The 72,089-nt window shown below is 38.9% G+C and overlaps 4 protein-coding genes across 11 annotated transcripts in view; all 4 read left to right on the top strand.

The window, feature by feature from the left end:
• Positions 1 to 10,113, top strand: part of LOC131951722 (vacuolar fusion protein CCZ1 homolog) — a 25,806-nt gene extending 15,693 nt beyond the window's left edge. For all 3 annotated transcript variants that reach the window (XM_059314085.1, XM_059314086.1, XM_059314084.1), the window contains 3 exons: positions 1,015 to 1,167; positions 3,454 to 3,581; positions 9,487 to 10,113. In XM_059314085.1, the coding sequence (XP_059170068.1) occupies positions 1,015 to 1,167; positions 3,454 to 3,581; positions 9,487 to 9,542 (337 nt within the window). In that variant the 3' untranslated portion in view covers positions 9,543 to 10,113. The remainder of the gene's footprint in view (positions 1 to 1,014; positions 1,168 to 3,453; positions 3,582 to 9,486) is intronic.
• Positions 10,114 to 17,212: 7,099 nt separating this feature from the next.
• Positions 17,213 to 35,841, top strand: LOC131951723 (arf-GAP with dual PH domain-containing protein 1). 2 transcript variants are annotated; one of them, XR_009388435.1, is made up of 10 exons: positions 17,213 to 17,379; positions 21,017 to 21,150; positions 21,889 to 21,980; positions 23,025 to 23,229; positions 23,434 to 23,580; positions 24,093 to 24,176; positions 25,147 to 25,278; positions 26,598 to 26,841; positions 34,963 to 35,438; positions 35,808 to 35,841. XR_009388435.1 is itself a non-coding variant. In XM_059314087.1 (9 exons), the coding sequence occupies exons 1-9, from the start codon at positions 17,298 to 17,300 to the stop codon at positions 35,019 to 35,021; spliced, it is 1,179 nt and encodes a 392-aa protein (XP_059170070.1). In that variant the 5' UTR covers positions 17,213 to 17,297; the 3' UTR covers positions 35,022 to 35,458. The 2 variants fall into 2 exon arrangements, 1 of the variants encoding a protein (XP_059170070.1); XM_059314087.1 differs by lacking the exon at positions 35,808 to 35,841 and having other exon boundaries at positions 34,963 to 35,458.
• Positions 35,842 to 45,214: 9,373 nt separating this feature from the next.
• LOC131951733 (tetraspanin-5) lies at positions 45,215 to 62,330 on the top strand. 5 transcript variants are annotated; one of them, XM_059314108.1, is made up of 10 exons: positions 45,215 to 45,463; positions 50,154 to 50,348; positions 51,431 to 51,505; positions 52,179 to 52,277; positions 52,867 to 52,986; positions 57,591 to 57,641; positions 59,677 to 60,344; positions 60,379 to 60,452; positions 60,493 to 60,561; positions 60,602 to 62,330. In XM_059314108.1, the coding sequence occupies exons 1-7, from the start codon at positions 45,362 to 45,364 to the stop codon at positions 59,863 to 59,865; spliced, it is 831 nt and encodes a 276-aa protein (XP_059170091.1). In that variant the 5' UTR covers positions 45,215 to 45,361; the 3' UTR covers positions 59,866 to 60,344; positions 60,379 to 60,452; positions 60,493 to 60,561; positions 60,602 to 62,330. The 5 variants fall into 5 exon arrangements, with proteins under 5 accessions (XP_059170091.1, XP_059170093.1, XP_059170090.1 ...); XM_059314110.1 differs by having other exon boundaries at positions 59,677 to 60,452; positions 60,516 to 60,561; XM_059314107.1 differs by having other exon boundaries at positions 59,677 to 60,452.
• A 3,691-nt stretch (positions 62,331 to 66,021) lies between these two features.
• Positions 66,022 to 72,089, top strand: part of LOC131951729 (glutamate dehydrogenase, mitochondrial) — a 26,942-nt gene continuing 20,874 nt past the window's right edge. The window contains exons 1-2 of the mRNA XM_059314093.1: positions 66,022 to 66,528; positions 69,338 to 69,538. Coding sequence (XP_059170076.1) covers positions 66,159 to 66,528; positions 69,338 to 69,538 — 571 coding nt within the window. The 5' untranslated portion in view covers positions 66,022 to 66,158. The remainder of the gene's footprint in view (positions 66,529 to 69,337; positions 69,539 to 72,089) is intronic.

Here is a 72,089-nt window from a genome sequence, read left to right as displayed (position 1 = left end):
CACTCAAGTAAGCATGACAGTGGTCAAGTAACTGACAGAAAGCGCTCAAGTAAGTGTGACAGACAGTGCTCAAGTGAGTGTGACAGACAGCACTCAAGTAAGTGTGACAGACAGCACTCAAGTAAGTGTGACAGACAGCACTCAAGTAAGTGTGACAGACAGCACTCATAAGCGAGACAGACAACACTCAAGTAAGTGTGACAGACAGTGCTCAAGTAAGTGTGACAGACAGCGCTCAAGTAAGCGTGACAGACAGTGCTCCAGTGTTTCGCAGTACTCAGCAACCAAGACATCAACACTGATAAGATGCTCATTAAAAAGACTTTGATGGATGCTTTGACAACCCTATGCTGCAAGCCCTTAAGTCTTGTTGAACTCAGCTAACCCTGTCTTTATATGTGATATTCTTGTTTATTTAGCTCAGGTGACCCTGTCTTTAAGTATGTGATATTCTTGTTTATTTAGCTCAAGTGACCCTGTCTTTAAGTATGTGATATTCTTGTTTATTTAGCTCAAGTGACCCTGTCTTTAAGTATGTGATATTCTTGTTTATTTAGCTCAAGTGACCCTGTCTTTAAGTATGTGATATTCTTGTTTATTTAGCTCAAGTGACCCTGTCTTTAAGTATGTGATATTCTTGTTTATTTAGCTCAAGTGACCCTGTCTTTAAGTATGTGATATTCTTGTTTATTTAGCTCAAGTGACCCTGTCTTTAAGTATGTGATTTTCTTGTTTATTTAGCTCAGGTGACCCTGTCTTTAAGTATGTGATATTGTTTATTTAGCTCAAGTGACCCTGTCTTTAAGTATGTGATTTTCTTGTTTATTTAGCTCAAGTGACCCGGTCTTTAAGTATGTGATATTCTTGTTTTTTTAGCTCAAGTGACCCTGTCTTTAAGTATGTGATATTCTTGTTTATTTAGCTCAAGTGACCCTGTCTTTAAGTATGTGATATTCTTGTTTATTTAGCTCAAGTGACCCTGTCTTTAAGTATGTGATATTCTTGTTTATTTAGCTCAAGTGACCCTGTCTTTAAGTATGTGTATTTTAACCACATGAACCTGGCCCAGCAGACAACTGTACACATTGACCTCCAGAAAAGGTCAGGGGTCAACATTCCACATGACATTCTGCGCCTGCTAGGTGACATCAATGCAGATCTCACAAAGTATGTCATCTTCAAACTTCAATTACTGCATTTCCTTTCAGAACCTGCACCTTTTCAGAACCTAAACACACCACCACATGACCACACCACCACCTAACCACATGACCACAACACCACCTAACCACACCACAACATTACCACAACACCACCTGACCACATCACCACCTGACCACACCACCATTTTACCACAACACCACCTGACCACACCACCACATGACCACACCACCACATGACCACACCACCACATGACCACACCACCACATGACCACACCACCACATGACCACACCACCACCTGACCACACCACCACCTGACCACACCACCACATGACCACACCATCACCTGACCACACCACCACATGACCACATCACCACACCACCACATGACCACATCACCACCTGACCACACCACCACATGACCACACCACCATCTGACCACACCACCACATTACCACACCACCACATGACCACACCACCAAATGACCACACCACCACATGACCACACCACCACATCACCACACCACCACACCACCACATGACAACCTGACCACACCACCACCTGACCACACCACCATCTGACCACACCACCACCTGACCACACCACCACCTGACCACACCACCACATGACCACACCACCACCTGACCACACCACCACCTGACCACACCACCACATGACCACACCACCACATGACCACACCACCACATGACCACATGACCACACCACCACATGACCACATCACCACCTGACCACACCACCACATGACCACACCACCATCTGACCACATTACCACACCACCACATGACCACACCACCAAATGACCACACCACCACATGACCACACCACCACATGACCACACCACCACACCACCACATGACAACCTGACCACACCACCACCTGACCACACCACCATCTGACCACATCACCACCTGACCACACCACCACCTGACCACACCACCACATGACCACACCACCACCTGACCACACCACCACCTGACCACACCACCACATGACCACACCACCACATGACCACACCACCACCTGACCACACCACCACCTGACCACACCACCACCTGACCACACCACCACATGACCACACCACCAAATGACCACACCACCATACCACCACCTGACCACACCACCACCTGACCACACCACCACCTGACCACACCACCACCTGACCACACCACCATCTGACCACACCACCACCTGACCACACCACCACATGACCACCTGACCACACCACCACCTGACCACACCACCACATGACCACACCACCATCTGACCACACCACCACCTGACCACACCACCACCTGACCACACCACCACCTGACCACACCACCACCTGACCACACCACCACCTGACCACTCCACCACATGACCACACCACCACATGACCACATCACCACCTGACCACACCACCACCTGACCACACCACCACATGACCATCTGACTACACCACCAACTGACCACACCACCATCTGACCACACCACCACATGACCACACCACCACATGACCACCTGACCACATCACCACCTGACCACACCACCACATGACCATCTGACTACACCACCACATGACCACACCACCACATGACCACACCACCACCTGACCACACCACCACCTGACCACACCACCACATGACCACACCACCACATGACCACATGACCACACCACCACCTGACCACACCACCACATGACCACACCACCACATGACCACATGACCACACCACCACCTGACCACACCACCACCTGACCACATGACCACACCACCACCTGACCACATGACCACACCACCACCTGACCACACCACCACCTGACCACACCACCACCTGACCACACCACCACCTGACCACACCACCACCTGACCACACCACCACATGACCACACCACCACATGACCACACCACCACATGACCACATGACCACAACACCACTTGACCACACCACCACCACCTGACCACACCACCACCTGACCACACCACCACCTGACCACACCACCACATGACCACACCACCACCTGACCACACCACCACCTGACCACACCACCACCTGACCACACCACCACATGACCACACCACCACCTGACCACACCACCACCTGACCACACCACCACCTGACCACACCACCACCTGACCACACCACCACCTGACCACACCACCACATGACCACACCACCACCTGACCACACCACCACATGACCACACCACCACATGACCACACCACCACATGACCACCTGACCACACCACCACCTGACCACATCACCACCTGATTTCTCTCTGTTCACCAGAGACTGTGATGATGGTGAGACCATTGTTAAGACAAGTTCAGACTACTGGGTTGTGGGCAAAAAATCTGATCAGCGTGAATTTTATGTGGTCATCAACCAGAGGAATGCCAACCTTCTAGACATAAATGGTAGGTTGGTTAACATGGGAGCTATATGGGATGGTAGGTTGGTTAACATGGGAGCTATATGGGATGGTAGGTTGGTTAACATGGGAGCTATATGGGATGGTAGGTTGGTTAACATGGGAGCTATATGGGATGGTAGGTTGGTTAACATGGGAGCTATATGGGATGGTAGGTTGGTTAACATGGGAGCTATGGGGGATGGTAGGTTGGTTAACATGGGAGCTATGGGGGATGGTAGGTTGGTTAACATGGGAGCTATGGGGGATGGTAGGTTGGTTAACATGGGAGCTATGGGGGATGGTGGGTTGGTTAACATGGGAACTATGGGGGATGGTAGGTTGGTTAACATGGGAGCTATGGGGGATGGTAGGTTGGTTAACATGGGAGCTATATGGGATGGTAGGTTGGTTAACATGGGAGCTATATGGGATGGTAGGTTGGTTAACATGGGAGCTATATGGGATGGTAGGTTGGTTAACATGGGAGCTATATGGGATATAGGTTGGTTAACATGGGAGCTATATGGGATGGTAGGTTGGTTAACATGGGAGCTATGGGGGATGGTAGGTTGGTTAACATGGGAGCTATATGGGATATAGGTTGGTTAACATGGGAGCTATATGGGATGGTAGGTTGGTTAACATGGGAGCTATATGGGATATAGGTTGGTTAACATGGGAGCTATATGGGATGGTAGGTTGGTTAACATGGGAGCTATATGGGATGGTAGGTTGGTTAACATGGGAGCTATATGGGATGGTAGGTTGGTTAACATGGGAGCTATATGGGATGGTAGGTTGGTTAACATGGGAGCTATATGGGATGGTAGGTTGGTTAACATGGGAGCTATATGGGATATAGGTTGGTTAACATGGGAGCTATATGGGATGGTAGGTTGGTTAACATGGGAGCTATGGGGGATGGTAGGTTGGTTAACATGGGAGCTATGGGGGATGGTAGGTTGGTTAACATGGGAGCTATATGGGATGGTAGGTTGGTTAACATGGGAGCTATGGGGGATGGTAGGTTGGTTAACATGGGAGCTATGGGGGATGGTAGGTTGGTTAACATGGGAGCTATGGGGGATGGTAGGTTGGTTAACATGGGAGCTATGGGGGATGGTAGGTTGGCTAACATGGGAGCTATGGGGGATGGTAGGTTGGTTAACATGGGAGCTATGGGGGATGGTAGGTTGGTTAACATGGGAGCTATGGGGGATGGTAGGTTGGTTAACATGGGAGCTATATGGGATGGTAGGTTGGTTAACATGGGAGCTATGGGGGATGGTAGGTTGGTTAACGTGGGAGCTATATGGGATGGTAGGTTGGTTAACATGGGAGCTATGGGGGATGGTAGGTTGGCTAACATGGGAGATATATGGGATGGTAGGTTGGTTAACATGGGAGCTATCTGGGATATAGGTTGGTTAACATGGGAGCTATGGGGGATGGTAGGTTGGTTAACGTGGGAGCTATATGGGATGGGAGGTTGGTTAACATGGGAGCTATGGGGGATGGTAGGTTGGCTAACATGGGAGATATATGGGATGGTAGGTTGGTTAACATGGGAGCTATCTGGGATATAGGTTGGTTAACATGGGAGCTATATGGGATGGTAGGTTGGTTAACATGGGAGCTATGGGGGATGGTGGGTTGGTTAACATGGGAGCTATGGGGGATGGTAGGTTGGTTAACATGGGAGCTATGGGGGATGGTAGGTTGGTTAACATGGGAGCTATGGGGGATAGTAGGTTGGTTAACATGGGAGCTATGGGGGATGGTAGGTTGGTTAACATGGGAGCTATATGGGATGGTAGGTTGGTTAACATGGGAGATATATGGGATGGTAGGTTGGTTAACATGGGAGATATGGGGGATGGTAGGTTGGTTAACATGGGAGCTATGGGGGATGGTAGGTTGGTTAACATGGGAGCTATATGGGATGGTAGGTTGGTTAACATGGGAGCTATATGGGATGGTAGGTTGGTTAACATGGGAGCTATGGGGGATGGTAGGTTGGTTAACATGGGAGCTATATGGGATATAGGTTGGTTAACATGGGAGCTATGGGGGATGGTGGGTTGGTTAACATGGGAACTATGGGGGATGGTAGGTTGGTTAACATGGGAGCTATGGGGGATGGTAGGTTGGTTAACATGGGAGCTATGGGGGATGGTAGGTTGGTTAACATGGGAGCTATGGGGGATGGTGGGTTGGTTAACATGGGAGCTATGGGGGATGGTAGGTTGGTTAACATGGGAGCTATGGGGGATGGTAGGTTGGTTAACATGGGAGCTATGGGGGATGGTAGGTTGGTTAACATGGGAGCTATGGGGGATGGTAGGTTGATTAACCATGGGAGCTATGGGGGATGGTAGGTTGGTTAACATGGGAGCTACATGGGATGGTAGGTTGGTTAACATGGGAGCTATGGGGGATGGTAGGTTGGTTAACATGGGAGCTATGGGGGGTGGTAGGTTGGTTAACATGGGAGCTATGGGGGATGGTAGGTTGGTTAATATGGGAGCTATGGGGGATGGTAGGTTGGTTAACATGGGAGCTATGGGGGATGGTATGTTGGCTAACATGGGAGATATATGGGATGGTAGGTTGGTTAACATGGGAGCTATGGGGGATGGTAGGTTGGCTAACATGGGAGATATATGGGATGGTAGGTTGGTTAACATGGGAGCTATCTGGGATATAGGTTGGTTAACATGGGAGCTATATGGGATGGTAGGTTGGTTAACATGGGAGCTATGGGGGATGGTGGGTTGGTTAACATGGGAACTATGGGGGATGGTAGGTTGGTTAACATGGGAGCTATGGGGGATGGTAGGTTGGTTAACATGGGAGCTATGGGGGATGGTAGGTTGGTTAACATGGGAGCTATGGGGGATGGTAGGTTGGTTAACATGGGAGCTATGGGGGATGGTAGGTTGGTTAACATGGGAGCTATATGGGATGGTAGGTTGGTTAACATGGGAGATATATGGGATGGTAGGTTGGTTAACATGGGAGCTATATGGGATGGTAGGTTGGTTAACATGGGAGATATATGGGATGGTAGGTTGGTTAACATGGGAGCTATATGGGATGGTAGGTTGGTTAACATGGGAGCTATGGGGGATGGTAGGTTGGTTAACATGGGAGCTATATGGGATATAGGTTGGTTAACATGGGAGCTATGGGGGATGGTGGGTTGGTTAACATGGGAACTATGGGGGATGGTAGGTTGGTTAACATGGGAGCTATGGGGGATGGTAGGTTGGTTAACATGGGAGCTATGGGGGATGGTAGGTTGGTTAACATGGGAGCTATGGGGGATGGTGGGTTGGTTAACATGGGAGCTATGGGGGATGGTAGGTTGGTTAACATGGGAGCTATGGGGGATGGTAGGTTGGTTAACATGGGAGCTATGGGGGATGGTAGGTTGGTTAACATGGGAGCTATGGGGGATGGTAGGTTGATTAACCATGGGAGCTATGGGGGATGGTAGGTTGGTTAACATGGGAGCTACATGGGATGGTAGGTTGGTTAACATGGGAGCTATGGGGGATGGTAGGTTGGTTAACATGGGAGCTATGGGGGGTGGTAGGTTGGTTAACATGGGAGCTATGGGGGATGGTAGGTTGGTTAATATGGGAGCTATGGGGGATGGTAGGTTGGTTAACATGGGAGCTATGGGGGATGGTAGGTTGGTTAACATGGGAGCTATTGGGGATGGTAGGTTGGTTAACATGGGAGCTATATGGGATATAGGTTGGTTAATATGGGAGCTATGGGGGGTGGTAGGTTGGTTAACATGGGAGCTATGGGGGATGGTAGGTTGGTTAACATGGGAGCTATTGGGGATGGTAGGTTGGTTAACATGGGAGCTATATGGGATGGTAGGTTGGTTAACATGGGAGCTATGGGGGATGGTAGGTTGGTTAACATGGGAACTATGGGGGATGGTAGGTTGGTTAACATGGGAGCTATGGGGGATGGTAGGTTAGCTAGCATGGGAGCTATGGGGGATGGTAGGTTGGTTAACATGGGAGCTATGGGGGATGGTAGGTTGGTTAACATGGGAACTATGGGGGATGGTAGGTTGGTTAACATGGGAGCTATATGGGATATAGGTTGGTTAACATGGGAGCTATGGGGGATGGTAGGTTGGTTAACATGGGAGCTATATGGGATATAGGTTGGTTAACATGGGAGCTATGGGGGATGGTAGGTTGGTTAACATGGGAGCTATGGGGGATGGTGGGTTGGTTAACATGGGAGCTATATGGGATATAGGTTGGTTAACATGGGAGCTATGGGGGATGGTAGGTTGGTTAACATGGGAGCTATATGGGATGGTAGGTTGGTTAACATGGGAGCTATGGGGGATGGTAGGTTGGTTAACATGGGAACTATGGGGGATGGTAGGTTGGTTAACATGGGAGCTATGGGGGATGGTAGGTTGGCTAGCATGGGAGCTATGGGGGATGGTAGGTTGGTTAACATGGGAGCTATGGGGGATGGTAGGTTGGTTAACATGGGAGCTATGGGGGATGGTAGGTTGGTTAATATGGGAGCTATGGGGGATGGTAGGTTGGTTAACATGGGAGCTATGGGGGATGGTAGGTTGGTTAACATGGGAGCTATGGGGGATGGTAGGTTGGTTAACATGGGAGCTATGGGGGATGGTAGGTTGGTTAACATGGGAGCTATTGGGGATGGTAGGTTGGTTAACATGGGAGCTATATGGGATATAGGTTGGTTAATATGGGAGCTATGGGGGGTGGTAGGTTGGTTAACATGGGAGCTATGGGGGATGGTAGGTTGGTTAACATGGGAGCTATTGGGGATGGTAGGTTGGTTAACATGGGAGCTATATGGGATGGTAGGTTGGTTAACATGGGAGCTATGGGGGATGGTAGGTTGGTTAACATGGGAACTATGGGGGATGGTAGGTTGGTTAACATGGGAGCTATGGGGGATGGTAGGTTAGCTAGCATGGGAGCTATGGGGGATGGTAGGTTGGTTAACATGGGAGCTATGGGGGATGGTAGGTTGGTTAACATGGGAACTATGGGGGATGGTAGGTTGGTTAACATGGGAGCTATATGGGATATAGGTTGGTTAACATGGGAGCTATGGGGGATGGTAGGTTGGTTAACATGGGAGCTATATGGGATATAGGTTGGTTAACATGGGAGCTATGGGGGATGGTAGGTTGGTTAACATGGGAGCTATGGGGGATGGTGGGTTGGTTAACATGGGAGCTATATGGGATATAGGTTGGTTAACATGGGAGCTATGGGGGATGGTAGGTTGGTTAACATGGGAGCTATATGGGATGGTAGGTTGGTTAACATGGGAGCTATGGGGGATGGTAGGTTGGTTAACATGGGAACTATGGGGGATGGTAGGTTGGTTAACATGGGAGCTATGGGGGATGGTAGGTTGGCTAGCATGGGAGCTATGGGGGATGGTAGGTTGGTTAACATGGGAGCTATGGGGGATGGTAGGTTGGTTAACATGGGAGCTATGGGGGATGGTAGGTTGGTTAATATGGGAGCTATGGGGGATGGTAGGTTGGTTAACATGGGAGCTATGGGGGATGGTAGGTTGGTTAACATGGGAGCTATGGGGGATGGTAGGTTGGCTAACATCGGAGCTATGGGGGATGGTAGGTTTGCTAACATGGGAGCTATGGGGGATGGTAGGTTGGTTAACATGGGAGCTATGGGGGATGGTAGGTTGGCTAACATCGGAGCTATGGGGGATGGTAGGTTTGCTAACATGGGAGCTATAGGGGATGGTAGGTTGGCTAGCATGGGAGATATACTTTCAAATAGCATTTGTATATAATAATTGATATTGTTTGTCATTTTAAAATGAGTTCAACTCTAACAAATGTTGTTTTTTTACAGAGGAAGTGAAAAGACTTTGCAGTACATACCTAAATAGCATATTCTTTTTAGATTAACTTAGAATGCATACTGGTGATAACTTTGACATTAGAAATTTGTCTTATAAAGTTATTTCATTTGTTTATATTGAACAATGATTTTAGCATCTATTTAATGATATTTTTGTGTTATCATAATTTTGATTACATAAGATTTAGGTGTAATTGTCAGTTTGATTACATCTAGTAATGATTAAATGCTACTATAAAGGGCCGCCTTGATGTAATAAGGGCCATCTTGGTAGAGGACTTCTTTGTGCCTGAGATAGTCAAATAAAATAATTTGGAACTTTGTATGCTCAGAACATGTTCTATTAAGTCATTAATGTGCTGGAAAAAAAGGGATTTGACTAATCCCACAAGTAAGAATGTTTTGAAGGAAGCCAAATGTTTTCTACATAGCAGATTGAATGGTGCATCTGTTCCAGTCAAGCCATTCTTGAGAAAAGCTGAACTGAAATCTGTCACCCAGCCCTAAGTTGCTCTCGTCATTCATCACAATTCACAGCACAAAACTGACCAGACACACAGCAACCATGAAACAGACTGACCAGACACACAGCAACCATGAAACAGACTGACCAGACACTGTTACCATGAAACAGACTGACCATACCAGACACTGTTACAGCAACCATGAAACAGACTGACCAGACACTGTTACCATGAAACAGACTGACCATACACTGTTACAGCAACCATGAAACAGACTGACCAGACACACAGCAACCATGAAACAGACTGACCATACCAGACACTGTTACCATGAAACAGACTGACCATACCAGACACTGTTACAGCAACCATGAAACAGACTGACCAGACACTGTTACAGCAACCATGAAACAGACTGACCATACCAGACACTGTTACAGCAACCATGAAACAGACTGACCATACCAGACACTGTTACAGCAACCATGAAACAGACTGACCATACCAGACACTGTTACAGCAACCATGAAACAGACTGACCATACCAGACACTGTTACAGCAACCATGAAACAGACTGACCATACACTGTTACAGCAACCATGAAACAGACTGACCATACCAGACACTGTTACAGCAACCATGAAACAGACTGACCAGACACTGTTACAGCAACCATGAAACAGACTGACCATACACTGTTACAGCAACCATGAAACAGACTGACCATACCAGACACTGTTACAGCAACCATGAAACAGACTGACCAGACACACAGCAACCATGAAACAGACTGACCATACCAGACACTGTTACCATGAAACAGGCTGACCATACCAGACACTGTTACCATGAAACAGACTGACCATACCAGACACTGTTACAGCAACCATGAAACAGACTGACCATACCAGACACTGTTACAGCAACCATGAAACAGACTGACCATACACTGTTACAGCAACCATGAAACAGACTGACCATACACTGTTACAGCAACCATGAAACAGACTGACCATACCAGACACTGTTACAGCAACCATGAAACAGACTGACCATACCAGACACTGTTACAGCAACCATGAAACAGACTGACCAGACACTGTTACAGCAACCATGAAACAGACTGACCATACCAGACACTGTTACAGCAACCATGAAACAGACTGACCATACCATACACTGTTACAGCAACCATGAAACAGACTGACCAGACACACAGCAACCATGAAACAGACTGACCAGACACACAGCAACCATGAAACAGACTGACCAGACACACAGCAACCATGAAACAGACTGACCATACCAGACACTGTTACAGCAACCATGAAACAGACTGACCATACACTGTTACAGCAACCATGAAACAGACTGACCAGACACACAGCAACCATGAAACAGACTGACCATACCAGACACTGTTACCATGAAACAGACTGACCATACCAGACACTGTTACAGCAACCATGAAACAGACTGACCAGACACACAGCAACCATGAAACAGACTGACCAGACACTGTTACAGCAACCATGAAACAGACTGACCAGACACTGTTACAGCAACCATGAAACAGACTGACCATACCAGACACTGTTACAGCAACCATGAAACAGACTGACCATACCAGACACTGTTACAGCAACCATGAAACAGACTGACCATACACTGTTACAGCAACCATGAAACAGACTGACCATACACTGTTACAGCAACCATGAAACAGACTGACCATACCAGACACTGTTACAGCAACCATGAAACAGACTGACCATACCAGACACTGTTACCATGAAACAGACTGACCATACCAGACACACAGCAACCATGAAACAGACTGACCATACCATACACTGTTACCATGAAACAGACTGACCATACCAGACACTGTTACAGCAACCATGAAACAGACTGACCATACCAACACTGTTACCATGAAACAGACTGACCATACCAGACACTGTTACCATGAAACAGACTGACCATACCAGACACTGTTACCATGAAACAGACTGACCATACCAGACACTGTTACCATGAAACAGGCTGACCATACCAGACACTGTTACCATGAAACAGGCTGACCATACCAGACACTGTTACCATGAAACAGACTGACCATACCAACACTGTTACCATGAAACAGACTGACCATACCAGACACTGTTACCATGAAACAGACTGACCATACCAGACACTGTTACCATGAAACAGGCTGACCATACCAGACACTGTTACCATGAAACAGGCTGACCATACCAGACACTGTTACCATGAAACAGACTGACCATACCAGACACTGTTACCATGAAACAGACTGACCATACCAGACACTGTTACAGCAACCATGAAACAGACTGACCATACCAACACTGTTACCATGAAACAGACTGACCATACCAGACACTGTTACAGCAACCATGAAACAGACTGACCAGACACACAGCAACCATGAAACAGACTGACCATACCAACACTGTTACCATGAAACAGACTGACCATACCAGACACTGTTACCATGAAACAGACATCAAATGAAGGTTTTAGTTAGAAAACATCCTACCATACTACTGACCAATTTTTAAAAAATTACACAGTTTTTGACGTATTGGATTCTCAGTGTAAGCAGTTGGCCATGAGTCCCCACAAAGTAATGTGTTAGTTAAAACTACTGTGGATAATGTGTTAGTTACGACAACTGTGGATTAGTTTGGAAATTATGACTGCTGTGGATTAATGTGTTATACTGTTGATTAGAGTGGAAAGTATGACTGTTGTGGATTAATGTATAAGTTATGACTAGTGTGGATGTTATGACTACTGTTGAATATATGACTATCCTCTATTGTAAGTTTACCCAAAAATTGTAAATGTACAGTTGTAATAAATGCCTATTCCTTAATGTCCAATATGACTTAGAAAACCTTGCTCCTTTATGTCCAATATGACTTAGAAAACCTTGCCTTACCCTGAGCTTCTCTGTGATTATGAGCCATTAAAAAAATCTTTTTAAAAAAATTGTGTTTCTCACAAGCACTAAAAAAAAATTAAAAATGTTTCTCTTGCACTGAAACTTTGAAAAATGTGTTTCTCTTAAGCACGGAAACTAACTCCTCGTTTAGACTAGCAACATCCAAGAACTATTTGACCTAGTACATAGACTGGACTGATATGGTGCCAGGTGTATGGAACATCATCTGTTACTGGCAGAACTATTTGACCAAATAACGTAGACTGGATTGATATGGTGCCAGGTGTATGGAACATCATCTGTGACTGGCAGAACTATTTGACCAAATAACGTAGACTGGACTGATATGGTGCCAGGATATGGAACATCATCTGTGACTGGCAGAACTATTTGACCAAATAACGTAGACTGGACTGATATGGTGCCAGGTGTATGGAACATCATCTGTGACTGGCAGAACTATTTGACCAAATAACGTAGACTGGACTGATATGGTGCCAGGATATGGAACGTCTGGCCACAAGACAACACTTATACATGGAGTTTGAGATGTGTACACATCCCATGTAACCTCAATCATTTCTCAGTGTTATATTTCCCACAAGACAACATTATATTCAGACTGTTTCAATCATTGTATTTTTTATTGAAACTTGGTCTGATTGGTGGAAATGATTATTGCGGAAACCATAAAGAAAATATGCAAGGAGCTTATTTCCTCTAACATCCTGTCAAGATTTTCTGTTTAGCTTCTATTTATAGGCAAACACATTTTAAAAATTTTTGAACTAAAATTTATTATGTATCTATTTATATCCATGTATTGTTATTGTTTACTACATTGTTTCCAGCGAGGTAGACTTGATAACACAGTGGCTACCAAGAAGGTTTGTGTTTGGAACTTTTTAAAATTATATATTTAAAATATGTTAAAAGTATATATTTTCTATATAAATTCAATTTCGATTTGGGGGGGGGGGGGGGAGGTGAACAACCACATGGGTCCTCCCGCTGTCTCATACAGAACCACAGTCCATCTGAGCTTTATATATTGCCAGGCCCTGCGCTGGCCTCTGTTACAGTGGCGTAGCATGGTCGGGTTTGCACACACCCCCATCAAACTTTCGATTTGCACACCCCCCCCCCCTCAAGTTTTTCTCTATATATTTTGCAATTTTTTTGCCTTGGTGTCACCCGGTGCGATCCGCATCCCTCGCTACGCCCCTGCCCTGTTAAAAGCAGTTTTTTCCAGGTATCTCTTTGGGGGGGGGGGGGGCTCCATCAGTACTTAGTATATATATTATAATATATATATATACTAACTGCATTCCTGTGCTCTGCCACGGTAGATTTTTTTTTAAATGTACCAACTTGGGAACAGAACAAAACTTACACAAACCCAAAGCGCTAATAACAGGATAGCATATCGCGCAAAATTGAACCCGGTGATTCGATTCAATTTAGTAAACGACTACAAAAGCCCAAGAGATGCCTGGAAGAAACTCTGTATGCAGCCAATAGCCGTATCTGGACTTGCCGCTCGCCCCTACCCTAAAAACCTACGTACCCTCTGGGGTAAGGCCGTCATTGGCAGGGGTCGGCAACCTTTTCAGATGGAAGAGCCACAAGCTACATTTTTTTTAAATTTCACAGTTTTTAAAGAGTCACTAACATTTTTATTTCAGTATTTTATTATTTGATTAGGATTAGGTAAATAAATTTGATTTTTTATTTAAAATAAATAGCTTATATGTATTCATTTTAAAAAATACACTTGTTTCGCCAGAATAATGAAAAATGTAATTTAAAAAAAAAAATATAGGATTATCCCAATCCACTTTAGCAGCAGTTAACTTTCCCTTCTTTTTCTTTCTTAACGGACATCACCATCTCAGGTGGGTGTCTCCCATTAGACAGGCAGACTCCGACTAACTGGCTTGGTTCGATTACCGTGTATTGGTCACTGCTGTCCTTTGGTTCTCACCCGGCTTACCTTCCACCCCACTGAACACATGGTAAACTCGTACCCCACCGTTCATTACCCGGCTCAACATTAGGAAGCTAACTTATACTAATAACTAAAAAAAAAAAAAAAACCACGTCACTCACGTCAGATTAATGATTACTGACAGATAGGGAAATGCATTCTGAATTTATTTATTTTAAAATTCTGAATAAAATAACATTCCCCATTTAATTAACGTTATTCGAAAAATTCGACATTTCAGCAGTGGCAAGCATGGAATTGTTGTCACGGGGCTGGTTACAGCACGGTTGTGTACTGGTGCCCAAGCGGCTGTCCGTAGAATTTCTACTGCACCTATTCTCACTGTACAATCATTTGCTATTATAATATGTCAATTATATGACCTTAATCTAACAAACTTATAATCCAACTAGTACTAGGCATATATCATAACAAAGACTGTTCCAAAGATAAAACATAAAAAGACTGGCCTAAACGAATTAGCACCCGCTACAAACTTCCCTTTCAACTCAGATGAGGTTTTTTTTTCTGACATTACTAATAATTTTTTAAAGGATAATGCATCTTAAGGATAATTTAATTGGTGTCGAGTAATTTTTTTTTCCGTACTATCACACACACACATATATATATATATATATATATATATATATATATATATATATATATATATATATATATATATGTTGGGGGGGGGGGGGGGCAAAATGAAAGCGCCGTGAGGAGTCGCTACGGCTCTGACACATGCACACACACACATATATATGTTACGGTCAAAACCCGAAGTCGGCCAATGCGCGCATTGGCCAATATCGCCTCCCATTGACCGGTCAAAGTCCGAAACTTTGCTTGATTTCGGCCTTTGGCCGGCCAATCCGCGGACTGGCCACGGTGGACCGGCCAAAGTCTTAATTAGAATATCATCTGGATAGGGACGACCGGCCAAAGTCCGAATTAGAAGATCATGAACAAATTTTTTTTATGCCGTAAGGATCATGAAATTAAGTCTTTATTGATTATTAATTAAAGTAAATGACAGAAACATTCATATGTTTTATTCTACTAGTCATAGTCTAAATCAGTCAATATTATCATTTGTTCCAACAAGTTGAACTTCTATGGCATTTAGAATTAGGTTGTTATTTTTACACTTGCAGCGATTTGTTGTGTACTTGGTTGTGCAATTGCGGCGAGTGTAGCCTTGGCCCCCAGTCAATGATTGTGAAGATGCGATGGTTCGTAGTGATTTTTCCTCAGTGCCAACTGACGACAATACGAGCAGTTTTTCGTGAAGAATTGAAAGCTCACTTCTAGCATATAGTTGTTTTAGAACACCATGTTCCGTTCCTAATTTGTAGAAACCGCCCTCGAAGCTCGCGACAACTGCAATCACGCTTCGGGGATCACCGCGACCTTTTTCAACATCTGGAATACGGATGTGTACATTGTCTCCCACTTCAGCATTGTTTAAATTTTGTATTTGATGTTTTAAGCATCTTAGCACCTTGAGTTTGCAAGCTAGTATGAGCTGCTGACCTGTGTTCCATGATGTCTTGTTTGTTGTGACACAATCTGCAGTTAATATTTCCTCCGTACCCTTCGTCTGCTTCATTGGGTATTCCACAAATAGCATGGACATCGTTGCCCAGAGGCGTAGCGACCCTTCCCGGGGATAAACTTTCGTTTTGCACCCCCCCCCCCCCCCAAACTTTCGATTTGCACCCCCCACCTCTTAAAAGGCTATTTAACACTCTAATTAATCATTCTATTAAGTGGAATTATAATTTTTCTCTATATATTTTGCTTTTTTTTGCCTTGGTGTCACCCCCCCCCCCCTAAATGGTGTCACCCGGTGCGGTCCGCACCCCCGCACCCCTCGCTACGCCCCTGTATATATATATATATATATATATATATATATATATATATATATATATATATATATATATATATATATACATATACATGAGGTGGGGCGCCTAATTTTAAGTTCAACCCGGCCCCAGGAGGGGTCGCTAGGCCTCTGACCCGACTGATAGTGTATTATTTTATCGGTTCCCCACATACACACATTTTTAAAACAAATTTCAAACCCCACCTTTATGACAAACTGCCTACGCCACTGTGTGTTGTGCAGTATGTAGAAGAATCTTGTAGTATGGGAATTACGCATCCACCGAACATTAATGGGTTGTAACTGATCATACATTAATTTAATGGGTATATAGATTGATCATCTCCCTTACTTTGTTTGGGGGGGGGGGGGGGGGGGAGGAGGTATTCTTGAGGTCACGTTGGAATTTCCCTTTATACGTCCAAAAATAGTAGGCGTTGTTGACAGGGAAGTGATTCACTAAAACAGGGGAGTACAAACTTAAGATGGCGGAGCGGCAAAGAGCACGACTCGGGGAATTACTACTGCAAGATGGAAACGGAGAATGTGCTGACTGTGGAGAGAAAAGTAACTAGCCTGATTTGTTTCTAAAATGACCAGGGCCCATGGTCTACAGTAACGTCTTGAGTGACAGTCTGTATAAATTATAAATTAATAAATAGGCCTAGCTACGTACTACGTAGCTTGGCTAAAAGTCTAAAAGTAGTAAGTAAGAGATCTAAAATTTAAAGGTTAGGCCTATCTGTCTATCGTTTTAGATAGGCCTATGGTGTACTATGTTATGTAAAATGATCGCCCGCGACTAGATCTAGTACTACTAGTAATGTGAAAAACAGGTGACTCCTTAAATTGTAATAATTATTTCACATTTTGAGGCGGATTAATGTTTTGAAAAATACAAAAATGTTTCATTTATGTGGCCTACCTGTTTTTAAACAATTGAATTAGATCTAGAGTAAAGTTCCACGCGCGGTTAAAACACCGGTGCGGTCATCGCCTGTTTATCGCTTCGTACAATATTTGTTTTGATGTTTTATACGAAACTACCGATATCTGCTGTAAACCTGTCCATTTCTAAATATATCCAGGTCAAATTCTTTTGTTTTTCTCCTTCTGGAAGTCGAGTTTTTAAATTTTAAAGTTTCGAGGTATGACGTCGAAGGCGATTCTAGTTCCCCGTATGAAAAACACTAGGTCCCGGATGAGATGAATAAACCAAGCAATCAAAGCTTTTTATAACTAGGTTAACTATAAATAGCTTCTACAATATGTGCGGGACACTGTACATACGATAGATTAGGCTAATAAAGCAACCTGATAGCAGAGTTTCTTCCAGGCATCTCTTCGGGGGGGGCTTTGCCCCCCCGAAAAATTTTTACCGCCCCCCCCCCGAACGAAATGAAATGTATATAATTTATATAGAAAATATATACTTTTAACAGTGTCCGCCCCCCCGAAGAAAGTTTACCGCCCCCCCGAAGATTTCAAGTGCCCCCCCGGAGAAAAAAGTCTGGAAGAAACACTGCCTGATAGGTGAATAGGGGTGGCCGCAGCTTGGGTGTCGATTTGGGTGGTTTCACCGCGCTGCGTAACCAACGACTTGAGCTAGACTAGCCTAGTTCTAGATGCTCTACATTTCAAGCTAAGCCTAGAATCTGTATAATTTCTATTTTTTTCTGCTGTTTTAAATTATTTCGATCATCTACTTCTTCTAAATCTAGTTTGTGTCTCTACATACAAGCATATCTAAGCAAATGTTACGTTATGTCTTGTCAGTGGTTGTTACGTCCCTTTGTTATGATTATTATAGTTGCGTCCCTTGAGTCATCACTGGGTCAACTTTTAATGTCGTTAATTAATTTAATTAACATGTTTTTAATTTGGTTTTGAAATCTATTAATTAATAATACAATCAACAACACGTTTAAAAGTGTAAAATATTTATTTTATTTATTAAACTAGGATTAAAACGTATAAAACACGATCGTTACGCAAGCCGGTTCAGATGGCCGCAGGGAAAAAAAAAGAGGGGAAAAAAATATCGCAAGTAGCACGTCACTAAAACATGAATATCTCAAATTCAATGCGTAGGAATATAAAATGATTGATACATATTAAGAGTAGAAAGGCAGAGGAATAATATAGTACTTTGGGTTTGTTTCTGTGTTAAACGGTTACAAAATAGCGCCCGATGAAAGTCGATGAAAGTCGGGAGATCGCTATGTGTGACCGCGCGTGGAACTTTACTCTAGGCCTAAAACTTTTCAGGAAAAATGAACACTAGCAATGTTTCTAACAGAAGTAACCATGCTCATTCTAATATATAAAAGCCCATGTGCGCACTTATCTCTCTCTGTCCGCAAAATATTTTCGCCAAAACTAGACGGAGACGCTAAGATCTAGATTTAGACTCTTTCTACTCTAGAATCTATTTCAAAAATAAATTTCTATATTAAACTATTTCAGGCCTTAATTATTTTATAGAAATATTTGTTTAGCTATGGAACTGGCTAATTTGGGATAAAAAAAATTAATTTGAAAGAATAGGCATATTCGCGTAAGTTAAGTTTTTTAAATACCTCTTTCATTCTCCATGTGTTATAAGGTGTCTAAATAGCTGAGTTGATAGTGTACTTAATACCACGCAGGTGGTGCGGGATCGAGACACACCAAGTCATTTTATTTTTTTTATAGGTGAATCTTCCGATTTTAGACTATAAAGAAAGGAACTACTTCATTCAAATTTGATTTAGATCTAGATCTATATATCTACTCATCAAGACGTACGCTATGAAATATATACAATTTTATCTGTCAAACTAATACAAATTACTTAAAAACAACATAATGACCATTGAATAGCCAGATTTTTAATGGAATCATTTAAGTCACTCAATCAGTGTGTGCCTGAGTTATGCTAAATGTGTCGGATTTTTAGCTATTTAGTTATTTCTTTGCTTTGTCACTTATGTCGTTCAACGTTTTGTAAAGCACATTGCGTTTTGACCAATAACTATTACATATAAAAGTATTTTTGTCAAAAAGTATAACATTAACATATAGGTCTATAATTCATGTGTAACGGGTGCCGACGGCTAGTATTATTATATAATTATGTAATTATTATTACACGACACTAGTCTAATTTTAACATTGGACAATTAGTGTTTGATGCAAATTTGAACGTGAATTACTTTATTTAATATTGTTCTAAACATACTGAAAATGTATTCTAAAATATAGAAAATTATAACTTGCTTTCTACTAAACTAATTCATCAATGTCATTCAGGGTAAAAACAAAACCTTTATAAAATAACTTGATCGAGACAACAGTGTATTTGAATGGGGAGAAATCTAGCAGACAACATATTTCTGCTGAAAATCAGTCATATCATTATTATCATCATAGCCATATAAAAACAAACGCTTTTTTTCACAAATCATTTTCTAGGCTACCGATTAAATTTTATAAATAAAATTGGTATAAAATTAAAGGTAAATAAAGGAAGTTTTTATTTGTTCAAGTCATCTTTAACAATAATGAAGTTTAAAATCTTAGGCGACACCCTAATTTAATGGCCCTCTCGAATACCTTTGAGACAGTTCAAGACTTTATTATTTTAGAAATCTAGATCTAGAGTCTAGGGCACTCTAGGTCCTAGACTTTCTAGAACCTACATCTACTGAAATTTGAAATTACAAATATTATATAATAGACTAGTCACTGGATCTAGATTTTAGGGACTGAGATCTAGAATATTAGAATAATATTAGAATAATATAGATTCTAGAAGTAGAAGATTCTAGTTAAATCTAGTTATTCTAGTATTAGATAGTAGTAGCTAGATCTAGAATTAGTATCTCTTGGCAGTCATGGGGTAGACTTGTAGCAATTCTCACCCAATTTAAATTTAATTTGGCCCAGGTAATACTAATGAAGACAAAGATCTAATCATAAGGATAATCATAGATTTGTTATGTAGGCCTATTTAGTCTGACGGAATTTAACAGAACTGGAGCTTGAACTTTTGGGGCTAGAGGTCACTTCCTGTTTGTGACTAGACAACAGACTACTTTAATAATACCTTAAATCAAAAGGTTGTAGGTCTAATTTTCAGGATAGTTACTCTACTACTGACTGCACTAATGTATGAGTGCGGTGCTCACGTTAACATTCTCTCCTCTTTGTGTTGATGACTTAGATCCTGACTGGGCATCCTGTACAATTGGTGTGTTCTTGTGTCAAGCCTGTGCTGGTATCCACAGAGGTTTGGGATCAAGTCAGAGTCGCATCAAATCTATCAGGCTAGATAACTGGGACAAAGATCAAGTTCAGGTTAAGGCACTTGAAATTTATAAAATAGCTTAGGTTGTCCCTTGACTCATTTTTTGTAGTTGTTGCCTTGGTAGTGCTGGCTGCCAGAAAAGACCAATCCAAATTTTTTTTTTTTGTTTTTTTTTTTACAAAGTTGATCAGTCATTTCAAAACTTGATATTGTAATTAGTTTTATCAAACAAATTGTACTGCAATACTGATTAGATTTTAACAATGAATGTTTAGTGTTTGCTGTACAAGGTAGTAGAAGATAATGTTAGAACACCTCGTTGCTTAAATGTTTATTGACATTCACACACATTAACTTATAGAAAATTAAATGCCCAGCCGTAATCAACTAATCTTAATCATTAAAAATAGAACTGAATCTGATATAAAAAACATGAAAATAATAACTTGATAGTGACAACAGCAAACACTAAGCCCACCTTTTAGCCTGCTGTCTATTGGAATGAGAAGAATTCTAGCAGACAACATGTGTGCTCTACGCCACTAACCTACCTAATCAAAAATTATTTTCTAGGCTTGCGATTACTATTGATAATTAAAGTTGGTATCAAATCAATGATAAATTAATGTAATTTTTAATTGTTTAAGTCATCTTAAACAATATTGAAATTTAAAATCCTAGGAGCCACCCTAATAGATTTGCCTTAGTTTGTTGAATTTATAATAAATTTAACACTTAAAAGTAGCAAATAGTTCTGCCAATATGTAATCCAGATATTTGCTTTCTAGGTCTTAGAGATGATAGGCAATAGCAAAGCCAAGGAGAAGTATGAAATGTTTGTCCCACCATACTATAAGAGACCCAGCAGCCATACTGTTGAGTAAGTTGTCATAGATTAGAACTCATCAGGTCTACATCTTAGTTCCAGTTTTAGACCAAACATCTTTCTCTTACCTTGCCTTCATCATTACATACACAACTAGCCCTATTTTTAGTTTTACTGCCAGTTAAGAGCAATAGATGGATACATGGTCCTGTCATTAGTAGATGGATACATGGTCCTGTCATCAGTAGATGGATACATGGTCCTGTCATCAGTAGATGGATACATGGTCCTGTCATCAGTAGATGGATACATATTCCATGTGCTTCTACTATATATTGTCTTTTGTTTGTTTGAGTGTTCAATGTGTGAGTACTGATGGAGGCTGGTGTATTGTTTGAGTGTTCAATGTGTGAGTACTGATGGAGGCTGGTGTATTGTTTGAGTGTTCAATGTGTGAGTACTGATGGAGGCTGGTGTATTGTTTGAGTGTTCAATGTGTGAGTACTGATGGAGGCTGGTGTATTGTTTGAGTGTTCAATGTGTGAGTACTGATGGAGGCTGGTGTATTGTTTGAGTGTTCAATGTGTGAGTACTGATGGAGGTTGGTGTATTGTTTCAGTGTTCAATGTGTGAGTACTGATGGAGGCTGGTGTATTGTTTGAGTGTTCAATGTGTGAGTACTGATGCAGGCTGGTGTATTGTTTGAGTGTTCAATGTGTGAGTACTGATGGAGGCTGGTGTATTGTTTGAGTGTTCAATGTGTGAGTACTGATGGAGGCTGGTGTATTGTTTGAGTGTTCAATGTGTGAGTACTGATGGAGGCTGGTGTATTGTTTCAGTGTTCAATGTGTGAGTACTGATGGAGGCTGGTGTATTGTTTCAGTGTTCAATGTGTGAGTACTGATGCAGGCTGGTGTATTGTTTGAGTGTTCAATGTGTGAGTACTGATGGAGGCTGGTGTATTGTTTCAGTGTTCAATGTGTGAGTACTGATGGAGGCTGGTGTATTGTTTCAGTGTTCAATGTGTGAGTACTGATGCAGGCTGGTGTATTGTTTGAGTGTTCAATGTGTGAGTACTGATGGAGGCTGGTGTTTCAGTGTTCTCAGGAAAGAGTGGATCACAGCCAAGTACCAAAGGCTAGAGTTCACAGATCCTGAGCGCCAGAGCTCATACAATGTCACCGAGAAATCTGGCATGCTGTGGAAGCTGGGACGGGACAGAAAACAATTTGCTCAGCGCAAATTTCTCTTGTCTAGAACTGAAAACAAACTTTTTTATTATGTAAATGAGGAGAATGGCAAGGTTAGCAATTTATTATCTTATTTTTAAACGGAGTTCCGTGAGCAAATAAAGTTTTATTCTACCCTGCTTGAGATGTTGGCTAGTTTAATATGTCACTGTCTGATCCAAAGTATTTGCTCATGCATAGTTTGATGACTATTTTTATCAGTGTTTTAACTTGTCCCTTGTTGTTTGAGTTGATTTCACATTGGTCTTATTCATTAGCAAAAACAGCCTAAAGCAGAAGCAGACCTAGATTTCCTCAATGCTGTGTTTGTCCCAGAAAAAATTGGAAACCCGTATGGTCTGCAGATAACATATTTTAAAAATGGCTCCACAAGAAACCTGTTTGTTTACTCAGAAAACTCAAAGGTACAAAATGGTGTCTGTATGTTTGCTAATGTCATTGTCACAATAAAAAATGGTGTCTGTATGTTTGCTAATGTTATTGTCACAATAAAAAATGGTGTCTGTATGTTTGCTAATGTCACATTCTGCTGTCCATTGAATTGGTCTTAACTATCCATCATGAACTACATCTCTATTGATGTCATTAGTCCATTGGTATTCTCTTAAAAGAGATTACATGAAATTTGATTTTGATATGTCCATTAATGATATGCCCATTAATGAGGTTAGGTTTTGATCTGTCCATTAATGAGGTTAGGTTTTGACCTGTCCATTAATGATATGTCCATTAATGAGGTTAGGTTTTGACCTGTCCATTAATGATATGTCCATTAATGAGGTTAGGTTTTGACCTGTCCATTAATGAGGTTAGGTTTTGACCTGTCCATTAATGAGGTTAGGTTTTGACCTGTCCATTAATGAGGTTAGGTTTTGACCTGTCCATTAAAGAGATGGTGTTTTATTTTTTCTGACAGGACATTGTGGACTGGTTTATGTCTATCCGTGCTGCCAAATGGGAAAGGAGAAGGATAGCATTTCCTGACAGAGATCTGACTCAGGTAACATTATCTAACGCAGGAACTTATGACCTGGAACTTGTAACAGGGATGTAACTTTTCCACTTTTTTCACGAAATCAGGTTTTTCCTGCTGAGAATAAGCTTCCGCCAAAAAAAATATTTTTTTCCGCCAACTCACTTTTTTTAAAAAACTTGAGGAATCTTTTTCAGGCAATCAATTTTTCTGTTATGCTACCCATATCTTCCCCTCCTTTATAAGTCTCACTGGATGTGCTAGAGATATGTAGAAAAAAATATATATAACTTTATGGATTTTCTCTTGAAGATATGGAATTTTTCTGTTTTTACGGAACTCTGCTTTTTCCCTAACAAAATATTCATTTTTCGCCGACCTAGACTCTTTCTATTTTGTATTGACAAAAGAAAGGCGAATTGATTTGAAATCTGTGAAGTATGAAACAGAAAAGTGGCGAGAAATGCTCTGTTCTTTTTTTATTACTTTTACCTCACCCACTTTTCATTGTCATGCTAACCGTGAGGCCTACGACCCTAGATTGCGTGATCACATTCTACAAGCACTTTTTACGAGCACTTTTATTTAAATATCTAATTTTAACAAGTTATTTTGAGTTTTTTACAAAATTTTTGAGAAAAAAACGTTCAATCTACGTCTTTTATTTTTGCCCCAAAATACTGATGTAGGCTTACTATGATGTTGTTACACTTTTGATCAGGGCCTTATATACTGATGTAGGCTTACTATGATGTTGTTACACGATTGATCAGGGCCTTATATACTGATGTAGGCTTACTATGATATTGTTACACTTTTGATCAGGGCCTTATATACTGATGTAGGCTTACTATGATATTGTTACACTTTTGATCAGGGCCTTATATAAGAAAAACCTTGTTTTTTGCTGCCATCACAACCCCTTATGACATTGGAACTCATAGGCCCTAAATCAAGACCGGAGCTTTTCTTTTATTATTGTTGATTATATTTTCAGCTGGCTGAAGATTTGACCAAAGATTTTCTAATGGAAGGATGGTTAAGCAAGATGGGACCAAAAAATGAGCCGTTTAGACGCAGATGGTTTACACTGGACAGGAGAAAGTTGATGTATTTTGAAGAACCTCTTGTAAGTTGATTCAAGTTACAAGGGTCAAATACTTTTCACTTAGAACATTTGTATTCTAACCATTCATGACCTGACACTTGGAACATTTGTATTCTAACCATTCATGACCTGACACTTAGAACATTTGTATTCTAACCATTCATGACCTGACACTTAGAACATTTGTATTCTAACCATTCATGACCTGACACTTAGAACATTTGTATTCTAACCATTCATGACCTGACACTTAGAACATTTGTATTCTAACCATTCATGACCTGAAACTTAGAACATTTGTATTCTAACCATTCATGACCTGTACATTCTCCCAAAACCCCAAAAAGTCCCAATGGAAGAAGCATAACTCACAAATTATTCTTCTACTTTTAAATGTAATCAACAATAAAAACTTTTTTTATGCTGGAATCAAAGCTCACTTTCCAAGTACTAAATACATTCAACCAACTTACACCATCAAAATGTAAAATGTCAGAGACAATCCAGTATTGGTCATTTGGTGTCATCAACTTTTATTATTTTTGTTTAAACAGATATCCAATTAATTCATCAGTTGAATATCACTTTTGCTATGTCTAATAAATATAATTTGAAAAATATATGCCTAGATACATTTATAAGCAGATTTTTTTAAAATTAAAAATTTACTAAAACAAGAAAGGATGGGTTCAATGTTTTGGGATAGAATGAAATAGCATTATAAACATTGCACATTGCCACTATATGTTTTGGGATAGAATGAAATAGCATTATAAACATTGCACATTGCCACTATATGTTTTGGGATAGAATGAAATAGCATTATAAACATTGCACATTGCCACTATATGTTTTGGGATAGAATGAAATAGCATTATAAACATTGCACATTGCCACTATATGTTTTGGGATAGAATGAAATAGCATTATAAACATTGCACATTGCCATTAAATGTTTTGGGATAGAATGAAATAGCATTATAAACATTGCACATTACCATTAAATGTTTTGGGATAGAATGAAATAGCATTATAAACATTGCACATTGCCATTAAATGTTTTGGGATAGAATGAAATAGCATTATAAACATTGCACATTGCCATTAAATGTTTTGGGATGGAATGAAATAGCATTATAAACATTGCACATTGCCACTATATGTTTTGGGATAGAATGAAATAGCATTATAAACATTGCACATTACCATTAAATACGACAGACCTGAAAATGACGTTAAAACTATTTTATTTCATGTCTATTTAAAAGATAAGATTTTAGGCCACATTTTTACACTACTACTGGTACCCTAGAACTTACTCTTAACTTTCTACCCATCAGAATGCCTTTGCTAAGGGTGAAGTTTTTATAGGCCACAAAGATGGAGGCTACAGTGTTGGTACAGGCAGCGAGGAAGGTGACAGGGGGTCCAACAGTCAGAACAGTAGCAGCAATAACTGCTTCACTCTGCAGACGCCAGACAGGAAGTTTGTCATGAGGGCTGAGACACTGGATGACATGCAGAAGTGGGTTATGGCCCTGCAGAAGGTTGTCGAGATGCCACTTACAACTCAAGATAGTAAATGTAATTATTGACTTTTCATTGGATTCATTATAGTCCTGACATTCCTGAGTTTAACCCTTTATAGTCCCGACATTCCTGAGTTTAACCCTTTATAGTCCTGACATTCCTGAGTTTAACCCTTTATAGTCCCGACATTCCGGAGTTTAACCCTTTATAGTCCCGACATTCCTGAGTTTAACCCTTTATAGTCCTGACATTCCTGAGTTTAACCCTTTATAGTCCCGACATTCCTGAGTTTAACCCTTTATAGTCCTGACATTCCTGAGTTTAACCCTTTATAGTCCCGACATTCCTGAGTTTAACCCTTTATAGTCCCGATATTCCTGAGTTTAACCCTTTATAGTCCTGACATTCCTGAGTTTAACCCTTTATAGTCCCGACATTCCTGAGTTTAACCCTTTATAGTCCTGACATTCCTGAGTTTAACCCTTTATAGTCCCGACATTCCTGAGTTTAACCCTTTATAGTCCTGACATTCCTGAGTTTAACCCTTTATAGTCCCGACATTCAAATGATTTATTTCCTACACAACCAGCCAAAAATATGACATATCCGTATATGGTTTTTTAAAAAGCGTTTTACAAGAGAAGGTCTATGTCTATGAGGTTAGACAGGTAAATAATTTAATAACAGGTAAATAATTTACTAACGGGTAAATAATTTACTAACGGGTAAATAATTTACTAACGGGAAATAAAAAATTCTGTAAACCCCAGCAAAACAAACAAAACACAATTCTTAATATATCAAATTTAAGAGTTTTTTAAATGCTATAAAAAAAAAATTCCAGTTACTGGAACTACTTGCTTTGATCTCATCATCATATTAGTTACATTATAAAAAGCCCACTCCATCAACAGCGGCGTTTGATTTGTTGACTCAAATTTTTTTTTATTGCCTTAATTTTTTTTAAAATCCAGACTAAAAACTTTTTAGAAAATTAACAGAAAGATCAAGAAAACAATGTAAATAAAAATTAGAAAATTAACAGATAGATCAAGAAAACAAAATGTAAATAAAAATTAGAAAATTAACAAGGGGTCGGCGTGGTCGAGTCGGTAAAGCTCATGGTTGCTAAACCGAAAAGTCTCGAGTTCGAACCCTCGGGCAGATGAGGCTCGTTAGCTGGGGATAGCCACTCTACTAGGAGAGACAACTCCAAAATTAAACAACTGCTGCCTTGTAGTTTGTTCTTGGTTGGACAAAGGCTATGGAAGCAAATCCAAAAAGAAAAGCAGGCTGAAATCGGAGTCAATGGCCTCAATGGCGCATATCCAGTTGACACGTAACGCTTAATTGTGTTGGAGGCGTGGTCGAGTCGGCAAAAAGCTCATGGTTGATAAATTCGAACAAAGTCTCGAGTTCAAACCCACTGGCAGATAAATCTCGATCCCCTTCAACACTAATAATTAAGAATGAAGAAGAAGAAGAAGAAAGAATTAACAGATAGATCAAGAAAACAAAATGTAAATAAAAATTAAAAAATTAACAGATAGATTAAGAAAACAATGTAAATAAAAATTAGAAAATTAACAGATAGATCAAGAAAACAAAATGTAAATAAAAATTAAAAAATTAACAGATAGATCAAGAAAACAAAATGTAAATAAAAATTAGAAAATTAACAGATAGATCAAGAAAACAAAATGTAATTAAAAATTAGAAAATTAACAGATAGATCAAGAAAACAAAATGTAAATAAAAATTAGAAAATTAACAGATAGATCAAGAAAACAAAATGTAAATAAAAATTAGAAAATTAACAGATAGATCAAGAACACAAAATGTAAATAAAAATTAGAAAATTAACAGATAGATCAAGAAAACAAAATGTAAATAAAAATTAGAAAATTAACAGATAGATTAAGAAAACAATGTAAATAAAAATTAGAAAATTAACAGATAGATCAAGAAAACAATGCAAATAAAAATTAGAAAATTAACAGATAGATCAAGAAAACAAAATGTAAATAAAAATTAGAAAATTAACAGATAGATCAAGAAAACAAAATGTAAATAAAAATTAGAAAATTAACAGATAGATCAAGAAAACAAAATGTAAATAAAAATTAGAAAATTAACAGATAGATCAAGAAAACAAAATGTAAATAAAAATTAAAAAATTAACAGATAGATTAAGAAAACAATGTAAATAAAAATTAGAAAATTAACAGATAGATCAAGAAAACAATGTAAATAAAAATTAAAAAATTAACAGATAGATCAAGAAAACAAAATGTAAATAAAAATTAGAAAATTAACAGATAGATCAAGAAAACAAAATGTAAATAAAAATTAGAAAATTAACAGATAGATCAAGAAAACAAAATGTAAATAAAAATTAGAAAATTAACAGATAGATCAAGAACACAAAATGTAAATAAAAATTAGAAAATTAACAGATAGATCAAGAAAACAAAATGTAAATAAAAATTAGAAAATTAACAGATAGATCAAGAAAACAAAATGTAAATAAAAATGAGAAAATTAACAGATAGATCAAGAAAACAAAATGTAAATAAAAATTAGAAAATTAACAGATAGATTAAGAAAACAATGTAAATAAAAATTAGAAAATTAACAGATAGATCAAGAAAACAATGTAAATAAAAATTAGAAAATTAACAGATAGATCAAGAAAACAATGCAAATAAAAATTAGAAAATTAACAGATAGATCAAGAAAACAAAATGTAAATAAAAATTAGAAAATTAACAGATAGATCAAGAAAACAAAATGTAAATAAAAATTAGAAAATTAACAGATAGATCAAGAAAACAATGTAAATAAAAATTAGAAAATTAGCAGATAGATCAAGAAAACAAAATGTAAATAAAAATTAGAAAATTATCAGATAGATCAAGAAAACAAAATGTAAATAAAAATTAGAAAATTAACAGATAGATTAAGAAAACAATGTAAATAAAAATTAGAAAATTAACAGATAGATCAAGAAAACAATGTAAATAAAAATTAGAAAATTAACAGATAGATCAAGAAAACAAAATGTAAATAAAAATTAGAAAATTAACAGATAGATCAAGAAAACAATGTAAATAAAAATTAGAAAATTAACAGATAGATCAAGAAAACAAAATGTAAATAAAAATTAGAAAATTAACAGATAGATCAAGAAAACAAAATGTAAATAAAAATTAGAAAATTAACAGATAGATCAAGAAAACAATGCAAATAAAAATTAGAAAATTAACAGATAGATCAAGAAAACAAAATGTAAATAAAAATTAGAAAATTATCAGATAGATCAAGAAAACAAAATGTAAATAAAAATTAGAAAATTAACAGATAGATTAAGAAAACAATGTAAATAAAAATTAGAAAATTAACAGATAGATCAAGAAAACAATGTAAATAAAAATTAGAAAATTAACAGATAGATCAAGAAAACAAAATGTAAATAAAAATTAGAAAATTAACAGATAGATCAAGAAAACAATGTAAATAAAAATTAGAAAATTAACAGATAGATCAAGAAAACAAAATGTAAATAAAAATTAGAAAATTAACAGATAGATCAAGAAAACAAAATGTAAATAAAAATTAGAAAATTAACAGATAGATCAAGAAAACAATGCAAATAAAAATTAGAAAATTAACAGATAGATCAAGAAAACAAAATGTAAATAAAAATTAGAAAATTAACAGATAGATCAAGAAAACAAAATGTAAATAAAAATTAGAAAATTAACAGATAGATCAAGAAAACAATGCAAATAAAAATGAGAAAATTAACAGATAGATCAAGAAAACAAAATGTAAATAAAAATTAGAAAATTAACAGATAGATCAAGAAAACAAAATGTAAATAAAAAATTAGAAAATTAACAGATAGATCAAGAAAACAAAATGTAAATAAAAATTATTTCCCACTCCCACCTGTATCTCTTAAATTTTGTCCCAGCAAGACTTACAATACTACACATCAAACTATGTATTAAGGGGAGTAAGAATGTGTCTAACTCAGGGGTTCTCAAAAGGGGGGGGGTCACAAAGGGCTTTCTGTGGGTCGCCAACTGGTAAACTAAATCAAACAAAATATCAAACAAAAAATTCTAGCAATGGAATAAAGAAGCCAAAATGCGTAAATTAAATATTGAGAATGATGACAAGAGGTTGGCGTTAACAGAAACTGAACAGTGAATTCTGAGGCTAATTAATAACATTCAATATCACCCATTGTGTTAGTTATAAAAAACAATTAAAAGTGTACTAGAAAATCTTATTTTGGTGTTTATTTATTTCCATACTAATTTTGACTTTTTAATTTGGGGGGGGATGGGGGGGAGGTTACGGGTCACTTTATAAAATGGGGTCTTCACTCTAAAAAGTTTGGTAACCCGTGGTCTAACTGTACCACAGACAAAAATTTCTTCCGGTAATAACAGGCACCGTGCGGCGTCAAACCGGCCCGTGACAAAACGGCCCCGTCAAAACAACCCTGTCAAATCGGCCCCGTCAAAAGGTTCATAGACAAATGGATCCCGTCATTTAGGCTCCAGTCAAAAGGGCTACCGTCAATAAGGCTCGCGACAAAAGGGCTCCCGTCAATAAGAATTCTAACAAATAGGCTCCCGTCATTACGACAACCGACAATTTGGTTCATATCATTTAGGCTCCCGTCATTTAGGCTCCAGTCAATTAGGCTCATGACAAAAATGGCTCCAGACAAAAGGGCTCCCAGCAAAAGGGCTCCCGTCAATATAGTTCCTAATAAAAGGGCTTCCGTCATTTAGGCTCGCGTCAAATTGGCGCCCGTTAAATTGGCTCATGACAAAAAGGCTCCGGTCATTAAGACTCTCGATAAATTGACTCCCGTCTATGTGGCTCCCGTCATATAGGCTCCCGTTATTTAGGCTTGCGACAAATAGGCTCCCGTCAATATGGTTCCTGACAAAAAGGCTTGTTATTTTGGCTCTCGTCAATACGGCTCCCGACATAATGATAATGGCTCATGTCAACACCCACCATTCCTCAATGGACAACAGAAATACGCCTAAGATAATAAAGCGTCCTTAGCTTTAGGTCGCCATTTCTTAATTTTAAAGAAAAAGTATTTCTTGTACTGTATTAATTTTTAGTTTAGTGGTCATCTGTTACATTTCTACTTAGGGGTGTAGGATGCTGCAGCCCATTATACACATGACGGGTTAGGGTCCTTACGATACAATTACAGTCAATATGCTTCCAGGTTATTAAAAAATATGACTTCTTTGACTCGTTGCCCCCTTTTGATAGCCAAATAGAGGACACGTAACTGTTTGACCGATCCTCCAAAGTGTACTGTGGCGGATGGGGCAAGGGATGGGCACCAACAAGGTATCAATTTTTCAAAAGCATTTTTGCTAGCCGTCATCCTTTTATGACATCAACATGGTGGGTGGAGTGTCGATTAACATCGACTGTTGTGGACTGGGAAGGAGGGAGGGGGTCCATGTGGACATCCATACTTTGAAATTAACATGTGAAAAACCTAGACAACAAACGCAAAATGTGTAACATGCATGCTAAATTTAAACAGAAACAGCTGAGCTTGGGTCATATGGCGTAAACAACAGCTCAGCATGCACTTAAATCAGGTTAATATAAAATTACAATACTCAAAACTTTGTAGAAAGCGAACTGTTTAAAGATAAAAATGTGATAACTCCTCAGAAAACGGTTTCTTTGTCGGGAAGTGTTTTAAGTCGGGAGTTATTTAACCGGAGCCATTTTATAGTGAGCCAATAAGTCGGGAGTCATTTAGTCGGGAGCCAATATGTCTAGATTTCTTTTGTCTAGATTCCAATTGTCGGGAGCCCAATTGTCGGTAGCCAATATGTCGTGAGCCCATTTGCCGTGAGCCCTTATGTCGGGAGCCAATATGTCGGGAGCCCATTTGTCGGGAGCCAATATTTCCTGAGCCTATCTGTCGGGAGCCAATATGTCGGAAGTCTATTTGTCGGGAGCCTAAATGTTGGGAGCCCATTTGTCGGGAGCCTATATGTCGCAAGTCAATATGACGGGAGCCCATTTGACGGGAGCCAATAAGTCAGGGCCCTTTTGACGGGGCTATTTTGATGGGGTCGGTTTGTTGAGAGTCGATTTGACGGGGTCATATTAACGGGGCCGTTTTGACGGGGCACCAACAGGCACATATTACTTAAAGGGTTAAAATGTTGAATATGACAGCTGTTATGGTGTGCAGTAATAACACAGGTCTAAAAACCTATAGTGGGAGTAATAAACATGCAACTGCTCTAGAATAAACATGGTCTAAAGATGTAATTATCAAATTAATAATTGTTGATTTCTACTGAAATGTTACCAGTACATTTTAGGGAATGGTTTTAATTTTACCATTTTATTTAAAGACTTTATTTCAGTTTAAAGTTTGTTACTCTATGCTTGTTTTAGTTTCTACTTTTTACTATTTAAATATTGGAAAGATATAATCTAGAGAGGATATGCTCAGTTTTTTTATTTTTTGTAATTTAAGATATAAAGCCTTTAGAATACTCTAACCTTGTTTAGCACATGAAAGTAAACAGCAAAAAGGGGTTTGAAAAAATGTTGGTTGTCATGGAAACCCAAAAAAATCTCCCTTTTGAATTATTTATTTAAACACTTATAGCTACAAATGAACACGGCTTATATTTCAGTATATTTTTTGACACAACTTTTTGTAGAGCTACTGGTCAGAGTTCTACAAGCTCCCAAAAATCACAACCTTTTTAGTATGCAAAAGTTTTAAAATGTGCATAATATTTACTATAAACTTTTTTAAGCGCAATTTCCATTCTGGAGAATTGCGTTTATTAACCCGTCATTTCTGGATGTATGAATGAATGGATGTGTGTCCGCAGCTTTAAGTCGTAGCTCCTCCTCAACGAAGCAATATTGAGGACTAGTTCCAAAAGCAATTTATTATTATGTTAAGCAAGTTACGAGGATGAACATAGGCCAAAAAAATTTCGGGTTTCTTTCATGTATTTCTCGGAAAAGCCAAAAAACCTCCAAAAAATGCAGTTTTTGGCCCATATCTTGGCAACCAGACCACTTAGCGACTTGAAACATGTACCAATCGATTCCTGCCATAATTTAGAACAATATTGCCGAAGAAAGTTTTCAAAAATATCCTTTCGTTCGGTCACAAAATTTTTTTTGAATTAATTAAAATTTGGACCGAATTAGTAGGCATTTTTATCCAACCACACCACAGGCGTCATCACGTTCAATGGCTGCGACATCACGTTCGGTAGCTAGGCGCGAAATGGTTTTTAGTCATGTAACTCTATTGTAAATAAAACATGTAAAATACTGAAAAAAAATTGATAAAAAACGTTTTAATAACTAACCAATGGTTTTACTAACCCTGCTCTTGATTTACGCTACGACAGAGCTATTTTTAGATAACATAAGTAAATTGCGCTAAAATTGTCACTAGACTTTTTAATTACCTTGTTTCTATGAAAGCCATCACAATTCCCTTGTTACAGAAGTTCTATTTTTGCATGAAGAACAGTTACTGAAAATATGGTGGGCATTAAAAAAAAGAGTAGGAAAATGAGAAAAACAGTAAAATGTTATAACAAGTGGGTCACTAAAATACCATTTGTGTGTAATTTGTGTAGCCAACTAAAAGCTTTTGGTGTTTCCGAGTTGGAAAATACGATAATCAAGGTTTCTAATGATGCCAAATACAATATCATTACAGAGATATAATTTTTCATAGATAGCGTGTAAGAATGGAAAAAAATTATAATTTTTTAATTAATGGGGTTTTCAAAATTATATTTACCCATTAAAAAAAGTCCTCATTAAAGTTATTATTTTCTTAATACAAAAACGGACAAAGTATCCAAGAGTGCAAGAAACCCATTAGGAGAAAGAAGTCACGATTTTGGTGATTTTTATGAGCATATCCCGATAAGTTAAACAACAAAGAGCACCATTTTTGTTTTCTTTTCATTTGCTTCATTGGACTGAAGCCAACTCCCTCCATGACTAAAAGTAGATTGACTGAAAAAGCTAGCTGAAACTGTGACAATTATCTGCCCCTTGTTTATGTTCATGGTGTCAATTAGCCCAACTGTGACATTTAATTGTTTGTATTGTCCACAGTGGCTGGGTTGTTGGTGCCAAAGAAGTCGTCCAATTCCTTTAGGCTGATCAAAAGATAATTGAAGACTTAAAAATCAGCTCCATCTGTACACTAACACTAGATGCTGCCATGCAAGATATCTGAATCTGTTATATGAGATATATTGCTGGTATACCATCTGATACAAGATATATTGCTGGTATACCATCTGACTCTGTTATACAAGATATATTGTGTTATACAAGATATATTGCTGGTATACCATCTGATACAAGATATATTGCTGGTATACCATCTGATACAAGATATATTGCTGGTATACCATCTGACTAAGAGCAGAACCTACCCATGATCTCCCGTGAAAGTGCTGATTGTATTTGTTGTCAAACTTACAACTGAGATTATGCTAAGCTTCACCCGCCACCTTGATGGATTTGATATTAGTAGCTAGACATGGAAAGTAGTTTAAGCTCTGTGGACTTAGCTTTCTCTTTAGGTCTGTGGACTTTCTCTTTAGGTCTGTGGACTTAGCTTTCTCTTTAGGTCTGTGGACTTTCTCTTTAGGTCTGTGGACTTTCTCTTTAGGTCTGTGGACTTAGCTTTCTCTTTAGGTCTGTGGACTTTCTCTTTAGGTCTGTGGACTTTCTCTTTAGGTCTGTGGACTTAGCTTTCTCTTTAGGTCTGTGGACTTTCTCTTTAGGTCTGTGGACTTAGCTTTCTCTTTAGGTCTGTGGACTTTCTCTTTAGGTCTGTGGACTTTCTCTTTAGGTCTGTGGACTTTCTCTTTAGGTCTGTGGACTTAGTTTTCTCTTTAGGTCTGTGGACTTAGCTTTCTCTTTAGGTCTGTGGACAGCTTTCTCTTTAGGTCTGTGACTTTCTCTTTAGGTCTGTGGACTTAGCTTTCTCTTTAGGTCTGTGGACTTTCTCTTTAGACCTGTAGACTTAGTTTTCTCTTTAGGTCTGTGGACTTTCTCTTTAGGTCTGTGGACTTAGCTTTCTCTTTAGGTCTGTGGACTTAGCTTTCTCTTTAGGTCTGTGGACTTTCTCTTTAGGTCTGTGGACTTTCTCTTTAGGTCTGTGGACTTAGCTTTCTCTTTAGGTCTGTGGACTTTCTCTTTAGGTCTGTGGACTTAGCTTTCTCTTTAGGTCTGTGGACTTTCTCTTTAGGTCTGTGGACTTTCTCTTTAGGTCTGTGGACTTTCTCTTTAGGTCTGTGGACTTAGTTTTCTCTTTAGGTCTGTGGACTTAGCTTTCTCTTTAGGTCTGTGGACAGCTTTCTCTTTAGGTCTGTGACTTTCTCTTTAGGTCTGTGGACTTTCTCTTTAGGTCTGTGGACTTTCTCTTTAGGTCTGTGGACTTTCTCTTTAGGTCTGTGGACTTTCTCTTTAGGTCTGTGGACTTTCTCTTTAGGTCTGTGGACTTTCTCTTTAGGTCTGTGGACTTTCTCTTTAGGTCTGTGGACTTTCTCTTTAGGTCTGTGGACTTAGCTTTCTCTTTAGGTCTGTGGACTTTCTCTTTAGGTCTGTGGACTTAGCTTTCTCTTTAGGTCTGTGGACTTTCTCTTTAGGTCTGTGGACTTTCTCTTTAGGTCTGTGGACTTTCTCTTTAGGTCTGTGGACTTAGTTTTCTCTTTAGGTCTGTGGACTTAGCTTTCTCTTTAGGTCTGTGGACAGCTTTCTCTTTAGGTCTGTGACTTTCTCTTTAGGTCTGTGGACTTAGCTTTCTCTTTAGGTCTGTGGACTTTCTCTTTAGACCTGTAGACTTAGTTTTCTCTTTAGGTCTGTGGACTTTCTCTTTAGGTCTGTGGACTTAGCTTTCTCTTTAGGTCTGTGGACTTAGCTTTCTCTTTAGGTCTGTGGACTTAGCTTTCTCTTTAGGTCTGTGGACTTTCTCTTTAGGTCTGTGGACTTAGCTTTCTCTTTAGGTCTGTGGACTTTCTCTTTAGGTCTGTGGACTTTCTCTTTAGGTCTGTGGACTTAGCTTTCTCTTTAGGTCTGTGGACTTTCTCTTTAGGTCTGTGGACTTAGCTTTCTCTTTAGGTCTGTGGACTTTCTCTTTAGGTCTGTGGACTTTCTCTTTAGGTCTGTGGACTTAGTTTTCTCTTTAGGTCTGTGGACTTAGCTTTCTCTTTAGGTCTGTGGACAGCTTTCTCTTTAGGTCTGTGACTTTCTCTTTAGGTCTGTGGACTTTCTCTTTAGGTCTGTGGACTTTCTCTTTAGGTCTGTGGACTTTCTCTTTAGGTCTGTGGACTTTCTCTTTAGGTCTGTGGACTTTCTCTTTAGGTCTGTGGACTTTCTCTTTAGGTCTGTGGACTTTCTCTTTAGGTCTGTGGACTTTCTCTTTAGGTCTGTGGACTTAGCTTTCTCTTTAGGTCTGTGGACTTAGCTTTCTCTTTAGGTCTGTGGACTTAGCTTTCTCTTTAGGTCTGTGGACTTAGCTTTCTCTTTAGGTCTGTGGACTTAGCTTTCTCTTTAGGTCTGTGGACAGCTTTCTCTTTAGGTCTGTGACTTTCTCTTTAGGTCTGTGGACTTTCTCTTTAGGTCTGTGGACTTTCTCTTTAGGTCTGTGGACTTTCTCTTTAGGTCTGTGGACTTTCTCTTTAGGTCTGTGGACTTAGCTTTCTCTTTAGGTCTGTGGACTTAGCTTTCTCTTTAGGTCTGTGGACTTAGCTTTCTCTTTAGGTCTGTGGACTTTCTCTTTAGGTCTGTGGACTTAGCTTTCTCTTTAGGTCTGTGGACAGCTTTCTCTTTAGGTCTGTGACTTTCTCTTTAGGTCTGTGGACTTAGCTTTCTCTTTAGGTCAGACAATTTTAAGTTAATCTTACAGTACATTAAAGTTACTAGTCGATCTTGAAAGAATTGAACTTTTCCTTCTTAAATTTGGTCCAAGTGGACTAGATGAACTGCCCGCCATCATGCTTAAACTCTGGTTGATGTGGCCAGGGGTGTAGCGAGGGGGGGCGGGGGTGCGGACCGCACCGGGTGACACCATTTAGGAGGGTGACACCAAGGCAAAAAATAGCAAAATACATAGAGAAAAACTCGAGGGGGGGTGCAAATCGAAAGTTTGGGGGGGGGGGGGGGGGTGCAAATCAAAATTTTGAAAGTTTGTCCCTGGGAAGGAAGGGTCTCTATGCCTCTGGGGGGGGGGGGGGTGACACCATTAAGTGCCGCACCGGGTGACACCCGACCTCGCTACGCCACTGGATGTGGCCAAGTTTGACATGTATACCTTGTCTACACAGGTAGTTTTTTTCATCAGTGACTAGCATAGTTACATACATCAAGTTTTTTCATCAGTGACTAGCATAGTTACATACATCAAGTTTTTTCATCAGTGACTAGCATAGTTACATACATCAAATTTTTTCATCAGTGACTAGCATAGTTACATACATCAAATTTTTTCATCAGTGACTAGCATAGTTACATACATCAAATTTTTTCATCAGTGACTAGCATAGTTACATACATCAAGTTTTTTCATCAGTGACTAGCATAGTTACATACATCAAGTTTTTTAAAAGTTGTGAATTTTTATTTCTTCTTATTTAACATTAAATATGAAGACATTTTTTCTTTTTAAATTGTTAACAAAGAAATGAATACTTGTTTCTCTGTGTTATTTATGAATAGTTCTCTTGCTAATGTTTTAAAGCTCACTTTGTAAACATTCAATGGTTCATTACAAAATGTTTTTGGGTCATTAGCTTGTAAACATTCAATGGTTCATTACAAAATGTTTTTGGGTCATTAGCTTGTAAACATTTGCATTTAAAATTATTTTATGGTGATATGTGGATCTAGACCCAATCATAAGGCGGTGGGCATCAAATGTGTGGGTCTAGAGAATCATGGGGCAGAGGGCATCAAATGTGTGGATCTAGAGAATCTTGGGGCAGAGGGCATCAAATGTGTGGATCTAGAGAATCTTGGGGCAGAGGGCACCAAATGTGTGGGTCTAGAGAATCATGGGGCAGAGGGCATCAAATGTGTGGATCTAGAGAATCTTGGGGCAGAGGACATCAAATGTGTGGGTCTAGAGAATCATGGGGCAGAGGGCACCAAATGTGTGGGTCTAGAGAATCATGGGGCAGAGGGCATCAAATGTGTGGGTCTAGAGAATCATGGGGCAGAGGACATCAAATGTGTGGATCTAGAGAATCTTGGGGCAGAGGACATCAAATGTGTGGGTCTAGAGAATCATGGGGCAGAGGGCACCAAATGTGTGGGTCTAGAGAATCATGGGGCAGAGGGCACCAAATGTGTGGGTCTAGAGAATCATGGGGCACCAAAATGTTGTGTTAGTATTTAAACAGTTTATCTAATTCATGCCTATGCTGACACAGTACGAGGGGGAGGGGGGCATCATGAATTCCTGTTGGCCTTACTCAAGTCAGGGGTCTAGAAAAACAGTGCAATTTTTAAAATGCAAGCAGTTTTGTAATCATTTCAATAAACATGTGTTGTTTTTTTTTGGTCTGATTTATTTTTTGTAAAATCAACTTAATACATACACCCATGAGCTATGTTTTATTAGCCTTTCTTGGAATATGCTGTTGGAGATTTGAACTGTATTCTAGTCAGTTTTATGTCATCAAAATTTAGCTTCATACAAGTAAAAAGCTGTCATCTAGCTTTGGCTTTAAGTAGGTGTCAATGTGGTGTACTTGGTGACAGGACATGAGCTGGCCAGTTGACAGTTTGTTCCAATGGTGGCAGAGCTGGCCAGTTGACAGTTTGTTCCAATCATGCTCTCTTATCTTGTTTAATATTAAGCAGCATTTTAATTCATCTCTACTATCATTAGAATTTAGTGTCATCTATTTTTAGCATCACTGATTTGTCTGTACTATAACTTGTAGTATAACCAGTAGCAATAGTATGAATGAGTTGTACTATAACTTGTATAACCATCCTTGTATCACCATCCTTGTATCACCATCCGTATGAATGAGCTGTATATATCAAACTTTAGTTCTACAACTGTTATAACCAATATGTAGGATATAACTTTGAACTATATTTTGGCTTGTTTGCATTGTGATGCATATGATTTTATTTTTCATGGAATAATTTTTTTTCTTATTGGATTGAACAATTGCACCAATTTCTTAAATTTGCAGTTGAATACAGGCACTTGGCCTAGGAGTACTCACATGAAAAGAATCAATGCCATAGACAACACTACAATATCTGTGCACTGTACCATAGACTACACTACATACTACAATATCTGTGCACTGTACCATAGACTACACTACATACTACAATATCTGTGCACTGTACCATAGACTACACTACATACTACAATATCTGTGCACTGTACCATAGACTACACTACATACTACAATATCTGTGCACTGTACCATAGACAACACTACAGTATCTGTGCACTGTGCCATAGACAACACTACAATATCTGTGCACTGTACCATAGACAACATTACAATATCTGTGCACTGTACCATAGACTACACTACATACTACAATATCTGTGCACTGTACCATAGACTACACTACATACTACAATATCTGTGCACTGTACCATAGACTACACTACATACTACAATATCTGTGCACTGTACCATAGACAACACTACAATATCTGTGCACTGTACCATAGACAACATTACAATATCTGTGCACTGTACCATAGACAACATTACAATATCTGTGCACTGTACCATAGACTACACTACAATATCTGTGCACTGTACCATAGACAACATTACAATATCTGTGCACTGTACCATAGACAACACTACAATATCTGTGCACTGTACCATAGACAACACTACAATATCTGTGCACTGTACCATAGACAACATTACAATATCTGTGCACTGTACCATAGACTACACTACATACTACAATATCTGTGCACTGTACCATAGACTACACTACAATATATGTGCACTGTACCATAGACAACACTACAATATCTGTGCACTGTACCATAGACAACACTACAATATCTGTGCACTGTGCCATAGACTACACTACATACTACAATATCTGTGCACTGTACCATAGACAACACTACAATATCTGTGCACTGTACCTTAGACAACACTACAATATCTGTGCACTGTACCATAGACAACACTACAATATCTGTGCACTGTACCATAGACAACACTACAATATCTGTGCACTGTACCTTAGACAACACTACAATATCTGTGCACTGTACCATAGACAACACTACAATATCTGTGCACTGTGCCATAGACTACACTACATACTACAATATCTGTGCACTGTGCCATAGACTACACTACAATATCTGTGCACTGTACCATAGACAACACTACATACTACAATATCTGTGCACTGTACCATAGACAACATTACAATATCTGTGCACTGTACCATAGACTACACTACAATATCTGTGCACTGTACCATAGACTACACTACAATATCTGTGCACTGTACCATAGACAACACTACGATATCTGTGCACTGTACCATAGACAACACTACAGTATCTGTGCACTGTGCCATAGACAACACTACAATATCTGTGCACTGTACCATAGACAACACTACAATATCTGTGCACTGTGCCATAGACAACACTACAATATCTGTGCACTGTACCATAGACAACACTACAATATCTGTGCACTGTACCATAGACAACATTACAATATCTGTGCACTGTACCATAGACTACACTACAATATCTGTGCACTGTACCATAGACAACACTACAATATCTGTGCACTGTACCATAGACAACACTACAATATCTGTGCACTGTACCATAGACTACACTACATACTACAATATCTGTACACTGTGCCATAGACTACACTACAATATCTGTGCACTGTACCATAGACTACACTACATACTACAATATCTGTACACTGTACCATAGACAACACTACAATATCTGTGCACTGTACCATAGACAACACTACAATATCTGTGCACTGTACCATAGACAACACTACAATATCTGTGCACTGTGCCATAGACTACACTACATACTACAATATCTGTGCACTGTACCATAGACAACACTACAATATCTGTGCACTGTACCATAGACAACACTACAATATCTGTGCACTGTACCATAGACAACACTACAATATCTGTGCACTGTGCCATAGACTACACTACATACTACAATATCTGTGCACTGTACCATAGACAACACTACATACTACAATATCTGTGCACTGTACCATAGACAACACTACAATATCTGTGCACTGTACCATAGACTACACTACAATATCTGTGCACTGTGCCATAGACTACACTACATACTACAATATCTGTGCACTGTACCATAGACAACACTACAATATCTGTGCACTGTACCATAGACAACACTACAATATCTGTGCACTGTACCATAGACAACACTACAATATCTGTGCACTGTACCATAGACAACATTACAATATCTGTGCACTGTACCATAGACAACACTACAATATCTGTGCACTGTACCATAGACAACACTACAATATCTGTGCACTGTACCATAGACAACATTACAATATCTGTGCACTGTACCATAGACTACACTACAATATATGTGCACTGTACCATAGACAACACTACAATATCTGTGCACTGTACCATAGACTACACTACATACTACAATATCTGTGCACTGTACCATAGACAACACTACAATATCTGTGCACTGTACCATAGACAACACTACAATATCTGTGCACTGTACCATAGACAACACTACATACTACAATATCTGTGCACTGTGCCATAGACTACACTACAGTATCTGCACTGTACCATAGACAACACTACAGTATCTGTGCACTGTTGGGGAGTACCATTATTATGACCTTAAATTATTTAGACTGGGTATTATTTAAAGCTGCGGTTGTGGATTTACACAACAATTTATTTATATTTTTTGCAAGTGTATCACTTTATTTAAAAAAATTCAGAAAAACCTTCAATTTTTAAAATTTGAACTTTACTGATGGTTTTATATTTCGACATCAATGTATGATTCTTTGATACCGTATCTTTACAATCCATGTAACAGGCAAGTGGGGCTACAAGAGTGTGTGCTTAGCTTGTCAAATATTGCTTTCTCTTTTGCTCAGATGCTTTATAAAAAAAATGAAATCTTTTTTTTTTTTTTTTTTTTGCTTTTTTTAAGTTGGTTTCATTTCTAACTGATTTGCAAAATGATGTGCCTTTGAAGAATTACCACTGTGTTTTAACATTTGGCCATGAAGCTAACAAGATGCACATTTTTAAAAATTGTTGGAAGCTCTGAGTCTTAATGAAAGTTGCATTTACTGGTCGTCACCAAATTAGTCATTCCAAAGGATTGTGTACAGTTAAAGGTTGATCCCATTTGGTTAGTGTGACAGGTTTATTTTGCTTTCAGCATTCCATAATGAACATTTTTGACCTGAATAGGTTTAACTAAAACATTTGCCTTCTTTGGATAGCTAGCCAAGTTGAACCTCTAACTTCCTGTTACTGTAGTCACATTGATGGCCAGTTCTATCATAAATTAAGTCCTGTTGACATGATGGTCTTGATTTTGACAGACGGTAGTTGCAAATGGTCTACTGACGGGACTTCTACTGATGGGACTTCTGGTTCAGTGCAGTAGATGAAACATCCAATCAAGCTGTCACCATCTCATTCATGAGCAGCTCCCAACTTGAAATCAAAGGCTGGGCCTAGCTACAGTTTCTACAGCAGTTAGTCTGTTATTTCCTCAGCTCCCGCTAAGATACTACTTAACAAATTAAGTTTTCATCCACAAGGGCTGCGACAAACGTACATTCCATTGACAATACACCGTCAGCTTCAGTTTGATGTTGAGTGACATTGACAATACACCGTCAGCTTGAGTTTGATGTTGAGTGACATTGACAATACACTGTCAGCTTGAGTTTGATGTTGAGTGACATTGACAATACACCGTCAGCTTGAGTTTGCTGTTGAGTGAGGTATTAGTCAGCTCAATAGCACAGACTTGAGGTGCTAACATGTGAGGGACATGCAGGCTACAAGTGTATGAAGGGAGGCTAGAGAGAAATACTTTGAAGGTGTTGGACTGCAGCAGTGGCATCCTACAACTGTCTGATCCTATGTTATTGAGTTGTTTTAAACTTTAAGAAATTGTTTGCTATAAAGAGATATTTTAACTTTCTCCCCTCCCAAAAATTTTGTATCTGCATTGTTATATTTCTCCCCTAATAAATTGAAATGAAAACCTAGCATATAATTGGTTGTTTTTATTTAGCACATGTCTTTAGTCTTTACAACTGTTGTGCTTTATTTTAAATTCAATTAAATCTGTATTTCATCTGATCACCATGAAACTTAAGTTGTTGAGAGTACTCATGGAAAGGTTTCTTTGAAATGAATATTTACATTTTGGGGGGGGGGGGGGGGGGGGGTTGCAATTTTGCACCCAGAGTTCTCAAGCAGCTGTCTGAGCACCAGGAATCTGTTGACTGTACAGGATGTCTGGGCTACTTGGTGATTCAAAAATACTTAATTGTGTCTTTTTCTAACCTGACGGTCCATGTGGCAAGTGAAGTAGAGTTTCTGTGACCCTGGCAAATGCATTGTATGAATTGCCCTATGCCCAGCTGTCTTAACTTTCCTTTAAGTACTTAGTGTACCCATCAGAGATGTGTAGACTGGGGACGTTCTACCATAAATGACATCACGCTATTCAAGTTTTTTTACCTCCCTTCGCCACATTAAGCCATATATAGTCCATATGTATTATAAATATACAGGCCTATTTATGGACGGGGGAGGGGTGGGGGGTTAAAAACGCATTTTAGGGCGACCATTTCGTTTAGGAGAAAGGGGGGGGGGGGGCAAAAACTAATAAAGCTCTATGTTATGTTTAAACCGTGCCCAGTTGATAGTATTATATTTAAAAATTATTAATAATTAGTAATGTTTTTTTGTTTACCTACTTTAGTCTGTTATTATACACAGTAAACTTGAGTAAACAGTTGCATGCAGCATTGTGGGGATTTGTGAACTTGCACTAAATATTCACCCCCCCCCCCCCCTTCCCCTGCTACGCCGCTGATCATACGTATGATTTATGTATATTTTTTTCAATATGGTGAAAAACATAACGGCGAGAGTGTCAAACTGTGATGCCTCAGCGGTTGACTTAACAGAGAAAAATTTGAGAATATTTAGATTTGTTTTGTGCGATGAAATTTTAAAGATCCAGGAAAAGATAATTCCAAACAGCTGATTATTAAAGTCTGAAAGAGTTAAAACAGGGGCCTTTGTTTTCATAATATAAAGAAAAATCTACTCTTTGTTATAGTTACTGAATTTTTAAAAATGTATTCTTAACATACACTAAATTACATGTATAGCTAGGTTATTGGTTTTAGGCCTACGGGCTGAATACTCTTCTCGCGCCATGCCAAACAAAAGACGCTATGGGTACCGATCTAGAAGAGATCGAACTGAAGTGAGCTGCTGCATCAAATATTTGATGTTCGGGTTCAATGTTATGTTTTGGGTGAGTACTTCAGGACCCCCACGATGGTGTGGTCAGAATCATCCTAAATTTCTTAATAAATAGATCTAATATAATAAATAGGCCCTAGGCCCTAAATAAAAAATAAATAGGCCTAGGCCTACATAGTACATAGTTAATACAGACTGTTACAGACAGTCACACAGTGAGACAGTGTGTTTGTAGAGTAGAGGTAGATCTAGACCTATTGAAAAAATTTAGGGTATAGAGTGAAGTTCCACAGCCGATCACACATAGCGAACTCCCGACTTTCATCTGGCGTTATTTTGTAACCGTTTAACACAGAAACAAACCCAGAGTACTATATTATTCCTCTGCCATTCTACTCTTAATATGTATCAATCATTTTATATTTCTACGCATAGAATTTGAGATATTAATGTTTTAGTGACGTGCTACTTGCGATATTTTTTCCCCTCTTTTTTTTTCCTGCGGCCACCTGAACCGGCTAGCGTAACGCTCGTATTTAATACGTTTTAATCCTAGTTTAATAGGCCTAACTAAAATAAATATTTTACACTTTTAAACGTGTTGTTGATTGTATTATTAATTAATAGATTGCAAAACCAAATAAAAAACATGTTAATTAAATTAATTAACGACACATTAAAAGTTGACCCAGTGATGACTCAAGGGACGCAACTATAATAATCATAACAAAGGGACGTAACAATCACTAACAAGACATAACGTAACATTTGCTTAGATATGCTTGTATGTAGAGACACAAACTAGATTAAGAAGAAGTAGATGATCGAAATAATTTAAAACAACAGAAAAAAATAGAAATTATACAGATACTAGGCTTAGCTTGATATATAGAGCATATAGAACTAGGCTAGTCTAGCTCAAGTCGTTGGTTATGCAGCGATGTGAAACCACCCTAATCGACACCCAAGCTGCGGCCACCCCTATTCACCTCTCAGGTTGCTTTATTAGCCTTATCTATCGTATGTACAGTGTCCCGCACATATTGTAGAAGCTATTTATAGTTAACCTAGTTATAAAAAGCTTTGATTGGTTGGTTTTATTCATCTCATCCGGGACCTAGTGTTTTTCATAGGGGGAACTAGAATCGCCTACGTCATACCTCGAAACTTAAAAATTTAAAAACTCGACTTCCAGAGGGAGAAAACAAAAGAATTTGACCTGGATATATTTAGAAATGGACAGGTTTACAGCAGATATCGGTAGTTTCGTATAAAACATCAAAACAAATATTGTACGAAGCGATAAACAGGTAGGCCTAGAGGCTAATAGTTAATAATTATTCATAAATATAATATAGAGGCCCCTATTCCTGCCAGCAACAATCATAGTAGTACGTGAGTACTTCATTATGTACGTCATTAACTATATAACTAGGCCTAATGGCCTACTACATGTTAAAAATGTCATAGGACAGATTAATAAAATAATATATATAGCCTAGATACTAGATAGATATGTGGTTATTATATAATATTTAAGCCCAGATCTGTATCAGTGTATAAAACACTCATACTGTAATCCATATTGGCACATACTGCTGTTCAGACCATGACACTCATACTGTAATCCATATTGGCACATACTGCTGTTCAGACCATGACACTCATACTGTAATCCATATTGGCACATACTGCTGTTCAGACCATGACATGACAGTGGGTTTTTTTAAGAAACGCAGAAAGAAAAACTTGAAGAAAATTTGTGACAAATCTAGATCAAGACTTTCAATCTAGAGTTCTAGACTAGTAAAAAAGGATTACTAAATTAGTTAAAAAGATAATGATTATAAAAAATTGATTAGCAGCAATGATTAGCAAAAACACTAAAAATCATTAGCAATGAAAAGAAATGAACAAAAGATTAATCAAAATCAGTCTATCAAAATTTGAAAATGGTCAGGAGTATTAACCCTTTGACGACCAAGGGACATATTTATCCCAAAATTTAAAATTATCACAAAATTATAATTGAAGTAACTTGAATTTGCTTTAAAACATTAATTACATGATAGACTTAATATAAATAAGGCTGCTTTCATTATATATTAGATAGTTTTGATGTCATATTTATGGGAGCTTTACATTTTTAGACCACTCGCAAAGCTACTGTTGACATTTTTATATAATAAATGCTAAGTATAAACTTTTGTTGTACTGATCAGATGATTGGACTCTATGACATAAAGTTTTGTTGTACTGAGCAGATGATTGGACTCTATGACATAAAGTTTTGTTGTACTGAGCAGATGATTGGACTCTATGACATAAAGTTTTGTTGTACTGAGCAGATGATTGGACTCTATGACATAAAGTTTTGTTGTACTGAGCAGATGATTGGACTCTATGACATAAAGTTTTGTTGTACTGAGCAGATGATTGGACTCTATGACATAAAGTTTTGTTGTACTGAGCAGATGATTGGACTCTATGACATAAAGTTTTGTTGTACTGAGCAGATGATTGGACTCTATGACATAAAGTTTTGTTGTACTGATCAGATGATTGGACTCTATGACATAAAGTTTTGTTGTACTGAGCAGATGATTGGACTCTATGACATAAAGTTTTGTTGTACTGAGCAGATGATTGGACTCTATGACATAAAGTTTTGTTGTACTGAGCAGATGATTGGACTCTATGACATAAAGTTTTGTTGTACTGAGCAGATGATTGGACTCTATGACATAAAGTTTTGTTGTACTGAGCAGATGATTGGACTCTATGACATAAAGTTTTGTTGTACTGAGCAGATGATTGGACTCTATGACATAAAGTTTTGTTGTACTGAGCAGATGATTGGACTCTATGACATAAAGTTTTGTTGTACTGAGCAGATGATTGGACTCTATGACATAAAGTTTTGTTGTACTGAGCAGATGATTGGACTCTATGACATAAAGTTTTGTTGTACTGATCAGATGATTGGACTCTATGACATAAAGTTTTGTTGTACTGATCAGATGATTGGACTCTATGACATAAAGTTTTGTTGTACTGAGCAGATGATTGGACTCTATGACATAAAGTTTTGTTGTACTGAGCAGATGATTGGACTCTATGACATAAAGTTTTGTTGTACTGATCAGATGATTGGACTCTATGACATAAAGTTTTGTTGTACTGAGCAGATGATTGGACTCTATGACATAAAGTTTTGTTGTACTGAGCAGATGATTGGACTCTATGACATAAAGTTTTGTTGTACTGAGCAGATGATTGGACTCTATGACATAAAGTTTTGTTGTACTGAGCAGATGATTGGACTCTATGACATAAAGTTTTGTTGTACTGATCAGATGATTGGACTCTATGACATAAAGTTTTGTTGTACTGAGCAGATGATTGGACTCTATGACATAAAGTTTTGTTGTACTGAGCAGATGATTGGACTCTATGACATAAAGTTTTGTTGTACTGAGCAGATGATTGGACTCTATGACATAAAGTTTTGTTGTACTGATCAGATGATTGGACTCTATGACATAAAGTTTTGTTGTACTGAGCAGATGATTGGACTCTATGACATAAAGTTTTGTTGTACTGAGCAGATGATTGGACTCTATGACATAAAGTTTTGTTGTACTAAGCAGATGATTGGACTCTATGACATAAAGTTTTGTTGTACTGAGCAGATGATTGGACTCTATGACATAAAGTTTTGTTGTACTGAGCAGATGATTGGACTCTATGACATAAAGTTTTGTTGTACTGAGCAGATGATTGGACTCTATGACATAAAGTTTTGTTGTACTGAGCAGATGATTGGACTATATGACATAAAGTTTTGTTGTACTGAGCAGATGATTGGACTCTATGACATAAAGTTTTGTTGTACTGATCAGATGATTGGACTCTATGACATAAAGTTTTGTTGTACTGATCAGATGATTGGACTCTATGACATAAAGTTTTGTTGTACTGAGCAGATGATTGGACTCTATGACATAAAGTTTTGTTGTACTGAGCAGATGATTGGACTCTATGACATAAAGTTTTGTTGTACTGATCAGATGATTGGACTCTATGACATAAAGTTTTGTTGTACTGAGCAGATGATTGGACTCTATGACATAAAGTTTTGTTGTACTGAGCAGATGATTGGACTCTATGACATAAAGTTTTGTTGTACTGAGCAGATGATTGGACTCTATGACATAAAGTTTTGTTGTACTGATCAGATGATTGGACTCTATGACATAAAGTTTTGTTGTACTGAGCAGATGATTGGACTCTATGACATAAAGTTTTGTTGTACTGAGCAGATGATTGGACTCTATGACATAAAGTTTTGTTGTACTGATCAGATGATTGGACTCTATGACATAAAGTTTTGTTGTACTGAGCAGATGATTGGACTCTATGACATAAAGTTTTGTTGTACTGAGCAGATGATTGGACTCTATGACATAAAGTTTTGTTGTACTGAGCAGATGATTGGACTCTATGACATAAAGTTTTGTTGTACTGATCAGATGATTGGACTCTATGACATAAAGTTTTGTTGTACTGAGCAGATGATTGGACTCTATGACATAAAGTTTTGTTGTACTGAGCAGATGATTGGACTCTATGACATAAAGTTTTGTTGTACTGAGCAGATGATTGGACTCTATGACATAAAGTTTTGTTGTACTGAGCAGATGATTGGACTCTATGACATAAAGTTTTGTTGTACTGAGCAGATGATTGGACTCTTGCTGCTGGCCATTGGGCTGTGGGCGTGGTCAGAGAAGGACGTCTTTGAAAATGTGACCAGACTGACCAACATACACCTGGACCCAGCCCTGCTCTTCATCGTTGTGGGCATGGCCATGTTCTCTATGAGCTTTACTGGATGTGTGGGGGCCCTCAGGGAGAACACTTGTCTCTTGTTATTTGTAAGTTATTTTATGGGGGGGGGGGGGGCAGAACATCACTGGATGTGTGGGGGGGGGGGGGGGGCAGAACATCACTGGATGTGTGGGGGCAGAACATCACTGGATGTGTGGGGGCCCTCAGGGAGAACACTTGCCTCTTGTTATTTGTAAGTTATTTTAATTGGGGGGGGGGGGGCAGAACATCACTGGATGTGTGGGGGGGGGGGGGGGCAGAACATCACTGGATGTGTGGGGGCAGAACATCACTGGATGTGTGGGGGGTGGGGCAGAACATCACTGGATGTGTGGGGGGGGGGCAGAACATCACTGGATGTGTGGGGGGGGCAGAACATCACTGGATGTGTGGGGGCAGAACATCACTGGATGTGTGGGGGGGGGGCAGAACATCACTGGATGTGTGGGGGCAGAACATCACTGGATGTGTGGGGGGGGGGGCAGAACATCACTGGATGTGTGGGGGCCCTCAGGGAGAACATCACTGGATGTGTGGGGGCCCTCAGGGAGAACATCACTGGGTGTGTGGGGGGGGGGCAGAACATCACTGGATGTGTGGGGGGCCCTCAGGGAGAACATCACTGGATGTGTGGGGGCCCTCAGGGGGAACATCACTGGATGTGTGGGGGGGGGGCAGAACATCACTGGATGTGTGGGGGGCCCTCAGGGAGAACATCACTGGATGTGTGGGGGCCCTCAGGGGGAACATCACTGGATGTGTGTGGGGGGGGGCAGAACATCACTGGATGTGTGGAGGGGGGGCAGAACATCACTGGATGTGTGGGGGGGGGGCAGAACATCACTGGATGTGTGGGGGCCCTAAGGGAGAACACTTGCCTCTTGTTATTTGTAAGTTATTTTAATTGGGGGGGGGGGGGCAGAACATCACTGGATGTGTGGGGGCAGAACATCACTGGATGTGTGGGGGGGGGGGCAGAACATCACTGGATGTGTGGGGGCCCTCAGGGAGAACACTTGCCTCTTGTTATTTGAAAGTTATTTTATGGGGGGGGGGGGTAGAACATATGAACTTAACTTATCCTCAGTCTAGCATTGTCTTTTCTAATATGTACCTAACTTATCCACAGTTCATGATTTCGTTAGCCGCCATCTTTATCCTGGAACTTCTTATAGGTATTCTTGGATTTGTCTACAAAGACTGGGTTAGTAAATAGCTGTTCCACACATACAGACAGACACATACACATACACACACACACAACCACATACATATACACACATACAAGATAAGCACAAACCAATATTCATACAAAGACTAAGTCTTAGTTCTTTTCTGTTTAAAAATAAATAAATATATAAAGCATATTTAAATTTTATTTCTTGCTGACATTCTCAATACTGTCTTTTGATACTCTCATTTCTTGCTGACATTCTCAATACTGTCTTTTGATACTCTCATTTGTTGCTGACATTCTCAATACTGTCTTTTGATACTCTCATTTGTTGCTGACATTCTCAATACTGTCTTTTGATACTCTCATTTGTTGCTGACATTCTCAATACTGTCTTTTGATACTCTCATTTCTTGCTGACATTCTCAATACTGTCTTTTGATACTGTTTCTTGTTGCTGAGAGTTGATGCTATCATTTGTTCTCTCATTTGATGTTGTCATCTGATGTTGTCATCTGATGTTGTCATTTGGTGTTGTCATCAGATGTTGTCATCTGATGCTATCATTTGGTGTTGTCATCTGATGTTGTCATTTGGTGTTGTCATCTGATGCTGTCATTTGATGCTGTCATCTGATTTTGTCATCTGATTTTGTCATTTGATGCTGTCATTTGGTGTTGTCATTTGATGCCTTATGTTTCAGGTTAGGGATTCAATCCAATCCCAGGTGAGGGAAATGATCATCAAGTATAGAGATGACCTTGACCTAAAAAATTTGGTTGACTGGGTACAGCAGGACTGGGTAAGTTGATGACAGGGAGCCATTCAGTTTATAAAACAAAAAGACGGATTGACACCGTTCTTCCGATCGCCATGAAACTTAGGGGAGTTCATTAGAACACTACAGGGGGGGGGGGGGTCTGCAAAAAATAAAAAATAAATTAATTTTGAATGAACAGAGCCCCTGGAGGGTTCGGTAAATAAAAATAAAAGTCTGATGTGGTTGGACACCGTTCATCCATGTGCTATGAAAATTTGGGGAGTAAATGAGATTTCTGTGAAACTTCCCAAAGCTTCATGGCGATCGGATATATATATATACATATATATATATATATATATATATATATATATATATGTATGTATGTATGTATATATATAAGTATATACGTGTGTGTGTATATATATATATATATATATATATATATATATATATATACCTAATCCTAATCAAAGATTATAATATTGAAAGTAAATGTTAGTGGCTCTTTAAAAGCTGGGAAATTTTGTAAATTGTAATTTTTGACTCTTCTGTCTCAAAAGGTTTCCGACCCCTGCTCTATGGCATCAATTGTGGCATGTTCTCTAAGAGCCTTGATTTATTTCCACAGTTAAATTGCTGTGGTGTCCAAGGCTATAAGGACTGGGAATCCAATATTTACTTCAACTGTTCATCTCCTGGAGTAGAGGCTTGTGGCGTGCCTTTCTCATGCTGTAAACCTAAATATGATGTATGTTAATATACCCTAAATATGACATGTTTGTAAACATAAATATGACATGTTTATAAACATAAATATGACATGTTTGTAAACATAAATATGACATGTTTGTAAGCATAAATATGACATGTTTGTAAACATAAATATGATATGTTTGTAAACATAAATATGACATGTTTGTAAACATAAATATGACATGTTTGTAAACATAAATATGACATGTTTGTAAACATAAATATGATATGTTTGTAAACATAAATATGACATGTTTGTAAGCATAAATATGACATGTTTGTAAACATAAATATGACATGTTTGTAAACATAAATATGACATGTTTGTAAACATAAATATGACATGTTTGTAAACATAAATATGACATGTTTGTAAACATAAATATGACATGTTTGTAAACATAAATATGACATGTTTGTAAACATAAATATGACATGTTTTTAAACATAAATATGACATGTTTGTAAGGTTCTTGAGTGTCCACTGTATACTGTTTTACTTTCTCTGTTGACATCTTCATAGTCCAGTCTATGGCCAGCAGAAGCAGGAATGGTGAAAGTAGGCAACCATGCCTTACTCCGGTCCATACAGGGGTCATGCCAGGAGTTTACACTCCCGCTGGTATAGCTCTGGGGGTCATGCCAGGAGTTTACACTCCCGCTGGTATAGCTCTGGGGGTCATGCCAGGAGTTTACACTCCCGCTGGTATAGCTCTGGGGGTCACGCCAGGAGTTTACACCCCCGCTGGTATAGCTCTGGGGGTCATGCCAGGAGTTTACACTCCCGCTGGTATAGCTCTGGGGGTCATGCCAGGAGTTTACACTCCCGCTGGTATAGCTCTGGGGGTCATGCCAGGAGTTTACACTCCTGCTGGTATAGGAGTCATGCCAGGAGTTTACACTCCCGCTGGTATAGGAGTCATGCCAGGAGTTTACACTCCCGCTGGTATAGCTCTGGGGGTCATATCAGGAGTTTACACTCCTGCTGGTATAGGAGTCATGCCAGGAGTTTACACTCCTGCTGGTATAGCTCTGGGGGTCATGCCAGGAGTTTACACTCCTGCTGGTATAGGAGTCATGCCAGGAGTTTACACTCCTGCTGGTATAGGAGTCATGCCAGGAGTTTACACTCCTGCTGGTATAGGGGTCATGCCAGGAGTTTACACTCCTGCTGGTATAGCTCTGGGGGTCATGCCAGGAGTCAACACTCCCGCTGGTATAGCTCTGGGGGTCATCAGGGTGCACAGGCAGTTTACTTTTCAAATCAAACATAAAACTTTTATCTTGCTTGTAAAAATTATAATTATAATGACAGTGCTCGTATTTTTCAAACAAAAAAAAAAACCAGGCACAAGATGACGTCACCACCCCTCTCCAAACTTGATTTTAAAATAAAAAATATTTACTGGGCTTGTGACCATTGAGTGGGCTTGTGGCCATTGAGTGGGCTTGTGACCATGTTATGCCGCGGGCCGGCTCGTATATGTATAATTCTCTTCTGGGAGCCGTTAGAAGACAAGCTGCAAGCGCCTCCTTGCAGTCCCCTCTCTTTCTCTCTTTCTCTCTATCACTATCACTACCACCCCCACCCCACCCCCACATTGTCTGGTGAGCTGTGTTCACTCTGTTTACATTTTACAATCATAGAGAGGGTTTGGTGACGGCTATTAGGGGCAGATAATTTAGTTTGAAACGATTTTAAACTTAGAGGAGGTAACTAAGAGGAGGCTGCTTTCACGTGGGGGGGGGGGGGGGGGGCGGAATGGGGGGTTTAGTGTTTTTAAGCAAATATTTTCAATCACCACTGTCCGTTCACTTTAGTTCAATTATCCAACCCAGTGTATACTTAGGTGTGACATTAATGTCGCTCTACACAATTGTGGTGGTGAGGTGTGAGTGTGTGGAGGGGGGTGAAGATAACCAACTCAGATTGAACATAGCGTCAGTTTTTAGATGACTGTTCTAAACATACATATATATTACACAAATATATATTACTCAAATATATATTACAGAAATAGATTTAAATAAGGAGGGGGGGGTTTGTAACTGTTTTATATACTTTGTAATCGCAATCACTATCGCCCAAACTGAATACTACTACTTCATCGTGATGACGTTGTTGAACTTGTCAAAATTTTCCCACCACTACGCAGTTTGCTCATAAGTAAATTTAAATAGAGGTGCCACATCAGTTGTATTTGTTCCTGTATTGTAATTTTAAAAAAAAATTAATCACACTATTCAAACTGTATATATAAAATAATTATGTGTGAAGTTTTATGTATAACATTTTCTAATTCAATTATTCGTAAGCAAATACATTATACAGTTGCCTTAAACTTATCACCTCTCTTGCCAAGTTGTACTACCCGTAGAGGTTTTTTAAACATTGCAATGCATCGTAATGGTTATTTTTAGAATGGCAAACTGATGCATCTGTTAATATGTGTTGTAAACGTAGACAATACTAGACTAGTACAATAATGCTTAATTGCTGCATGAAAAGAAATCTTGTGATTTACATAGATGTGCCGACCAAAAATATTTTTTAACAAATATCATTGTTTAAAACTTTAAGTTAAAAAAGTTTCCAAAAAGGCGCCACTTTGCTGAAAATGGCCAGAGGGGGAGCGGCCGCTCCCCCTGCTCCCCCCCTGCGTACGCTACTGCATGTGACCTCAAACTACAGCTCTCTTTTATATCATTTTTTATGAGTGAAAACACAGCATGTGACCTCAAACTACAGCTCTCTTTTATATCATATTTTATGAGTGAAAACACAGCATGTGACCTCAAACTACAGCTCTCTTTTATATCATATTTTATGAGTGAAAACAAAGCATGTGACCTCAAACTACAGCTCTCTTTTATATCATATTTTATGAGTGAAAACACAGCATGTGACCTCAAACTACAGCTCTCTTTTATATCATATTTTATGAGTGAAAACACAGCATGTGACCTCAAACTACAGCTCTCTTTTATATCATATTTTATGAGTGAAAACACAGCATGTGACCTCAAACTACAGCTCTCTTTTATATCATATTTTATGAGTGAAAACACAGCATGTGACCTCAAACTACAGCTCTCTTTTATATCATATTTTATGAGTGAAAACAAAGCATGTCACCTCAAACTACAGCTCTCTTTTATATCATATTTTATGAGTGAAAACACAGCATGTGACCTCAAACTACAGCTCTCTTTTATATCATTTTTTATGAGTGAAAACAAAGCATGTGACCTCAAACTACAGCTCTCTTTTATATCATATTTTATGAGTGAAAACAAAGCATGTCACCTCAAACTACAGCTCTCTTTTATATCATTTTTTATGAGTGAAAACAAAGCATGTCACCTCAAACTACCAAGATTTATAATACATCTTCACGTGGTGAAAATAGAACATGTACCTCAAACTAGCAAAGCTCTATAAATTGTATTATAATCGCAACTTAGGTTTGTCTAAAATGCTTTAAGTAATTAAAATTCTGATCATGTTAAAATTAAACTTAATTGCTACTTTTTGTTAAATTGTAAAATTTTTATGTTTTAAAAATTTGTTTATAAGGGAAAGATTAAACTGGAAATATGCAAGACCTAAAAATGACCACGAATCTAAAAATGATCTGCATTGTAAATGTGTTGTGGATTTGTATACCTCTTTGTTTTTGTAAAATAACTATCTTTTGTGAACCTACATATGGTTTGTGTTTGTGAACCTACATATGGTTTGTGTTTGTGAACCTACATATGGTTTGTGTTTGTGAACCTACATATGGTTTGTGTTTGTGTACCTAAATATGGTTTGTGTTTGTGAACCTACATATGGTTTGTGTTTGGGAACCTACATATGGTTTGTGTTTGTGTACCTACATATGATTTGTGTTTGTGAACCTACTTATGATTTGTGTTTGTGAACCTACATATGATTTGTGTTTGGGAACCTACATATGATTTGTGTTTGTGAACCTACATATGATTTGTGTTTGTGAACCTACTTATGATTTGTGTTTGTGAACCTACATATGATTTGTGTTTGTGAACCTACATATGATTTGTGTTTGTGAACCTACATATGATTTGTGTTTGTGAACCTACTTATGATTTGTGTTTGTAAACCTACATATGATTTGTGTTTGGGAACCTACAAATGATGTGTGTTTGTGAACGTACATATGATTTGTGTATTTTTTTTTGAGTTGGGTCATCACCTTGGCCTAGATGTCCAATCCTGATTGGTTTGTAATTTTTTGAGTTGGGTCATCACCTTGGCCTAAATGTCCAATCCTGATTGGTTTGTAAATTTTTTTGAGTTGGGTCATCACCTTGGCCTAGATGTCCAATCCTGATGGGTTTGTTGGCCTAGATGTCCAATCCTGATTGGTTTGTTGGCCTAGATGTCCAATCCTGATTGGTTTGTTGGCCTAGATGTCCAATCCTGATTGGTTTGTTGGCCTAGATGTCCAATCCTGATTGGTTTGTTGGCCTAGATGTCCAATCCTGATTGGTTTGTTGGCCTAGATGTCCAATCCTGATTGGTTTGTTGGCCTAGATGTCCAATCCTGATTGGTTTGTAATTTTTTTTTTTAGGAAGAACTTATCAACAGACACTGTGGCTTTGAGATGATGAAATCAGATCATGTAAGTCAATTATTGATTGAAGTCAATCATATGAGTAAATCATTGATTGAAGACAATCATATGAGTAAATCATTGATTGCAGTCAATCATATGAGTAAATCATTGATTGAAATCAATTATGTGAGTAAATCATTGATTGAAGTCAGTGATGTGAGTATATCATTGATTGCAGTCAATCATGTGAGTAGTTTAGTCCCTAACCATATTTAAGTTTGAGCAAGTGTGAAAAAATGAATCCAGTATTTTATAGTTTGTTGATTCAATTCAGTGCTCTGACTAATATATTTGAGTCAGATAATCGTGCAGACCTAACAATTGCCTTCTTTAGGTGACCTAATGTTGCCCTCTTTAAGTGACCTAATCTTGCCCTCTTTAGGTGACCTAATCTTGCCCTCTTTAGGTGACCTAATCTTGCCCTCTTTGATTGACCTAATGTTGCCCTCTTTAGGTGACCTAATCTTGCCCTCTTTGATTGACCTAATCTTGCCCTCTTTAGGTGACCTAATCTTGCCCTCTTTATGTGACCTAATCTTGCCCTCTTTAGGTGACCTAATGTTGCCCTCTTTGATTGACCTAATGTTGCCCTCTTTGATTGACCTAATGTTGCCCTCTTTAGGTGACCTAATGTTGCCCTCTTTATGTGACCTAATCTTGCCCTCTTTAGGTGACCTAATGTTGCCCTCTTTGATTGACCTAATGTTGCCCTCTTTAGGTGACCTAATGTTGCCCTCTTCAGGTGACCTAATGTTGCCCTCTTTATGTGACCTAATGTTGCCCTCTTTAGGTGACCTAATGTTGCCCTCTTTAGGTGACCTAATGTTGCCCTCTTTCGGTGACCTAATGTTGCCCTCTTTAGGTGACCTAATCTTGCCCTCTTTAGGTGACCTAATATTGCCCTCTTTAGGTGACCTAATGTTGCCCTCTTTAGGTGACCTAATCTTGCCCTCTTTAGGTGACCTAATGTTGCCCTCTTTAAGTGACCTAATGTTGCCCTCTTTAGGTGACCTAATGTTGCCCTCTTTAGGTGACCTAATGTTGCCCTCTTTAGGTGACCTAATGTTGCCCTCTTTAGGTGACCTAATCTTGCCCTCTTTAGGTGACCTAATGTTGCCCTCTTTAGGTGACCTAATCTTGCCCTCTTTAGGTGACCTAATCTTGCCCTCTTTAGGTGACCTAATGTTGCCCTCTTTAGGTGACCTAATGTTGCCCTCTTTAGGTGACCTAATCTTGCCCTCTTTGATTGACCTAATGTTGCCCTCTTTAGGTGACCTAATATTGCCCTCTTTAGGTGACCTAATGTTGCCCTCTTTAAGTGACCTAATGTTGCCCTCTTTAGGTGACCTAATCTTGCCCTCTTTTATTGACCTAATGTTGCCCTCTTTAGGTGACCTAATCTTGCCCTCTTTAGGTGACCTAATCTTGCCCTCTTTAAGTGACCTAATCTTGCCCTCTTTAGGTGACCTAATCTTGCCCTCTTTAGGTGACCTAATGTTGCCCTCTTTAGGTGACCTAATCTTGCCCTCTTTAGGTGACCTAATCTTGCCCTCTTTAGGTGACCTAATCTTGCCCTCTTTGATTGACCTAATGTTGCCCTCTTGAACTGACCTAATCTTGCCCTCTTTGATTGATCTAATGTTGCCCTCTTTAGGTGACCTAATCTTGCCCTCTTTAGGTGACCTAATCTTGTCCTCTTTAGGTGACCTAATATTGCCCTCTTTAGGTGACCTAATGTTGCCCTCTTTAAGTGACCTAATGTTGCCCTCTTTAGGTGACCTAATGTTGCCCTCTTTAGGTGACCTAATCTTGCCCTCTTTAGGTGACCTAATCTTGCCCTCTTTAAGTGACCTAATGTTGCCCTCTTTAGGTGACCTAATCTTGCCCTCTTTGATTGACCTAATGTTGCCCTCTTTAGGTGACCTAATGTTGCCCTCTTTAGGTGACCTAATGTTGCCCTCTTTAGGTGACCTAATGTTGCCCTCTTTGATTGACCTAATGTTGCCCTCTTGAACTGACCTAATCTTGCCCTCTTGACCAGGATTTTGACCGGGCTACAAGAATCAACACCCTAGGCTGTATCCCCGCAGGTGAGAAGTGGCTGGAGGTCAATCTTATACCTGTGGCAGGTGTAGCTGTGGGCGTGGCACTGCTACAGATTCTTGGAATTTGTTTTGCTCAAAATCTGCGCAGCGACATTCATTCTCAAAGAGCCAAATGGACCCTATGACAAGTAGCAGAGGTCTAGCCAGTCTATATAGGAAGCTGGGGGTTGTATGGTCAGGAGCTGAGCTAAAGGAGACAGATCAGGCAGGGTTTTGTTCACATCCCCGTATGTATCAACAGATTGGTATTTTGGGTTTTTTCCATGCCTTGTACTGTGTACAAAAGAATTTAAAAATAAGTGGGTTTTTTTAAGCAAAGCACACAGTTTTCCACAAAGTAAAAAAATGTGGCCATTTAAAAAAAAATATGTATTCAAATTGTAGGCATCTGAAAGCAGCATTTTTTTAAAAAGTCAGCTATCTTGTTGTACAGTTGTTGTGAACAAAGCTGAAAGTATAGCTGGCATGTTTTGGTCAGTTGGTGCTGAAGGTCAGTTGGTGCTGAAGGTCAGTTGGTGCTGAAGGTCAGTTGGTGCTGAAGGTCAGTTGGTGCTGAAGGTTTTGGTCAGTTGGTGCTGAAGGTTTTGGTCAGTTGGTGCTGAAGGTCAGTTGGTGCTGAAGGTCAGTTGGTGCTGAAGGTTTTGGTCAGTTGGTGCTGAAGGTCAGTTGGTGCTGAAGGTCAGTTGGTGCTGAAGGTCAGTTGGTGCTGAAGGTCAGTTGGCGCTGAAGGTTTTGGTCAGTTGGTGCTGAAGGTTTTGGTCAGTTGGTGCTGAAGGTTTTGGTCAGTTGGTGCTGAAGGTTTTGGTCAGTTGGTGCTGAAGGTTTTGGTCAGTTGGTGCTGAAGGTCAGTTGGTGCTGGAGGTCAGTTGGTGCTGAAGGTCAGTTGGTGCTGAAGGTCAGTTGGTGCTGAAGGTCAGTTGGTGCTGAAGGTCAGTTGGTGCTGAAGGTTTTGGTCGAGGGTTCTTGTGGTGGTGGCTAGATCTCTATGATATCAAAATGTCAAGGATCACACAATTCTGATCCTATTTACTTTAACCATTTATGCTTTGACAAATCTGCATTGAAGTTATGTTTCATTACTGGACATGGTCCAGAGCTTATAAGGCGTGCAACAAAATTTTTGCTAATGATTCCATACATATGTAAGGTCTGACTAAAGATTCCATACATATGTAAGCTCTGACTAAAGATTTCATACATATGTAAGGTCTGACTAAAGATTCCATACATATGTAAGGTCTGACTAAAGATTCCATACATATGTAAGGTCTGACTAAAGATTCCATACATATGTAAGGTCTGACTAAAGATTTCATACATATGTAAGGTCTGACTAAAGATTTCATACATATGTAAGCTCTGACTAAAGATTTCATACATATGTAAGCTCTGACTAAAGATTCCATACATATGTAAGCTCTGACTAAAGATTTCATACATATGTAAGCTCTGACTAAAGATTTCATACATATGTAAGGTCTGACTAAAGATTCCATACATATGTAAGCTCTGACTAAAGATTTCATACATATGTAAGCTCTGACTAAAGATTTCATACATATGTAAGGTCTGACTAAAGATTTCATACATATGTAAGCTCTTCTTTCATCAGTTTCAAAGATCTGTACATTTTTTGTAAGGTAAACATTTTTAAAATTTGTTTCCCATTGGTATGTATTATTAGAACTAACATGTTCATGTTTCTATTTTATATTTATGTCAATTATTTTGGAGCATTTTGAATATTTTTGGCAAGTAAATTGTAATGATATTACTTCATCATGAGATAGAATATTTGAATGTGATAGTTTCATTTTTAAATAACAAACAATTACAGACCAAATTACCTCATATGGTTAGATATCATTTTGTTTGTGGAAAGATGGTGTTTTTATCATTGTGTTAGTCCTGTGTTATGGGTGTTTTTATATCATCATGTTAGTGGGGGGGGGTCAAATGTCACTGATGGTGTGTTTGGCTTATTATTGCTCACCATATGTTGACATCCACATGTCACCATATGTTGACATCAACGTGTTGTCATATGGTGATATGGTGATAGACACATTCAGTTACAAATCTGTTTACATGTTTATAGGTATGCAACATATTTATATGATTGTATCTGTGTGTTGTGTACATGTTTATATGTATGCAACATATTTATATATGTGTGTATCTGTGTGTGAGAGTGTATCATTTCTGATCTAGGCAAAGCATGAAATTAATCATTTCATTAAGTCATAATTTTGGTCATTGTTCATTCTGTCATAATTTTGGTCATTGTTCATTCTGTCATAATTTTGGTCATTGTTCATTCTGTCATAATTTTGGCCATTGTTCATTAAGTCATAATTTTGGTCGCTATATTATAAAATAAAGACCTATACTAAAATTTTAAAAGCGACCCACATTTTTTCTACTTAGTTATTGAAATAGTGTTACATTATTTATTTTTGTTTTCTTCTAGTGCATCTATAAAAACTTGTTATTATAAAGCGTTTCATTAATTTTTTAAAATTCTAGTGCATCTATAAAAACTTGTTATTATAAAGCGTTTCATTAATTTTTTTAAATTCATGTCCAAAATTCTTCTGGCTGGATTAAAAAGCGTGTTACTTGAATGATGTATTTGAGTAACCTTTTGATACAAGTGTGTGTGTGAAGGCCATTAAAAAGCCTGTTACTTGAATGATGTATTTGAGTAACCTTTTGATACAAGTGTGTGTGTGAAGGCCATTAAAAAGCCTGTTACTTGAATGATGTATTTGAGTAACCTTTTGATACAAGTGTGTGTGAAGGCCATTAAAAAGCCTGTTACTTGAATGATGTATTTGAGTAACCTTTTGATACAAGTGTGTGTGTGAAGGCCATTAAAAAGCGTGTTACTTGAATGATGTATGGGCCACGATGAAGCTGATAGTGACAGTTATAGATTTAAATTTAATACAAATCTTTGTGTGTCAAAAATGCTTTCCTGTGTTTCATCTTTCTATCGTATTTCATCAATGTTTTCTTGTGTTTATGATCATCTTTCTATAGTATTTCATCAATGATAAATTGATATTACCACATATTAGTCAATGATCTTTGCATAGAATTAATGAAACCTTTCAAGGTATTAAACATAGAGCAGGGTCAAATGTTCATTTCTTTCTATTTCTGAAAACTTTATTTAACTTAAGAAGCAGAAATTAATTTATTTTCTTGAATTGATTGTGATCAAATACTCAAAATTTTGCTGAACATTAATGAGCTTGTTAGTTCCATTAGACATCTTTATATACTGCCTCTATTTTTTATTTGTTAATTTTTCTCCTAATGAATACTTTTCTCATAACAAATGCTTTTTACATTTTCTTGACTGTTGCTTGACTGTTATACTTTTGGTTTGTTTTTTATTGATGTAATTTTGTGCAATTCCAATAATTTAATCCATGTCAGTTTTTCTACTTTTTGTGCAATCCAATTTATAAATGTGTCTTCTACTTTATGTTGCACTCATCTGTGTTTCTATGCATGTCAATGTCAGATGTATCCCGTGGATTATGCTTCATTCTTCAATGTTGATAGAGCCAAGTTAGAGTTATTGTATGCATATAGTTGTTTAATATAATACTGACATTAAGCACAAATACATTTTGGTAGTTTCAGTTTTTTTAAATTCCCTTCTTCTGGAATTGTGATATTATTGTGCCAAGATTTCACCCTGGGTACCTCTTGGGGAGAAAACCAAAAATATACCCAGGTATCTAAAGAATACATTATAACCTCCCTTGTGTTAATTTGTATAGTTCAAGGGTTGTCTTAACCCTAGTATAAGCCATTCAATTTAAGGCAAGAAACAAATTCATAATACAGCAATGCACATTTTTTTAGTAATATAATATATCAACATAAATTTGTTGGTTATGTTATAATATATCAACATAAATGTGTTGGTGATATTGTAATATAGCAACATAAATTTCTTTGTATATTATATCAATATGAATTTGCTGGTGATATTATAATGCATTAATATAAAATGATTGATGGTTAATGAAAAAACTTATCACAGCTACTTCATGTTATTTAACATAACAAAAATTTTAACAAATCATTTTAGATTTTGTTTACTAGCAAATGCTGGGACAAATATTTATCCCATGAAGTCTTGAGTCTGAATGCTAAAAAAAAATTTCCATAAAAAATGTGAGCATATTTTTTCTAGAGTTTAGCAGGAAGAACACAGTTATTGTTCCTGATGGTTTGCCAATTATTGATTCAACACTTTTTTTTGTTTTATATAACTGGAAGAGAATCATTGTGATTCATTAAATTTTTTTTAATTAGCTGTTAATGTATTCCATGATAACTAATAATTACTTTTTTTGGAAAATTATAAAAAATAAAAATGTCTGAACTATAAATGTGTTTGAGTGAATTAATTTGGGTGTAGAGTTTACTGACTGAGGTGTGATACTTTATTATTCAGGTGCAGGGGCGTAGCATGGGGGGGGGCGGGGGGTGCAGATCGCACCGGGTGACACCATTTAGGGGGGTGACACCAAGGCAAAAAATAGAAAAATATATAGAAAAAAACTCGAGGGGGGGGGTGCAAATCGAAAGTTTGAGGGGGGGGGGGGTGCAAATCGAAAATTTGAAAGTTTGTCCCTGGGAAGGGTCTCTATGCCTCTGGGGGGGTGACGCCATTAAGTGCCGCACCGGGTAACACCCGACCTCGCTACGCCACTGTTCAGGTGTACAGTAGTATAAGTTCAATGACATAACCCTTGAATTTCTGACAGGTCAAAAGAAAATTACCAACTGGTATATACATTACGGCTAATCAATTGTTTTTATATAGATATATATAGCAAAATACATTTCATTATTATACCAAAAAGTAAACAAATGAAATCACCCCGGAAAAAGTAAGCCAAAGCTCAATCCTTCAATGAACATACTGTAAAACTCTAAATAATCTCGTCCAAATACACAATGACAGGATAGGATCAGACCTGGAACATGACATCAGGCTGGAACATGACATCTGGCCTGGAACATGACATCTGGCCTGGAACATGACATCAGGCTGGAACATGGCATCAGGCTGGAACATGACATCAGACTGGAACATGGCATCTGGCCTGGAACATGACATCTGGCCTGGAACATGACATCAGGCTGGAACATGACATCTGGCCTGGAACATGACATCAGGCTGGAACATGACATCAGGCTGGAACATGACATCTGGCCTGGAACATGACATCAGGCTGGAACATGACATCTGGCCTGGAACATGACATCAGGCTGGAACACGACATCAGACCTGGAACATGACATCCTGGAACATGACATCAGGCTGGAACATGACATCAGGCTGGAACATGACATTAGGCTGGAACATGACATCAGGCTGGAACATGACATCAGGCCTGGAACATGACATTAGGCTGGAACATGACATCAGGCTGGAACATGACATCAGGCCTGGAACATGACATCTGGCCTGGAACATGACATCAGGCTGGAACATGACATCAGGCTGGAACATGACATCAGGCCTGGAACATGACATTAGGCTGGAACATGACATCAGGCCTGGAACATGACATTAGGCTGGAACATGACATCAGGCCTGGAACATGACATTAGGCTGGAACATGACATCAGGCCAACGAGAACAAGAACAAGAGATAAGGCCAACGCTAGTTTCAGTCCTTAAAGAGGCAAGACATAGTGAGCAATGTTTCTTTCAGACTTTTTTATCCCGGGGGGGGGGATACTAAATTTTCCAGGGGGCGGACACAGGTAAAAGTATATAGTTTCTATAGGCCTACAGGTTCCATTTTGTTCAAGTGAAACACCTTATAAGTGCAAAAATCTCACATTAAGCTCGTCCAGAACCTACATAACCAAGATTGGTCGATTTGGAAGAAAAAAAATTGATTGAGTAATTTCTCTTTGGAAAGAAAACTTAGCAAAAATATTTAAGCTAACACTTTAAATATTTTTCTCTTCCCGTTCAATATTAGATTGATTGATCAATTTTCAAAACAATAATGTGTACAAATATTTTAAAATGCTGGGCAAGTGTGACGCCACACTAAATTTTGTGAGGACGTATTGAAATAATGAACAGTAATGGTTTTGTGTTTAGTTTTTAAGTTTAAACTATTTTATGACCTAGTTCCTTTTAGGGCGTATGAAATAGTGTTATGATTGGCTATTAATTGTCACACCCCCAAACATTATAGGTCAGGTCAAGGTCACTAGAAGACCAATCGTAGCCGTATATAAAACCCAGCCTTTCGCACTGAAGACTGTGCGCTGTTAGATCTAGACCTACAGTGTCCTCATCCTGGTCTAGTTGGAATCCGCCTTCAGTTTGAGCCTTGAGGAGACATTTTATAACTTTCAAAATTCAACCATGTTGCGAGTTGCAGCTCAGACGCTTCCAAAAAACTGTGTTTTGACTCATTCAAGACCTGTGGTTATCGGTTCATCTCGCCACACCTCTACAATCCAAAGTGATGAGGAGCCAAGTTTTTTCGAACAAGTTGAACTTTTTTTTGACAAATCTGCTAACCTGTTGCAAGATCGATTACTTAAAAAAATTAAAGGAAAAAATCTAACCCTAGACGACAAAAAAAAAGTTGTGGACGGCCTGCTCAGAGTAATCAAGCCTTGTAATCATGTAATGGCGGTAAATTTTCCAATCAAAAGAGATAATGGAACTTACGAAATGATTGAGGCATACAGAGCCCAACACAGCCAGCATAGGACACCTTGTAAAGGAGGTTAGTGATATAGAGTATTTTATAGAGTCTAGATCTTACTTATATACAATATAATTTATTCTAGATTCTAGATCTAGATCTATTAACTACTAGTGACTAGTGCTAACTAGAGATCTTGATCTAGATCTAGACTAATCTACATAATATACATATAGATTCTAGATCTACTCTACTTATTTATACTGAACTAATCCAGCTTGAAACAATTAGAATCTGATCTAGACTATCTAGAATCTAGTTATGTATGGAGTAGCATAACTAAATTATACTAAATAACTCTAGAATCTACTACCACTAGATCTAGCTACTAATACAATTTAATAGGCCCTACATAATACTTAATACATTATTAACTAGGCCTATATCATGGTTATATGCCATATAATATGGCCTATGCCATGCCTATACTTTGTAGACTATAGGCCTAATATTACTATTGTCAATAGTTAGGCTATTATATTATTTAAAAAATTATTAGGCCTATAATATTATTAGTTATAGTTATAGAATATTAATTATACTGAATCGGGCCTATTATTTACTATACTATACTTATTACTTAACTATACAGACTTAAACTTAACTACTATAGTATAGTATAGGGCTACCCAATAAATAAATAAATAACATGGCAAACGATTACCTAGGCCTAATTAATTAATAATAAATAGATTCTATTTGTTAGACCTATAGGTCAACTTGCTAGTAAAAAGAGTCTAGTGTAAATAATGGACCATTATTGGTAGACTGGAGGCCATTCCAGAACTAAACATTAGTGGGTCATCAATCAATAAACAATGTCATGGTTTTTTGATGATTTTTTAATGGTTTTTTGATGATTTTTAATGGTTTTTTGATGATTTTTTAATGGTTTTTTGATATTTTTTAATGTTTTTTTTTAAAATTATTTTTAACCTTCCCTTCTCCTTCCTACTTTGTCAGACATCACAAAAAGCCAGAATAATTCACACCTCATCCTGCAACCTTTCATCTAAAACTGCAGTTTTTTTCAAACAAATTTCTTTTGAATGTATATTATTTAGAGTTTCGTAATAAATCTCTATAATGTTCTATCTAAACCATCCTAAGAAATGTTAAATAATTGCTAAAATTTAGTTTCTAATTGTAACATTACTTTTAACCATGCTAAAATTTAGTTTCTAATTGTAACATTACTTTTAACCATGCTAAAATTTAGTTTCTAATTGTAACATTACTTTTAACCATGCTAAAATTTAGTTTCTAATTGTAACATTACTTTTAACCATGCATAAGTCCCAAAAGCTTGTGGTCACACTTTCTAACATTTGACCTAGATCTAGATACAGCTCTAGATCTTAGGGCCTAACAATTTGAGGGGGAAAAAAACAACTTTGCTTTGCTATAATGATCTTAACTTACTTTTATGTCTAGTGGGCCAAAGTACATTGCAAAGGTGACTGTGTAACTCTTGGCTGTGGCATGAAGTTTCTTGCAGATTGCACTTTTCTTGAATGTGCAGGTTATGATTTGTATTCTTTGTAAGGGCTGACGGCATTTGTTTGATAGGAAACTTGTTAAGAGTTTGTATACCATCTTGACATGATAGACCAGGGGTCTCCAAACTGCGGCCCGCGAGGTCCTCTCATCCGGCCCGCGGAGATCTTTTTGTCCACGGGAAAAAATGTTTCTTGGAGGTGGCTGAGGAACTTTGCCCAGAAAATTCAAAATAATTTGAAAATGTAGCTTTGGTTGCAATACCATTGCCCGCCGTTTTGCAGACATTGGTGAAAACGGCAAGCTTTGTGTGCTAAATATATGGACTTAAGCTGTGTACTGAATACCCTAACGAAGATGGTGAATTTAATAAGGTCATATGGGCTTAACCCTAGATAGTTTAGCGACATGTTGAAAGATACAAACACAGAATCGCAATATTTACTATATTACACAGCAGTACGATGGCTAAGTTGTGAGAAACTTCTGAGCAGAGTATTTAAGTTAAGAAAGGAAATAGGTGACTTCCTGGAAAGTAGGCAAGCCACGTCCATAAATGTCTGGTGAAGAATGGGTATAGCAATAGGCCTCTGCTGCAAACATAACTAGTCATTGAAATTTTCTGAATCCATAACTATAAGAGAGGGAAATATAGTTTCTATACACCCAACTAAAGGCATTTCAGCTACCCCGAAGAGATGCCTGGAAGAAACTCTGGCCCCCGAACTAATATTTGATAGTTAATGCGGCCTTCGGGCTGAAAAGTTTGGAGACCCCTGTGATAGACCAAATACATTTCCTGTAACTTTCTTCCCTTTTAAAAATATTTTTTTCCTGTAACTTCATATTTTGTTACATACTTGGTGTTTAGTAAAAAAAAAAAAATTAATAATTTAACATTCATTCTTCCTTTCATCCAATAGCCATGGGACAAACTATTAACTGGTATTATTTACTTCAAATTATCCTTTTTTCCATATGTCTTTGCCCTTTTTTTCCCATTTCTTTCCAAATTTTTCTAATACTTTTCATGCCCTTTATCTTCAAATTCTCTACGCCAGGTGTTTTTTTTGGTTCTCCCCTGTTGAAAATTGCATAATTTGCCTTGTCTGATCACACTTGTTGCAGGTGTCCTCAACACATGACCATCTCCACTTTCTTTTCCAACTTTCTCCTGGGATTTCTCATGTCCTTTCACATATTGCCATGTTAGTATTGTTAGGTATTTTTTATTACTTTTGAAATTAGTAGATACATTGTAATTATTTAAACATTGGCTTATATAAGTAAGATGAGCTATCTTGATGTTAAACTCTTGACCACCTGTATCCAGGTATCCGCTACAGTATGGATGTTAACCTGGACGAGGTGAAAGCTCTGGCTGCCCTGATGACCTACAAATGTGCTGTGGTTGACGTCCCTTTTGGAGGCGCCAAGGCAGGAGTTAAAATCAACCCTTCAGATTATTCTGTCAATGAACTGGAGAAAATTACCAGGCGATTCACAGTTGAACTAGCCAAGAAAGGCTTTATAGGTCGGTAGATTTTGCCTGTGTTAATGTAGGCCTATCTTAGTATGTTTTGAAATATTCTCTTGGCACTGGATATATTGGCCAGAAACGAGGTAATAATTAGCTTGAAATTTGGCCATGGCCACCAACTTGTCTTATAATCATGGCCACCAACTTGTCTTATAATCATGGCCACCAACTTGTCTTATAATCATGGCCACCAACTTGTCTTATAATCATGGCCACCAACTTGTCTTATAATCATGGCCACCAACTTGTCTTATAATCATGGCCATCTTGTCATCTGATCCTTAATGGTTGTAAATTTTTATGACTGGTATCAGCCAACAGTCTGTGACCTTAAAAAAACTTATCTCCTTGGTCTACACAAGTTTTATTGTCTCCTTAAAAACTTAAATCCTTGGTCTACACAAGTTTTATTGTCTCCTTAAAAACTTAAATCCTTGGTCTACACAAGTTTTATTGTCTCCTTAAAAACTTAAATCCTTGGTCTACACAAGTTTTATTGTCTCCTTAAAAACTTAAATCCTTGGTCTACAAGTTTTATTGTCTCCTTAAAAACTTAAATCCTTGGTCTACACAAGTTTTATTGTCTCCTTAAAAACTTAAATCCTTGGTCTACACAAGTTTTATTGTCTCCTTAAAAACTTATCTCCTTGGTCTGCACAAGTTTTATTGCCTTCTGGGTTGTAAGTCAAGCACACCTGGGCTTATCAAATGGAAGATTTCAATGCTCTCAAATTTATGACACTGGACATTTTTTTATGTCAAAAACTTGCAACCAGCAGTGTATGATAGAAAACTTGCAACCAGCAGTGTATGATAGAAAACTTGCAACCAGCAGTGTATGATAGAAAACTTGCAACCAGCAGTAGATGATAGAAAACTTGGAACCAGCAGTAGATGATAGAAAACTTGCAACCAGCAGTGTATGATAGAAAACTTGCAACCAGCAGTAGATGATAGAAAACTTGGAACCAGCAGTAGATGATAGAAAACTTGCAACCAGCAGTGTATGATAGAAAACTTGCAACCAGCAGTAGATGATAGAAAACTTGCAACCAGCAGTAGATGATAGAAAACTTGCAACCAGCAGTGTATGATGTTTAAAAATGTTAGTGGAAGACTGGGTCAAGGCTGTTGGTGTGTGGGGGTGGGTCACATCTGGCCTTCAGTTGGGGGTAGGGGTGACACATTTGTGGTGTAAGTGTGGGAAGATGTCAAATCTAGGCTGTTTGGGGTGGGGGGGGGGGTCACAGTTGGCATGATGGTGTGTGGGTGTCAGTTGGCCTGATGGTGTGTGTGGGTCACAGTTGGCATGATGGTGTGTGGGTGTCAGTTGGCCTGATGGTGTGTGTGGGTGTCACAGTTGGCCTGATGGTGTGTGTGGGTGTCACAGTTGGCATGATGGTGTGTGGGTGTCAGTTGGCATGATGGTGTGTGGGTGTCAGTTGGCCTGATGGTGTGTGTGGGTGTCAGTTGGCCTGATGCTGTGTGGGAGTCACAGTTGGCATGATGGTGTGTGGGGGTCACAGTTGGCCTGATGGTGTGTGTGGGGGTCACAGTTGGCATGATGGTGTGTGGGGGTCACAGTTGGCATGATGGTGTGTGGGGGTCACAGTTGGCATGATGCTGTGTGTGGGAGTCACAGTTGGCCTGATGGTGTGTGTGGGGGTCACAGTTGGCATGATGGTGTGTGGGGGTCACAGTTGGCATGATGGTGTGTGGGGGTCACAGTTGGCATGATGGTGTGTGGGGGTCACAGTTGGCATGATGGTGTGTGGGGGTCACAGTTGGCATGATGGTGTGTGTGGGTCACAGTTGGCATGATGGTGTGTGTGGGTGTCAGTTGGCATGATGGTGTGTGGGGGTCACAGTTGGCATGATGGTGTGTGGGGGTCACAGTTGGCATGATGGTGTGTGGGGGTCACAGTTGGCCTGATGGTGTGTGGGGGTCACAGTTGGCATGATGGTGTGTGGGGGTCACAGTTGGCCTGATGGTGTGTGGGGGTCACAGTTGGCATGATGGTGTGTGGGGGTCACAGTTGGCCTGATGGTGTGTGGGGGTCACAGTTGGCCTGATGGTGTGTGGGGGTCACAGTTGGCATGATGGTGTGTGGGGGTCACAGTTGGCATGATGGTGTGTGGGGGTCACAGTTGGCATGATGGTGTGTGGGAGTCACAGTTGGCATGATGGTGTGTGTGGGTGTCAGTTGGCATGATGGTGTGTGTGGGGGTCAGTTGGCATGATGGTGTGTGTGGGGGTCACAGTTGGCCTGATGGTGTGTGGGGGTCACAGTTGGCATGATGGTGTGTGGGTGTCAGTTGGCCTGATGGTGTGTGGGGGTCACAGTTGGCATGATGGTGTGTGTGGGTGTCAGTTGGCATGATGGTGTGTGGGGGTCACAGTTGGCATGATGGTGTGTGGGGGTCACAGTTGGCATGATGGTGTGTGGGGGTCACAGTTGGCATGATGGTGTGTGTGGGTGTCAGTTGGCATGATGGTGTGTGGGTGTCAGTTGGCATGATGGTGTGTGTGGGGGTCACAGTTGGC

The sequence above is a fragment of the Physella acuta genome, unplaced genomic scaffold (assembly GCF_028476545.2).
Source record: "Physella acuta isolate Inbredline_101_S28 unplaced genomic scaffold, ASM2847654v3 ptg000824l, whole genome shotgun sequence".
In the NCBI taxonomy this organism is placed as follows: Eukaryota; Metazoa; Mollusca; class Gastropoda; family Physidae; genus Physella; species Physella acuta.
The sequence above is the reverse complement of the archived record's forward strand: the minus strand, read 5'-3'. Positions and strand labels throughout refer to the sequence as shown.

Coding starts and splice junctions, on each gene's coding strand:
- LOC131951733 (XM_059314108.1), top strand. CDS start 45,362: ATGCCAAACAAAAGACGCTATGGGTACCGATCTAGAAGAGATCGAACT. Junction 52,278..52,866: donor ACTGGGTACAGCAGGACTGG/GTAAGTTGATGA, acceptor TTATTTCCACAG/TTAAATTGCTGTGGTGTCCA. Junction 52,987..57,590: donor GCTGTAAACCTAAATATGAT/GTATGTTAATAT, acceptor TTTTTTTTTTAG/GAAGAACTTATCAACAGACA.
- LOC131951723 (XM_059314087.1), top strand. CDS start 17,298: ATGGCGGAGCGGCAAAGAGCACGACTCGGGGAATTACTACTGCAAGAT. Junction 17,380..21,016: donor TGCTGACTGTGGAGAGAAAA/GTAACTAGCCTG, acceptor TTGATGACTTAG/ATCCTGACTGGGCATCCTGT. Junction 23,230..23,433: donor TAAATGAGGAGAATGGCAAG/GTTAGCAATTTA, acceptor CTTATTCATTAG/CAAAAACAGCCTAAAGCAGA.